Raw genomic sequence first — 72,089 nt, 5'->3', positions numbered from 1 at the left:
CACCTGACGCAAAAGCCTTCTTCTTCTCCTTCAGGAGAGCTTTAATGTCTGGTATGACCCAGGGTTTGTTGTTGGATAAACATCTTACTGTCCCAGTGGGTATGGTGTTCTCCATGCAGAAATTTATATAGTCTGTAACAGTGTCCGTTAGACTATTAATATCTTCCCCGTGGGCATCGCTAAATACTTTACCTCTGGCTTCTGCTTTGGTGGCATGTTTTTGATGGAAGTACAGCTATCCTGCCGTCGCTCGCTGGCTCGCTGGTGCAGTCCCGCCCTCGCTCGCCGGCACGTTCGCGCCGTCCCGCCGTTGCATGCGCTGTCGCGAGAAGTGCTTCAGCTGCGCAGTGAGGCCAGAGTCCCAGAAAAGGTCCTGGACACCGCTGATGGTATTGGTGCTTTGGCTAGCAAAGGGTGGTTATGCTAGCAACTACACAGTAGTGTCACGACTGGCAGTAGGTGGTGGGGCTAGCTGTTGGTGGTGGTGGGCCAAGTAGCTGCCTACCACTGCTGAGGCCTGTGAATCGGGCTCTCAATGCAGCAACTAGTGTCAGCGCTTATGTAACGAGCGAATGTAGGCAGCATGGTTGTTGGGAGAAGCGGGCGTGTCAGGTGTGTGCGTGTGTGAGAGAGAGCGCAACCTTCCTCCCCAGGTGTCCCTCATCATGGCGTGATGAGGACCGGGCCAGCCTGATTGGCCAACGGAAGGTGAGCCAGGGCCATAAATACGGTGCCATCGGCAGTGGAAGGGAGAGGACCGGCAGCAGAGAAGCAGTGGCCCGCAAGCCCGCAAGCCCGCAAGCCCGCAAGCCCGCAAGCCCGCAAGCCCGCAAGCCCGCAAGCCCGCCCGCCCGCAAGCCCGCCCGCCCGCACGCCCGCACGCCGAGCGAAACCTCTTAGAGGGTGAAGGAGCGACCCGCGGTGCCACGCACGCCGACGAAACACCACAGCCGACGTTCGTGCAAGGACAGTTCCCCTCCCCTTGCGCACCGGCGCTCCCGTAGCATAGTTTAGCAATATTTTAAGGGGGTTAATAATCCCTGAACTTTTAGCAATGGGCTTACCTTTTTTGCGAGACCGTGGGAGGGAGACTGCAGCCAATGGGAGGTGGAGCATTCGACAGCAGTAGTTCATTTAGTAGTAGTGGGGCCGACCCAAGGGTGCGCGTACTTATGAAATTGCCTGTCGACAGTGTATGTCTCCGCATGCCCGTGTGCCGTGAGCGATACCCGACGGAAGGGTGACGTTTTATATTTTAGTGAGTGCAGTTTTTAATCATGTGTGTCAATTATACTTTTAGGAAGTGCAGTGTTTTAATTGTGTATAAATTATATCTTTAGTGAGTGCTGTGTTTTAATCGTGAGTATAAATTTTAGCATGCCTAAACCCCACGTGACCGTTGGGCTCAGCCAACCACAGCCCTACTGACCTCCTCCCACCTGTCCTTACTTGGTTTTATTTATTCTGTTACTATTGTTGCTATTTTTCTCGTATTTTATTGTGCAGGCCCAGGTCCCCTTGTTTTAGCTTCTTTTACTAGTCCCCCTCATGGTCCAATAAAGCAATTATAATCAAACCACTATCTCGTGTCCATCGTGCTGTGTCTCGAGGGTGCAAAGTGGCCATATCTCGGCCCGCTGCACTTATGCGACAACTTATGGATTTCTTCAATGAATCGTAAGTGATGGAAGGTGCATACACTCGCGCACACACACAGACACAGTTTCATATAGAGCTGCCAACTGGTCCCGACACCACAGGGGGTAAGCGTCGGTCACAGTTGGCCAACGTCGGATTGGTCTATCTAGGCCTTTATTTAGGTACAAGATGGCTACACTGCAGGAGTAATCGGTGGGCGTTCCTCGTAACTCATTACCCCCCCTGTGACGTACTGTAGTCGCTGGTTAAAAGAAATCCTCGCCAAAATTATCATTGAGATGTCCTGGACTCGGCTCTCGCTTTTGAGTGTGGAGTTTGTATGTTCTCCCCATGCTTGCATTGATTTTCCTAGTAGTTTCCATAATTTTTAAAAGAGATAATTTTCATAATCACAATTCCAGAAATGCATGTACAAATGTATGAACAAGTAAAGCTCCTGCTCTAATTCCACTGTTTTGCCCAGATCGCCATGTGAATGTATGTTTGGTCTTTCCTCCTTCTGTAGCTATCCTGAACACACTCTGTGCACATGGCTATTTTCAAATCGCATGAGAACAGTGCGTAACAAGTGAGTCAGACGAAAAGAGAAAAAGGCCAGGATTCAGACCGGTTTCCCTGACGACCACCCTTAACAGTGCAACAGTTCCCATGGTAATAGATTGCGAATATCTGAAGTGACCTCTTTACAGATTAAATCTGATCACATCTGCCGCACCCACATCATCAGAACACATTTATTCTCGACACTGATTTCACTGACTTCACTTGGCACTGCTGAATCAGCATCTGTGAAAATAATCCATATATTCCAACAGTAGTTATTTTCTTGTGTCCTAATTAAACAGGCCACATATATTTTATTTACATGTATGTTGTCTTTAGATACTCTTCCAGTAAAGGAATAATAATGCGTTTGTAAGATAGGGCGGTATTAATTGAGTGTGCCTTCTTGTACTATTTGCCGACATTCTTACACTAATGCACAAACTAGTTCAACGCACCATTTCTAATCCCAGAACATCATATGTCATAAAAGCGAAAGCCAATGGATGAGCTGGAGTTTATCCCAGATGACTTTGGGTCAGAGGCAGGGAAGACCCTGGTCTGATCGACAGCCAATTAGAGGGCACTAATAGACATAGAAGCATTCATATCCATGGACAGTTTACAGCATTACTTATTTTGCAAAGGGGCCGCTGATCCTTTGTGAGGGTCTACCATGCCTCCAATGTAAATAGATCACTATTCAGAGTTAATTTTCATTGTACAATTGGTTATTTGTGCCAGTTTTTCAAATGCACATCTTTATATGAAGGTAGTGAAGCTGTTCAAGTGTAAAAAAAAAAAAAAAGAATTTAAAGAGCACACTGCAAGAAGGTTTGATTTAAAGCATATAGCACTTTGACCTGGTTTTGAACAAGTTCATTTTGGGGCTCTCATGTCGCACTCTTGGACAATACTTTCTGACTATCACCCAAAAACAAAGTAACTTGGGCCTGCCCAGACAATAGCCAGTCAGTCTGGTATGTTGTGGCACACAGGCTCACACCCTCACCAGAAGACAAAATAGCAAGATGGGTAGACATGCATAAACTTTACTATATTATTAGTTCTGAATTTGATAGAATACCTTCAAAGGAACTTACAATATATATGGAAAGCAATTCAAAGCTTATTTTGTGTTGGATTGATGTGGATCTTAATCAATTCTATGAAATCTTTTGTTTTGAATTTACTAGTTTTACCTCGCAAAAAAAAGTATGACAAAAACAATAAAGCACATCAACCATAATTTTTCTTGCAATGGCTGTTGAGCTGACATTTGACTGTTTTGCAATGCAAAAAAGTTGTGTTTGCAACACAGCTGCCTCTCATTAACCTCGTCATGCTAAACAGTGGTATGTCTGACATGCATTGACAATAAGCTCTAAAAAGTGATGAATAAAAATAAAAACTATCTTGGAAATACTGGATAATCACCAATACATTGTCACATACTGATACAATAACATCAATTTTTTCTTACCTTGAAATGGTCTGAATATTGTTTGACTACTTGCACAGTGATACGGTGCAAATGAGTTGCATTGTGTACTGTGCCAACCACCCTGAATAAGCATATGAGTGGAATATGTTCTGTTTTTAAACATTAGATGTACAGTTATGCTTTTAATTGTTATTTTCTTTGAAGTAAGAGTAAGAGATAATGAGATGTGAAGTTGAATATGGTAAATGGCTTAATTACTGCAGTTTCCATTGTAAGCATATACTTGCCTCGTTTTTTTTTACACAACTAGGGCAGAATTTTACAACACATGAATCACATATAAAAATGTTAATGTGAAATTGTATACATCTATTTTCAACCATAAATGGCTTATATGCACTTGTTTTATTAATTTATTAGTTACATTAAATTGATGACTGATGTGTTTTGATTGCTCATGTTCAACGTCAATGTGTGAATAGTTGTCTAGATCTGTGTATCAATCAGAGGTCATTCGCAGAGCTGGGCAGTCTGTCCTGGGGACTGAATGGTCCGCCCCTCCGTCCCGAACGGACGGCCCCTTTTTGGGGGGGGCGACACGTTTTAAAAAAGGGACGGACTAAGCAAGGGCAGAGGTGGATTTTAGTCCGCCCATTAATCGTCCCTCATGCATGTGACGTGGTCGCGAGGCGGCCAAAGTTCATCTCAACCTACTCAGCGAAATGGGCAAACGACATAAATTACCTCCGAACATTTCAAACGCACCACTAGTTACCCAACTGCGCAGGAGATTTTTCAACAGGAGATACAGCGGAAGTTCTACTAGTATGACATGTGATGATACACAGTATCGCGAGCAGCCTCAGAGCCAGCACACCGGCGAGTGACGGCAGCATGTCGCTTGACTGTCCGCTGCTGGAGAAGTACGTAGCTTTAGTTGTGCTAAAGCTAATGCAAACAAATATTGCCGTCTCGGTAAAGATCAACAGCTGTAAAAAGCTAAAGGAGGTAAAAACATACCATGTATAACAAACTCCTCTCTCACGGTTCTCCAAGCCTGGTCTATTTTTTTCTTGTTCCGGTACTGGTAGCTGCCCGTGTTATATAGCTCTGGATGTCCACAAACCACAACGATAATCCCACACAAGACCCACCGAGTGTACAGGAAGCTGCGAGTGACGTAGTACTCCCCTATGCTGACTGGCTGCCGTGAGGCAAAGAGGGCAAAAGGTTCACTTGTTTTAGCCGCGCCGAATGGGCGGATTTTTGGTGCTTTGCTCCGCGTCCCATCGCTTGAAACGCATCATCCTGCACGCAACCGCGCCCGCCTGAGCCAAGAACATTGACTTCAATTGAATCAGACCGCCAGAAATGCCCTCAACAGAACCAGCGAGCCAATCAGCAACTCGAAGAGCTGACCAATGGATCCCTGGACCAGGCGTCTCCGCCTATTCGTTCGGAGACTGACCTCTCTCACATCAGCTGCTTTGACATATAAACATATGACAGCTGTTAAATAAAGCAGTTATATTACAACTTTCGACTCGCTCACTTGCGTGTGCTGATAAGCAGTTCGTCAAACTGTAAACCCAGAAGTGGGTACCCATGCGGTAAGTGGATCCGAATAGTAAATTAGCCTGAAAATGAGCTTTAAAAAAAGTCTGCCGTTAACATCTCTCCCGCGGCATCATGCACTGACATTTTTTGTTTCGTTTTTGTGGTGGGTGGGGCGGATGTAAGGACGGAACCGCTTTAAAAGGACAAGGATGGATGGGGTCAGAGGACGATACTTTTTATGAATAAGGATGGAGGGAGGAGGCCAGAAGGGTACCCAGGTCGAACGGATGATGGACCGGCAAAAAACGGTCAAATGCCCAGCTCTGGTCATTCGTCAGTCTGTAATTTTCCAAGCAGAACCGAATTGTAATCATCAGTTGGTCAGTCCGTCAGTTAAGTTGGTCAGTTAGTCCGTCAGAAGTTCATTGGTCTGTCAGGCAGTCCGTCCCCCCAGCCCCACTTCAAAACAAAAAAAACATCTGCATTGTATTGTACTACTCCATTACATAATAAACAGAACCTGTTCATCCAGTTACTCCTCAAGCCTTTTCAAAGCGTGTTCAAAGTTATTGGTCACCCATAGAATGTAACGTCATTTCTGTCTCAGGTTATATTTTGTGTTTCAGAGACAGGGTGAGCATTCTCTGTTTCCTCAAAGTACACCTGCTTCCTCAATTAGTAAATGTTTTCCTGGTTGCATTTTTTTCTCCTCTGCGTTTGCTTCTATTTCTCTGTGGCTTAGCCCACCTCGTTTAATTTATTGCTTACCCACCTAATTAGAATTAACACCGACCATTGTCATCCTGTTTTATGCTTGCGTGTTGCAAGCGTTGTGGTGCATCATTGTTGCACCATTTCTGTAAAATAAACCAGTGTTGTTAATCTACCTGGCATTCACAACTTGCTGTTCATAACAGTAACGTGGTATAAATCTAAGTAGTTTCCTCCTGTTTGCAAATCCTTAAACCTATTCTCCAAATTGCCTTGGTGAAGAGAATTGCTTACACTTACTGTCTTAATGTGTGAAGACATGGGTATTGGCCATGGTACAAGTGTTCTTCTCATCGCAAATAGGTACATCATCAAATGGGAAAATTTAAATAATTTGCCTTTTGTCCTCTGTTGCTCATACATTAATGTAAACACTCCCACAGAATACCTTCCAATCATTTTACAGACAAAGAAGGGTGTCTCGTTCATACTACTGTGCAGAGCTGCAATAAAGTTGCTGATGGATGTGCAGCCCATTTGAGGAGGGGATTACATATTTATTTGGGGCCTTGTTCATCCTGCCGTTACCATCTGCCGCCTGTAGTGTGGTCATAGGACATTTACAAGAGCTTTACTTAAGTGTCTGGTGTCACGACCCCTCCCCTGTCCTGCTGGGATGGTTCCTCAGGCAGGCAGGGGAGGGTCCTCTTAATTGGAGCCACCTAACTCTCCCATCACAAACGTGTGCTCCTCATTAGTCACACTCTTTGTCTGTCCTCAGACAATACACTTGTTTATTTGTTTGTTTGTTTCTAGTTTTGTTTGGTTCCTTTTTATTATTTACAATACATCACTGAACTGGCCTGTGCTGTTGTCTGCGTCCCCTCATTCTTTGCTACAGGCTTTGAGCCGGCCTGTGACAAGTGGTATCTAGTCTTAAGTAATTTGCTAAATTAGTTCACCTGTGTAGTTTGCATTGGACTAATTTTGGTATTGTTTGTAGTTTGGCAAATTTTGGGTGTTTTTGTTTGTGTATTGTTTTGATTAGTATTTGTGCTCACTCAAGACCTTGTCTGGGTCTCGTAAAGGTGGAAATCCTCCTCTCGCGGTGTTCTATTTTAGGCAGCAGTGAATGTGGTTGGAGCTTTCATTTTCCCTCTTTCCGTACATCGACTCAGGATCATCTTCAGGGATTCGTCCACCGGTTTCGATGTGCATAAGGACCCCACCATATGAGATGGCACAAAGACTAGAGTCCAGTTAGTTCGATTTCTCTGGCGATGGAGCGTGTGATTCCATTCTGATAAATATTGCGTTTGTGGAATAAGTGTTAATCCACTCGTTTTTAGCCATCTCTGGGGGCGGCCATTTTGTCTTCTGGCGACTGAAAATTACATCACAACTGCTGACAATGACCAATCACGGCTCAGATTCGGAAAACAGGTCAGCCGTGACTGGCCGAAAATGGCCGCTCCCAGAGATGGCTAAAAGCGAGTGCATTTCGCTGCTTAACTAATATTCCACAAACACAAAATTAATCAGAATCCCTTGTTTCAACAAGTGGGCCTGCTGGGAATATATACTTGAAAAAAATATGTTTGGTTGACTTTCAGTCATCTTCTGAGTTGGCTTAAATGCAGTAAGGAGCAGTTAATCAAGATTATTGATTACATTTTGACTCAAGCCCTGTCTGCATGTAGTCAGGGTTTTTGAAAACGCCGGATATAAACCTGCGGTTAGCCCTATCATCCACGCGTCCCCGGACTTTTTTCAGTGAAAACGCAAAACTCCGGCCGCAGAGGAGATTTACGGATATCTCCGGATGCGCGTTTTGCTGTGGCCGGTTACACCCGGAGATTTACATCGTCACCGTGCAACAACAATGCTTTGACGTCATTGCGCGACTTGTGTTTTCATGCGAGTCAACATGGATTCTCGCGGCGCTGCATTGGTTATAGCCATTCTCGATGCGCATTTTGCTTACTTATTTGTCTGCAACCAACCACTGCTTCTCGTTGAAAGGTTTAAAAGCAATTCTGACCTCTTGTCGGTTCGCCCGAATGAGTTTGGCGCCGTGTTTTTGGTTTCGTAGAAGTGATGTCAAAGGACGGAAGTTCCTTCTGAATGGACAGTATTTGGCTACCTACTGCCACCCACAGGCTTGGCATGCGTTTGAAAACGCACTTTCGCGGTTTCGTGCGGATGCGTTTTTTTAATGTGTATTCCAACGCAGGCGGGGGGGATATACGGTTGTTAAAAAAACCCGGCTATGTGTAGACAAGGCCTGAATCAACTGATAAACAGTTAAAAGATACTATTAAAGCTGTTGTGGTTGTGATTTTGTCTTGTGTCCTCAACACTGACCATATTTCCTACCCCTCTCTCACCCAGGGCCGTGCAGGAAGGTGGGGCAGAGCTGCTGGAGAGCAAGGCTCGTTACGCTACACCTGGAGGCAATCAGATGGCTTATTAAGCTCGCCCCAAACCCTCAGATTTTGCCAGACGATTTTGCCTACCTGCACACTCTGCACGTGTCTTTGCTCACCAGTTGTTCTCCAGCTTCTTCTATCTACTTGAGACTATTGGGTTTATTTCCCCTCGTTGTAATTTTGTGTTTTTGTCTTTTTTAAAAGAACATTTTTTTTCTCCTTGTGGTGGTTTCATTTTGAGCTCAAATAAACTTTTGCATTTCATTTTCTTTGCAGTCTTCTTACTTGACTTAGAGTCCTCCATTTTCATTAATTCATCACAAATGTATGGAACGCGTCGCTATAATGCTTGTTTTTGGTAGGCGTATCTTTAAAAAGAACTATTGCCTGCATGTGCGCCCGGCTGTTTGATTGACAGCATACCACTGCCTCTCACAGGCTCGCGCGCAGACAGTCACACCAGCTCGAACACCATACAATCGCCCACCCACCCCCACCCGCGACAGACACACACACAGCCAGGGACCCGCCCCCATTATAGCCTCCACTGTGCCACTGTGTGTTGTCTGCTCCCAACACACAGGCGTTTAATAAAAACAAGATTTTAATCGCACGTTTGAAAATTGGTGCCTGCCGATCAGACATGCGGGACAGCGAGTCAATTTGCGGGACGCATCAAAAATCATTAAAATGCGGGACAGTCCCGCGCAAATCGGGACATATGGTCACCCTAGTTCTTGCCCCTCGATCCAACCTTCACAAAGCTGTTGTAAAGCAGGGACTTGTGTAGCCAGGTGTGCTTGGTGGTCAATCAAGTAGCAATCAAGTTGCCAGCTTTCAGCCTAGTTCAACACTGACATTTGAGCAGCAGAAGGAGCTGTTTCAAACGCAGCTTGAGCTAGAGGAGATGAAGAGAGACGATAGGTCAGAGGTTGACATTAGAGTTTCATAGTTTGATGTTGCCCAGAATCTTCGGTTGTTGCCTTCTTTTGATAAATCAGATCCTGATACGCACTTCACTCTTTATGAACATTTTGTGGACTCCGGGGGTTGGTCTGATGTCTAAAGCGAGATGTAGCTCAGTTTATTAAAATATGCCATACTCAGCTGACCAGCAAAAGCCAAATCAGGTTGTAAAGCCAGCACTTTTGTTCCCCTTACATAGGCCAACATTTTGAGCAGTCAAAATAGCAATTGGAATGTTCTCCCCAAATTAGGGCCTTTTGAATGTTGGGCAAGCCCCTTTTCTGTCCATTTTTAAAACACATTTGAAAAAACATTTCTATTCTTTAGCTTTTGATCCGACCTGAGACTGATAGTTTCGGCTGTTTTCCGGTGTTTATTGTGGATAATGTTTTGTGTTATATTATTGCTATTTCGTTCTTGTATTAAAGTGCTTTGTTCCAGCAGTAGCTGTTGTGAAATGCGCTATATAAAATGGTATTGTATTGTGTGTTTGTGTGTGTGTGTATGTACTATGTGTATAGGGGTGTAACGGTACACTCGGGTGTATTAATACGTTTCGGTATGGCATGTTCGGTTCGGTCCACTTGCGTTCGGTTTGGTCCACTTTTTGAGCGAGCTTACGCACGGACGCTGACTCTTGCATGCGTGAGATGAGAGTGGTGGCACAACAGTGAGAGCCAGAGCTCGAAGGTCCCCGCATACACTGTGGTCTCCTGTTTGGGGAACATTCTGGCTTTCCTGTTCCCCATTGCCGATGGAGAAAGGTGCGTGGATAAGTCCGAAGGTTGTGTGCTGACATTGCTACATGAGATGGGCGGCCACGTTGCAGCTAGTACATCTAACATGGACGGCATCATCCAACTGTGAATGTTTCTCAAACGAGGGAGCAAAAATGTCATACTTAAATAGCGTGATTTGTCATATTGTAGCGTCTTCCTGGAACACGCCGTCAGACGTAGTATAATTATCTCGTTTTTATTAATCCAAGTACAACTGCTCGCGCTCTTCTTTTTCCGCTGCTCAACTCGCTTGTAGTACGATGCATTCATGAACCTCGGAAACATCACAACTCAGCAACACACAAATCCGACCACAACACAGATAATCCAATTCGTTATGCTGTTGAACATTCAAAGATTTAAATGCCTAAAAAGTGTATGCAATTCCATAAAGACTTAAAATTTTTTTTTTCATTATAAAAAGTGTTTTAATATAGTTAGAAATAATTGTAACTGTTATTGTATGTATTTTTCTTTTTTTACCACAAAAAGTGTATATATGTATTGTAATGACAACTTGGCTTTAACTTGAATACTTAGATGTGTCATAGGCTTTTGCTGCTGAGTGTTTAAAGATTTCAGTGTCTTAATAATTTACTAAATTAAGAGAACTTTATTGTTAGTGTATTTTTTATTCTGGTATAATTTCTTAGAATATCAACCGAATGGTTCGCTTATATTTATTTTTTCCAAAAAATGTACCATTTACTTGTCATCTTTTCAAAATAAACATACTGGTCTACAGTATGATGCGGGGTTTGCACACTGTGAAAAAACACCATACAAAATAGCACCGTGTATATATGATTTTTTTTCTCAATCAATCAATTGAGATGGATTTTCTAAAATTGAGATAGATCTGACTGACGTGGTGTCAAGCTGTGAATCATTAGCGTGATTGCCGTACAAGCATATAAATACTGCGGTGAGCCAGTGACATCTGTGTGTATTGCAAAAAAGCACTGCTGGCACTGGCACTCCGGAGGGAGGTTTGTAGGGACCGCCAAGACCTGGCCAGTGATGATGACTGGCTAATAAGCAAATTTAGATTCCGAAGAGCCATACTCTTGGATCTATGTGCTGAATTGGGTCCAGGATTACAGAGGTCCACCCGACTGTCCCACCCTATCCCTGTGCCAACACAGTTTTTTGCCACCTTGGCATTCCTGGCAACCGGCACTTACCAGAGAACTTGCGACAGGTTTGTGTTTTATATTTACATTATTTTCCTCGCTGCCTCAAATCCTCTGAACTAATAATACTAATACTTTAGGTCTGGGATATCGCAGAAGTCGGTGTCTGCAATACTGCCTGTTGTTTGAGACGGCATTATCAATATGAGCAGTAGATATATCAGGTTTTGGTACTCTGAGGGAGAGCGGGCCAACATCAAAATGCAATTTTCAGCAATGTCTGGTTTCCCAAACGTAATAGGCGCAATTGGCTGCACTCATATCGCGATAAGGGCACCAACGCATGACGACTTCACTTAGGTGAATTGAAAAAATGTGCACACAACGTGCAAGTCAAATGCGACTCAAAAATGGTCTTGACTAATGTTATGGCACCATGGCCTGGCTCAAAACATGATTCCTTCATCCTGACGCACAGCAGTCTTTCAGTCAGGCTGATGGGCCGCAATCCTCCTTTTGGCGTCCACCTTCAGGTTTGACCACTTCTTTTTTTATTTCCTCAACGGTCCTGTCTGCTGAACCGTATTCATTCACTGCAGCAGTGACCTCCTGCCATTTGCTGCGCTTACGATTGAATGTGCCACTTCCAAATCCGCCAAACAGTACGCCCTTCCTTGCCTCCACTTCTCCGATTTAGTTTATCAATTTCACGCTCTGTGAAATTTCGCTTCCTCGTCACCTCTAGTGCCGTCGCCGTGTTTCAGGCTCAATGGAACATCTGCCTGCAACGCTCATTTATACAAATTTTCCTCCTTCCCATTGTTGATTAGGATGGGATCCACCTGTGCTCATTCATAAATGATTAAGGAAAAATGTCATGCAGGTGTGCGTACGCACGGTTTGATCGGTCTGATTTTCTCCGTACGCCAATTCCATCTTTTATACTTGTGCACACTTTTAGTGCACTCTGATAAGTGAGACCCCTGATTATCAGCAGTGAACAAGGCAGCACTTCCAGCTAAATTCAAGGCATGGATTTATCAACACGGAATCTTTTGGCCACCGCGAATATGTTATTTCAATATCCATGGTTGAGGGCTTTGAGTGAAACATTAACCAGTTCTTGCGCATATTGCTGGCCCTACCAAGAAGCCTCAGCAGCATTGGCTTGTATAGTCATGCCAACAAGCTCCAGCCTCATACAGTGGCCTGATATAGAAGTTCAAAGTCGCCTGGGCTAGGGAAGTACTGCTCTACAGGGATTAATCTTACATGACAGTATCTTCAGCAGGAGGACAGGTCGGGAGTGGCAAGCCCGAGGTTGAGGAGGAGCGGCAGAGTTGGTCAATGGCAGTGTGGCAAAAAAAAGAGCATGGACCAACTGGGACTTTGCAGCTTCACAAAAATCACCTGGTCGGAAATCTGGAAGTCAGAACCATCAAGACTCAAGTTTTGATTCATTCCATGTACAATGTTCTACCTTGTCCAACCAATCTGTGCAACTGGGTCTTCTTAATTCGAGCCACCTGGCTCACCCACCATAAATAAGTGCTCTTCATTATGCTACGTTCACAATGCCCGCTACTTTAACCATTAGTGAGAAGTGATTCCACACAGAGTTCATGCAGATGGCACGCTGTTGCGCGAAAGGGAAGCAAACGACGGGGAACTCGTGTGGCGCCACATGAATCAGAGCAAGTCCAGCAGCTATTCAACAAACGAAAGAAAAGCTGAACGTCTGTTGGCACGCATGAGGTTTTCAATCAATAAGCAATAAGCAACCACAGGTGATGCCAATTCGCTGACAATAGACAATTACATAGACAGGAAAAAATGGGCTTCCGACTGTACTTAGTTCGACTATTTTTTAAAGATTCCCATCAATCGTTTATTGCCTACAAATTGGACGTCTGTCATAGGCGGATAGGCGGACTGGTCTATCACATAGGCGATATCCCCAGCTCTGGTAATACCTGACCATTTTGATTATTATTATTATTATTATTATTATTATTATTATTATTATTATTATTATTATTATTATTATCATTATTATTATTATATTGATGTTGACATCTTATTTTAAACTCAAAATTGTAATCTTGTACTTGCAATTATATAGTGCAACGTTCAATCGAATGACAAATGGTCTGCATCCAATTTTGAGCTGTCGGTACTCGAAAGAAAAAAAAAATCTGAATCATTAAATCTTTTTGTTCATCTGTGTTAAGACCACATGGGAGGAGAAGCAGATTAGCCGTGGGCAATATCTTTGGTGGCCGCTCCTGTGTCTAATCAAAGTGATTGTTACTTAAAAAGGAGGACATTTTTCAATCTACCAGCTCCATGGGATAACACTTTCAATAACTCTTCATTTGATCTAAATGCAGTGGAACCTAGGGAGAAGACTCCTCATGTTGTAATGTGATACATTAGAGAAAAATGGATTGAAAGCCATATGACTGAATAAATTAAGATCCAGTAATGTGTCCGAGTGCCTTGACGTAGCCTTTTGTCAACTTCAACAGAGGTTGTCAAGACAGACACAACAGTGATTCAAAACCCTGAAGTTATTTGCTGTCTCTTTCCACGCAGCAGCTGCCTCATAAATCGAGCCAATTGAAAAATAAACATCCCATCATGATCATAATTACAATATAATAGTTGCAGTGGTCTGCTCTGGGAGGAATTAAAACCACATGTAAAGCATTTGAGAGAGGAGGAAAACAATGCTTTTCATTTGTTTGTCAAACAGACAATCCTAGACCTACAAGCAGAGCAAGAAATGAATTGCATGGTCTGCAGATAAGTGCTCTTCCAATTTTGTTTTGCATCGAGGAGCATAAATTCTGTAACAGATGCAAATGTTGTCGAAACGGTCATTACAAATATAATATAAGTGATCCATCAATCCATTCTTCCACTTATTCGTGGTGGGTCAGAGGGGCAGCAGTTTAAGCCAACATGTCCATCTGGGCCCCATGTGGGTTTTAACATGGGCATATGGGCATGGGTTCCATCTGTTTTTGCCCCTGGGCTCCGCCAGGGGCACATCTGTGTTACCCCACATGGGTTTACATGGGTTTTTGACTGGGTTTTAGGTGGGTTCCAAACGGGCAATTTTATGTGGCGACCAGGTATGTACCACCTGTGTTTGTTATATGGGCTTTAACTGGAATCTGAATGGGCCTTACTTGGGTTCCAGCTGGGTGAACGATATGGAACCCATGGAGGCCACACTTGTGTTTTCCCTTTCAGGATTCCATCTGGTTTTGCTCGTAGGTTCCGCCAGGGCACCACATGTGTCAGCACCCATGGGCTTACGAGAGTTTCTGACTGGGTCATAAGAGGGTTCCAAATGGGCAATTTTATGTCCGAACCATTCCATGTGTATTTGCTATATGGGCTTGAACTGGGAATCTGAATAGTCAATATGTGGGTTCCAGCTGGACAAATTAAATGCAATCCATATAGGCCACAGTTGTGGGTGTGTGGTTTTGATGGGTCACAAGTGTAAAGTAAAAGTACACTTATTTTACTACTAACCTACTACTACTACTAACCATTAACTGTCTACATCATGTGACAAATTTTGGTAAAACGTATATATCAACGTATTGAAAACACAACCCAAATATTGCACTTTTTTCTTTTGCCGTAGATTGTGTTATACTCAAGCAACTAACCCAAGATCAAAACTCAATAGTTTTTAACTCAAACTCAAGAGGTCAAAAGTGCATAAACCTTTGTAAATCTTAATTTAACCAGAGTGAAAAAAAACTATCAGATGGTTTTATCCTTTGACAAAGTTGATAGAACTAAAATAAAAAAAATGAAACTACCGTACTTTTAAAGTGCAACAGTACAAGTCAAACAAATTAATAGCCCTTGAACTAAGAGAGAGGGCACATAAAGTGGCACTAGAGGCAACATCTGTGAACACCCCCTTCCCCAATGAACCAAAGTGTCATCATCCCCTGCGATTGAAGAGTGTGCATGTGTCTGTACTATACCAAGGCAGTGGTAAATGACACTCTGCCTACATTGTCGGTGCTCTTAAAGTCTAAGTTTAACATTTCGACAAGCCAACCTCTGGGCCTTGTATTTATCCGAACTTGACACACACAGGCCGGCCCTTCTCGCACAGCGATGCCGCTGTATCTCTGGCTGGACAGAAATAAAGCGTACAACGCAACAGACCTTTGCTGTAGCAAACACTGGTTGACCAGCCGTGGCAAACACGGCTGAAGGTAGACACGGAGCATCTTGGCTGCCTAGTTTATACCTCCTTCCATTTTCTCAGCCACTTATTAGCAATCACATGCCGCACCGGTGATGCCAAGTGGAATCTCTGGCAGAACACCGGCTACTGGCTGACCGGTGGCGGTGAGTGCATGAGCGGGCAGCTCGTCCGAGACACGAGCTCACTCATCGATGGACGGTAAGAATAAGATCTCCTTCTTTTTTTACTTTGACTGTTAGAAATTGAAAGCTAATTCTGCCTCGACTAGCCGCAGGAGCTAGGGGAGCTAGCGGGAGCTGCTTCACTCCCTATGAGAAAATAACAAAGCATTTGCATTGTTAAATGTCCGAAAATTACCAATTGTCACTAAAGTTCATATGCACTCACTTGTCCACTCTAACCGGTAATTAAAAAAAAAAAAAAACTATCAGCACAATATTTGGAATTTTGTCGAGGTGATAGTGTTTTTTCCTCATAGGAGCTACGATTTGATGTTAATAAAAACTAAATATTGTGCTGCCCACTTTTATATTTTCACAGTTTGAAATGGACAAGAGTCGGGATGTTCAGATGAATTTTAGTGGCGATTAATCAATTTCAGACACTAGGTGACAAACCAAAACAAGGAACAACACGGATAACAATGCTTGCCTCCCTGCGATGACGTAGACAGCCTGTGATGGAAAAAGAAAGGAAACCATGCCCTAAAAGTGGGCGAGCCAATTTGCAGCTTTAGGCAACACAAAAAAGCCCATAATTCACTACAGATTCTTTTAGGGTGGTGAATTTTAGTGTTGACATATTTTTTTCATACAGACCTATTATATAAGTGTTATTGTTCAGCCCAATCAAGTGTTTCTTTAAGTAAAGGCAGTGTTTTCACACACATACACAAGTATACCTGTGTGAAAATTACAGTGTCTTTTGACTAATAACGACAATGACAAAATGAAGAAAATACTGTACTTTAACTACATTATAACAATGCCAACCCACTCACATGACTTTCAAGTGACCCGCAAATTAACCCCCAAACCCAGCCTCGCCAGAACCATTCCTCCACAGCACATTTTACAGCTTTATACCAGACATGAAAATGATATTTTAAGTTCCCGCAGAGACAATAAGCCATTTCTTTGAAACACCCAGCCCTAGGCTGAACAGGTCAAAGAATTAATGCGTGGTGAAAGATATAATTAGAAGCTCTCCATTTTTCCTTCTCTAACTCTTCTAAAAAGTAACACATTACACCAAGGACCTTATGCCCTCAAAATAACTTTCACCTTTGCTAATATCTGAATATGTAGTTATCTGGGAGGCCTGCTGAGTGCATGTCTCAGAATAGGCAGAAAGAGATTTTCAGTAAGTCTCACCTCATGAAAGGAGGAGACCATCATTATTCCAACACTTGCTGTGCAAATGCCCCCTACTTTGTGATGATCTTTCTTATTTCTCATTTTCTTTGTTTTCCTTTTTTCCTTCCCACTTGCCCAAGTGCTTTGTGTGAGGCTGGTGGTGTTTTAACCAGTTTATATATATATATATATATATATATATATATATATATATATATATATATATATATATATATAAAATAGCATTGGCCAGGGAGCAAACTATTGCATTTTTGAGCAGATCATTATTATCATTGTGAAAACTCAGATCCACAGAAAATGGGGCAGAAGAAAATTGTATTGCATATCACTGCCACCTATAGGACTTCAATTGAACAATAATGACCACTCGTTATGGCTCTCATCTTTTTATCATTATAGAAGCCATGTCAGATGCTGGTGCTCTATACTGAGTGCTCTTGTCCCGTATCCTATATTCAACCTTCATAAATCCACTGTTAGCTACAGTTTTGCAAAATCTCTGCCATCCTCACTTCTGTTTCTAAATTTGAGAGAGGTTCCACTCTTACTCATATTGCATATGATCATGAGATTGGGCTCTAGGGAGTACATTCAATATTTATCATATATATATATATATATATATATATATATATATATATATATATATATCATATTTTCAACGTTTTGTTTGCACACAGGTGCCAATTAAACTGCACTGTCAGACAATACCAACCCATGTTTAACTTCCTCCTACCCAGCATCTGCTGCCAGATTATCTTTCACTTCAACGCAAATCAGATCAGAAAGATGGCCAGACCCGATTTAGGATGCCATGTTGTCCTTGTGGATTTGTATACTTGTACATAGTTTATATCTTCATTTGCTATTTTAGCATATAACTGCTGTCTGTTCTGTTATTTTTTTTATCTTACTACATGCCTCTTTTGAAGCCATTTGGTCTCACGGAATTAATGGACACTTTAAAGTGGGAGTTCTGGGGAGTGGGGGGTGGGGGAAGACCTTGCTCAGGTCTTGTTCCTGGTTCCTGGCTAATATAAAAGACAGAAGCATCCCGTAAGTTGAAGCGAAGAGTGTTTGGTAATCATCGACCAGATCTGCAACTGCACAATTGCTGATTTGTTTGTGGAAATGGCAAATCTGGAACCAGTGTACATCTAAAGGAGATTCATTAATGTAATGAGCTAGTCATGACTGTGGACTGTTATGAATTTGCTTAGATGTAACCAAGAAAGATAGGATATAACTTTTAACATTTTTGTTGCAGAAAAATGTTAATGTATTTACATATGGTTTAAAAGCTTTTGGAATGACGAAGCAAGCCCCTTCAAAAAAAAGTAGACATGTTCATACAGTATGTGATTTATGTCTATTAGAGAGGTTTAGCGACTTTTTACTTCAATTCATGACGCAAAGGTCCTCTTTGACAAGTACTATAGGGTCATAGAAAATAAATAAATACATTCATCCAAAGACACAAGTGAGATCATACTTTGTACCTAAAATGCACACATTTTTTAAAATTAGCCGCCGACTGTACTGTAGAAGTTCAAATGATCGTGATCGTGACAAACTTGGGTCAAGGAATCTAATAAAATTTGATTAAAGTTTAAAAAACAACAACAGCAACAGTATTCTCCTTTCCATGACAATTGGAGTCAAATATGCAATTGTTTATTTACAAAATGAATGCTAAAACCACAGGAGTCTATTTACAACAATACATCCATCCATCATCTTCTGCTTATCTGGGGTGGGGTCATCGGTGCAACAGCTTTAGAAGGAGGCATACAGTATAGTCACTCACAATAGGCGAGGGTAAGACCATAGATCTACTGGTAATTCGAGAGCTGAGCCGAATGGTGACCACGACAGACCAAGACAGAGTCAGCATGACTGCAGATGCTGCGCCGATCTGCCTGTCGATCCCCCGCTCCATTCTTCCCTCATTTGAACAAGACCACAAGAAACTTGAGCTCTTCCACTTGAAGAAGGAGATGAGACACTCCACTCTAGCTTTTTCTGACTGAGGACCATGGGCTCATATTTGCAGGTACTGATTCTCATCCCAACCACTTCACACTCAGTTGCAAACCACTCCAGTGAGAGTTGAAGATTGCAGCTTGAAAAAAAAAAACACAATCTGCAAAAATATGAATTGCATTACTGAGGTCACCAAACCAGAAGCCCTCAATGCAGGGAAAACTGTCTAGAACCCCCAGTGATGTGTGGCAGACCTAAGGCAAAGAGTTTCCACGCGGTTGTTTGGTAAACTTAGCTAAGTCGGCTTTAGAATGTACCATAAGTGGAAAAAAAGACAGTACCTTCAACCATAACTCTTTATCTAGATTCCTCATCAAAACATAATGTAGTCTTCCTCACCCATGCCTTGTGATAAAAATCAAACGAAGCTGTTCTGCAAGTTCTGGTACATTCATTTGAAGTGCAATGAACCATGATCTGCAAAGCACTTTGTGTTATGTAACGCAATTGTATGTACAATATCTGAGGGATGAGTCTCAGTCTATTGCAGGGAGGGCTGCAGACCAACAAAGAGGGCTCGTCAAAGGTTAAGGCCAAGAAATCAGTGACGTAATTTCTAAAACAGGATGCAAAAGGTACTGTAAAAAGGAAGGATGTTCAAGCGACTAGTGGTGTACAGTAACATTAAGCCAGGACACAGCAGGAAGCACACTTTACTTCAGGCCTTTTCTCCTTAGTGCATCTGCAAGGCTAAGTGACATACAGTAAACAGACGCTGATGTTTTTTCCTGAAAACTATCTGGGTGGCGTCTAGTGCGTGCTTTTCTTGTGGTTATCATATTTGTGTGGAGGGAAAACATAACATACCAAAAATACTGTTGTATCTTCCTGAGCTGATGTCTTCCTCATGGATAAGGGTATGTTTGTTGCCAGGGTATTTCAAGAATTCAACTGACTTGCTGGTGGTGCTTTTTTGGTGATTATCATCAGCAAAGGTTATCCCACTCTTACTGAAACGTGTCCAAGTAGTCAGTGGATGTATCCTGTAAATAGCTATATTAGACCATATTTAACGACAAACTCTTGGGTGCAATAAATATATTAGATTGCACAGACTGCTCATGTACAGTAAATAAAAAGCCATATTTTTCCCAGTCCTCGCTGTATTGTGTAATTCAAAAAAGTTTGAAAAACACTGGGCTAAGGTAATGTAGACCAATTTGAATGCATCTCCTCCGTGCCATGTCGCGCACAGAATGCGTTTGGCTTACTAAATTCGGTTTAGCGAGGGAGAAGGGAGGGAGTAGAAAAAAAAACTACAGCGGAGCAGGGTCGGGACAGTCAGAGGAAGCGTCACGGGCGAGTCACAATTGACCTTTTCTTATGTTTTCGACCTCATATGTTGTTCGATAAAATTTAATATGTTAGTTCAAAAGTTTGTCATTATCTGTATGAAAATGTTTACATTTTTATGTATTAAACAAATGTTTGGGGGGGTTACTGATAGTGTAGTGGTACACACGCCTGCGTTGTGTGCGGGCAGCGTGGGATCGATTCCCGCTCAGTGACGGTGTCTATGTGTGCCCTGCGACTGGCTGGCGATCAGTTCGGGGTGTAGTCTGCCTTCGCCCGTTGACGGCTGGGATAGGCTCCAGCACCTCCCCGCGACTCTGTATAGGACAAGTGGTTTGGAAGATGATGACAAATGTTTGGGACTTTAACATCCTGTTGTGGTCATTCAGATACGCAGGAGTCACAATTGATTCCTTATGTTTCCTACCTCATGTTGTTCATTAAAATAAAATTTGTTAGTTCAAAAATGGGTCATCATAATTTGTATGAAAATGTTTACGTTTTTATTTATGAAACAGATGTTTGGGCCTAGTTGATAAGATAAGATAAGATAAGATAAGAATGCCTTTATTGATCCCACAGTGGGGAAATTTTCGTTGTTACAGTAGCAAAGATATAGGTCACACAGGGGCGGCGGCATAATGTGGCCATTAATGTATAACATTGACGGCAAACATTTAGAATCAAACCTATGTAGATATACGCAGTAACATGTGTATATACACATGTGTATACACACCAACCTACATCTACATAAAAAATATGAGGAACACTCATTTCGGCCTGTACATAGTACAGAGGAAAAAAATACTCTAAGTGACAGTGCTGCAGTGCTGTAGTGAAATGTAAGGAACAGCATTGGATAAAAATAAAACTAGACTAACAGTAGTGGGGAATGTTGAGTATTGCACGGTATTACAGTAGTGGGGAATATTGGGTATTGCACGATACGAGCTCAGGTGCAGGACTGCACAATTGCACTAATGACCGCCAGTTTGTAGAGACTACACAATGTTCTTGTTAAAGAGTCTGACAGCAGCAGGCAAGAAGGAACGGCGGAATCTCTCCTTTGCACAGCGAGGGTGTAACAGTCTGTCACTGAAGGTGCTGTGGAGTGCTGTTAGGGTGCCCTGGAGGGGGTGGTCCGGGTTGCCCAGCATTGATGACAGCTTGGCCAACATCCTCCTGTCCCCCACCGAGTCCACAGAGTCCAGGGAGCAGCCCAGGACAGAGCCGGCCCTCTTGACCAGTTTGTCCAGCCGCTTCTTGTCCCGGGCCGAGACGCCGCCTGCCCAGGTGACCGCTCCCTGGAAGATGACCGATGCAACCACCGAGTCATAAAAGTTCCTGAGGAGTGTCCCCTGAACCCCAAAAGACCTCAGTCTCCTGAGGAGGAAGAGTCTGCTCTGACTCTTCCTATAGAGGGCGTCTGTGTTGTCGCACCAGTCCAGTTTATTGTTCAGATGAACACCCAGGTACTTGTAAGTTGAGACTCTCTCAACATCTGTTCCCCGGATATTCACTGGTGCAGGTGAAGAGTGCTGGCGCCTACCGAAATCCACCACCATTTCTTTGGATTTCCCCGCATTGATCAGGAGGCGGTTCTGCTGGCACCAATCCACAAAACCCTGAGTAAGTTCTCTGTACTCCCGATCATCTCCGCCTGTGATGAGGCCAACAATCGCAGAGTCGTCAGAGAACTTCTGCAGGTGACAGGTAGGGGTGTTGTAGTTGAAGTCCGAGGTGTAGAGGGTGAACAGGAAGGGAGCCAAGACAGTTCCCTGTGGGGCCCCCGTGCTGCAGAGGAGCACGTCAGACACACAGTCCTGTGTTCTCACATACTGTGGCCGGTTTGTGAGGTAGTCCTGGATCCATGTGGTGAGGTGGTGCGCCACCCCCGCCCGCTCCAGCTTGTCTCCCAGTAGGGTGGGCTGGATGGTGTTGAAAGCACTGGAGAAATCAAAGAACATGATCCTCACAGTGCTCCCCGCCTTCTCCAGGTGGGAGAGTGAAGTGTGGAGGAGGTAGATGATGGCATCATCCACACTGATGCCAGGCTGGTATGCGAACTGGAGTGGGTCCATTGAGGAGCTCACCAGGGGGCGCAGGTGGACAAGGACCAGTCTCTCCAGGGTCTTCATCAGGTGAGACGTCAGCGCCACCGGTCTGAAGCTGTTGAGCTCCTTCGGGTGGGGGGTCTTTGGCACCGGGACCAGGCAGGATGTTTTCCATAGCTGGGGGACCCTGCCCAGCTTCAGGCTCAGGTTGAACATGTGCTGGACAATGATTGGACACTCACTAGGATTGCTCCTATGTGTGATTGTGAGTGTGGGTGTTTGTTTGTCTCTGTGTGCCCTGCGATTGGCTGGCAACCAATTCAGGGGGTCCCGCGCCTAGTGCCCGAAGACAGCTGGGATAGCCTCCAGCACGTCCACGACCCTTGTGAGGATAAGCGGTATGGATAATGGATGGATGGATGTTTGGGCCTTTTTCCTGTTGTGATCATTTATTAACAATGTTCATGGGTCAGTGTGACCTGCTCTCTTTAATCATCAAAAAATCACATAACGCAATGTTTTTAATATTAAGAAACGAAAATTACAACAACAAAAAAACGGCCAGCAGACAAAGTTGAATCCTTTTTTTTTTGCCCTTTGATTTTCCAAACGGGTCAATTTCAACTCACAACATAAGTCGGTTAAAAGGTTTTGACCTTTGTTCCATTATAAAATAATACGAATAATAATAATAATAATAATCATCCTCATCATCATCATCGGGCGGCAAGGTGGTCGACTGGTTAGCACGTCTGCCTCACAGCGCAGAGGTCGTGGGTTCGAATCAGGCCGTGGCCTTCTTGTGTGGAGTTTGCATGTTCTCCCCGTGCCTGTGTGAGTTTTCTCCAGGTACTCCGGTTTCCTCCCACATTCCCCCCTCAAAAAAAAAAACATGCTTGGTAGGTTGATTGGACACTCTAAATTGCCCCTAGGTGCGATTGTGAGTGTGAATGCTTGTTTGTGTATGTGTGCCCTGCGATTGGCTGGCAACCGGTACAGGGTGTCCCCAGCCTACTGCCCAAAAACTGCTGGGATAGGCTCCAGCACACCCGCAACCCTTGTGAGGATAAGCGGATTGGATAATGGATGGATGGATCATCATCATAATGTATACCAGAGGTGGGAATCTATGGGGACCTCACGATTCAATCCGATTCAGAGGCCCACAATTCAATTGATTTGCGATTCAGATATGATTCGATTCTGATGCATCGCTACAATGGCTTACATTTTATAGTTCACCTAAAACACTTGTACCTTTTTTAAAGCAATTGCAGAACTCAAGGAAGAGCAAGGATTTATATTTCTCACTTTGACTTGTGTCAACACAAATTTTAAAAAGTGCCAGTGGCAGCATTTGTTGTAACAAATGTCCGTAACTTCTTCTACACAAAAAAAAAGCATAAAAACATATTTAAATTTAATCTGATTTAGCGTAACCTGTATTTTAATACTTGAAAGTGCAATATGCATCGTCTGATTGACATTACTGTGTAACTTAGCAATGAACGTTGCTTTTATTTAACATAATGTAGCATGTGATGTAGTATATTTTCTTTTTAATGATATTGCAATTTGCCCTGCGATTGGCTGGCAACCAGTTCAGGGTGTACCCTGCCTACTTCCTGAAGACAGCTGGGATAGGCTCCAGCACCCCCGCGACCCTCGTGAGGATAAAGCGGTATATATAATAGATGGATGGATGGATGATATTGCAACTGATTGGTGACCTTTATTTCACATGTAGTTTATGTTAGGATGTGATATTTTACAGTACAGTAGAGGGCAGTGATAAACATTGTGTGGAAAAAGGACGGTTGGCGAAGTGAACCAGAGAGCAAGAATCTCCCTGCGTGGAGAAACAAAAAGGACACAATGTCATTGGATACAGTGTCATTGTCTGCATCATGCCGCGAAAGCCCCTTCCTTCCACAACCAATTATTTTGGCGGTGATTTGTCACCATTTTCAGACACTAGGTGACAACAACGTGACAAATCAAGCCAGGAAACAATATTACAATGCTTGCCTCGAACGTCACGTCATAATAATAATGATAAGTCCTACTTTGCGGTTTTTCACCTATCGCGCAGGGTTCTGGTCCGCAATAACTGCAATAAATGAGGGATCACTGTATTCACCAAAAATCTGTTAATTAACATTTTGTCATTCTGATTGCTGTAGTAGATGGCAAAGGGGGACATCTAACTAGTACACCTCTTTTGGAAAAGTTGGAGCCAATTCAAGCATGAATACACTGTAGTGCTAAATTGACACAAATATTCACCTAAAATCAAGTAAAACATTTTTTTGTCATACAATCGCACAAGAGCTGTGGTGAAGCATGAGCTGTCCTCTGCTGCTCTTATAATTAATTTAAAGTTACAAGTTGGCAAGTGCTACCTGACTTTATCTGCAATCTCATTCTATCCATACAAGAACGGCTGTTTTCCTGTGTTTAATCTTTTTTGTCATTATTATTGTTATTATTATAATTATTCATCCATCCATTATCCATACCGCTTCTCACAAGTGTCGCGGGCGTGCTGGAGCCTATCCCAGCTGTCTTCGAGCAGTAGGCGGGGGACACTCTGAATTGGTTGCCAGCCAATCGCAGGGCACACAGAGACAAACAAACATCCGCACTCACAATCACACCTAGGGGCCATTTAGAGAGTCCAATCAACTTACCATGCATGTTTTTGGAATGTAGGAGGAAACCGGAGTACCCGGAGAAAACCCACGCAGGCACGGGGGGAACATGCTAACTCCACACAGGGAGGCCGGAGTCGGGATTGAACCCACAACCGCTGAACTGTGAGGCGGACGTGCTAACCAGTCGACCACATGCCGCCCTATTATTATTATTATTATTATTATTATTATTATTATTATTATTACTATTGTTATTATTATTATTATTATTATTATTATATATGAACAACCCTAATGCGCAAGTTTTTATTCTATTTTGTGCTTTTATAACAGGGAATGTTTTTTGCTTTGTAGCAAATTGAATTGTAGCTTGTTCTCAATTTGTTAAAACAAATAAAAAAAAACAACAACCTAGTCTTATGCATTTCAGGCTTATTGCTGTAACGAATCCGTACCGAACCGTGACCCCCATACCGAAGTACGTACGTGTACGTGTGTGCACTGTGCGCCTATACATGTGTTTGTGTTCGTGGAAATGTTATTCAATATAGAAATGAATGTTGAATCTTCATAATGTGTTCCGAGCCTTTGATTCAGTGGTTGACATAGCCTCAGCCCCCCAACAAGAAACAAACAAGCCCACTTCCTAACTTGCTATTCCTTAGCTATTACTTAACCTTTAATAAGAGGTCAATGTAATTTGTGCTCACTGCTTTGTTTTGCACATACGGTATTTCTGGAACATCCATTCATCATCCGAACATGATTTTGAAAACAACTTATTTGCGAATAATTGATTCTCGCTCGCATGTGTTGACCAGAGTTATGATTTAAGGTCTTGGTGGGCCTTGGAGGGCTTTCAGATTTGATATTGGACCCTGGCACTGTAAGTTTTTAAATAACTGGGTTGGCGTTTGATTGAAACAATGTCTGAAAACGTGAAAAAAATGTTGAACAATTTTCATAAATTCCAGATTATGGCCATGATTGTCTTGTTTCTGTTAAGGCACAAATATAAAGCCTCTGATTTCAAAGAGGATTAATTTAAGGAAGTCAGAACAAAGACACCTTTGAGGAACTGAAATCTGAGAATTTAGACTTCAAATAAATAAATGTGTAATTGATGAAAGAAAAGGTCCAAAATGTTTTCAGTTCTTTTCCATTTTGTGTGCTATTATGTAATTAGTAGTTTCTTGTGAGAACGATTGTTTTACTTAAGTTTTGTTTTCAGTGATGCCATTTGCAGATTATGCATTACTGTTATTGTGTTTTAACTGAACCACACTTTGGCAGTTGGGTTATTATTTTGACAAAATAGAGAGGAACAGCCGAATGGAGGACTCAAACTTCTGAAAAGACGCCCCAGATGACAGTAGAACTGTACAGAAGTCGACCATTGTGTCATCAAGACTAATTAGAAAAAGCTGCATTTCATGACGCGCAATAAAAGTAAAAGAACGCTTGGAGACAAAGCAGTTGGCACATAACGATCCTGCTGCCCTGTCGACGTTCCACAGCGCTTTCTTTGCGAAGCGTCACGGTTGCGGCAGTGACAGCGTTAAAATCTGCAGTCTCCACCTTTTATGTAAATACGTGTGACAGATGCGACTCAAGGCGGGGAGGCGTCTCGTTCAATGAGGGGGAGTTGTCGTCATGGACGTGTAGCGACGCTCAGAAGAAGAAGACGAAGGAGGAGGAGGAGGAGGAGGAGGAGGTGTGGGTTGCTCTTCCCTGTATTTGCATCTGTTCGAGTGAGGGAGGCGACAAGCTACCTTTGGATGGAATCATGTCACGAACGACGACAGCATCAGCCTAATACACGGCGACGATAAGCAGCTCCGAGGCGCACAGAAATGGGTGGTCAGATAACGCGAAATGCTTTGTACGGTAAGGAATAGCTGTTTAATCCCGGTTTCATGATAACGTGTTTCAATATGAAGCGGTATTACAAGGCGTTGTCAGGTAGCGCGCCGACACAAATGGAGCTCCTGCAGCCGCGATTCACGTCTACTATTAATGGTTACATTGAAGGTGATTTCAACTGTAAAGTGTTTGTCTAGTGGGGCCTCGGGGTAGTTGTGGTGTTTCCCCTTTGCCTTGTAATGGGTTGTGGTTTCCCCTCATTAATAACACAAAGGGCAGCTGTGCTTTGAGATGTCAACATTTGGATTTGTTGTACAGTATATGGCGTTATCCGGGGATAACCTCCGTCTTTACCATAAGATGACTATGAACTGAGCTGGCCCTATTGCAAAACAGTAGATGGGCGTAATAGCAGAAGTATTTTTATTTTTTTTTTAAATATTGTATCATGTGTTATGTGGCCCAGGGACGGTTTTTTTTTTTTTTTTTAAGGGATCACTTCCCCAAAATCACCCAAGTGTCTTAACTGTCAATGAAGAATCGTCAGTGAAGCTCTTGGCCATTGTAGACCAATATGTTGTCTAAAATTAGAACATGATTATGATTTGTTTTGCAATAGACAGGAGATTAAAGAGGTCTATACTTCTTCCTACTCCTTTTTCGAACATGTATGTTTAATCGCTTAACCCTTGTGTGGTGTTCATATTTTTGTTAGTTTGGGGTTTTCAAAATAACACAATTTTCTGTTAAAATACTCAACAGTTGTTTACTACATCCGAATTTCAAGTCAAATGAACAGCAAACATTGTTAATATTTTCCCTTTACCTTAGATCGCATTTATCAATTAATGTGCTACTCGTTTTTTAAAAATGTAATTAAAAAAAATCCCATAACAGTGTGTTATCACCATGAGGAGAAGGTTTCAGATATATTTCAGACATCAGATGTCATTTTTCTTTTGATAAAACTGAACGCGGGTTCCACAGACCTGAACACCATACAAGAGATTCACAGGTGTCAAATCCTTTAAGGCCTGGGTGCCAGATCTGGCTCGCCATATCGTTTTATGTGGTAAATAATTTGTGTAAACTGTAAACTTCCATTATCCTTGTAAAATCTACCAAAATTTCAAATCCTCAATGTGTAGTAGATAATGTTTTGACTTTGCAATATGTTTTTGTTTTCCTTTTTACAGTAACTTAAACAATAGTTGAACAAACTATTATCCTTGACTTTTTATTTCAAAACTAGTAATCCATCAATTTGTTGTGTATACTGTCTGTAATAACACAAAGAGATGATTACTGTATACATTTATTTGGTTTCAACAGTCATATGGCCCTCTACGGAAAGCAGGAACTACAATATGGCCTGCCACAAAAGTGATTTGGACACCCCTGGCTTCATTTATTACTAAGACTGGGTTGATTACTGTAACTTTGTCTTGTGTTGCTTTCATTGATACTTTGTTTCTGTTGTATGTTTTGTATTTTTTTGCCTTCAAAAATGTATTTACTCATATTAACAGTATGTTTTTTTGTTTCATTATTTTATACATGTTCAGACTCAAAACAAAACATACAACTTCCCAACCATCACCTCCCACCTTATTACTTGACCTTAAATCTATCAATAGAAACAGTATGAATCAACAAAGGCAACACACTGTAGTAATTATGCTTCAAATTAATCTGAAATAAATATTGTTACAATAAACAGCACCGTTTTAGTGAGCCTAGCTCAAGCCTCTTGCAGCTTGTATACATTTACACCACCTGATCATTCTAATTAAAGCCCCAACATGAATCCAATTAGTTAAAGAAGGACAGACTAAGACAGAAAAAGATTTAGCTCCTTCTCACTGGGATCAAGGTCAAGCACCTGAGTGAAATCCTGTGTCTTACTATATCAGTACTGAGTTACTTGATTGCTGTATAGAGTAAACAATTTTCAGTTTGTTTCAGAGCAGAATGTAACTTCAGTCCTGTGTTTAAAATAAGTGAAATTGAGAAATAACTTTTATGATGTGTTGTAATCAGCCATAGCACATCTGTACCAAAATTGTCTTCACTTAGAATATTTTCGGAGCTTGCAATCATTTTTTTTTGTGACCAATAATCAAGCAAACAATTTCCCTTGACATTTCAAAACTCATCATACATATTTTATGTGTGTATATTTCATAATAATTATTCATATATGTGGTGTCGCTGCAGTGGTTCATGATTGCATGTAGGCACTGAACTGGTGCATATTGAAGCTGGTCACGCATCGGCCAAACATATTTATTATAAGTTATTGATAGATCTATATAATTGATGAAATAATGCAAAATTCCCAATGCCCTTGTATTTTTTATTCAGGTTTGAATGTTATTTTTAATAAATTTGTATTAGTTGTTTTGCTCGAGCACGTCATCTCGGAGATTTACGTCATACGTAATAGTAAAATAGTGAATAGTGTATAAATAGTGCAATAGTAAATCTAACAGTTCATGAAAATTATTAAATAACAAGGTGGGTGAATCCAAATAAAGAATTGTTCCATGGGAAAGAATTAACAAACAACAACAAACCAGTAATTATTAACTGCTTACAAAAAACCACGCAAGGAATGCTGGGTAATAATTCAAACTGCACAAGGCTGGAAATAAACTTTTGCATAAGCGGTTAATGGGCTTAAAATTGCATTTTGTGCGGTTACATAATTCTGTCTGCCAGTCTTTTTGTGAGCAGCACTTATGTACTCCTGATTTTACTGAATGTGGGTCCGATTCTGAGGATGCTTAGAGTGTGTACATTTAGTATGTACTGTAAATAACTAGTAAGAAGCAGCGGCAGGCGAATATGGAAAAAATAAGAATCATCATTATTTAGATTGATATTGAAATAGGGCTGGGCGATATGACTGAAAGGTATATCAGAATATAAATGTTTCATATTGGTCGATATCAATATATATATGAATTTTTTTTTTTCAACTATTGAAAATAATTACCCGAAGAAAAATACATTTAGGTTATTTTATTTTAACATAATACTTAACATTTAATAAGAGGTCAATGTAACTATGAAAGCGTGAAATAAACTAGTTGATATAAAGGTTAAATAAACTCCATTTTAAAGATAATGTGCTTAGAAGGGCTGAGAAATGTTTGAAAAACTGTCACAATCTAAGTATTTCATATCAGTCAATATTGATGATTATTGATTTTGTTTTAAACTTTTTCTTTAAATAACAGTTAACTGTTTTTTGTACATCACTATGTAGTGTAATGTGCAGTTTGTCCTCCATCAGTGCATTGTAAATGCTTATTTACATTAGGTCTACCCCAAAGCAGTTGTTGACATATATATTAGCCTGCATTCAATGTTCATCCAATATAAGTGAACGAATACTCTCTTGCAGTGCATACATCATCGTTGACCAACCGTTTTAGGACTACTTTATCTTTTTAGTGGACTCATTATTGCCATAGTCCATTCATATTTTACTTGCTTGATTTTACCTTGAGTGCGATGCCGGTGTCGGATAAGGCTAACTACTGCTAGCATGTCAAAGACAAGAACTCCTCTACTCATACACCATGGCTCCATCCACGGCTTTTTAATAGGGTTATCATGCATAATATAATTTAATTGTGAGAGCCCAGCTCTATATTGAAAAAATGATTAATAAAGGCAATAATTAATTTATTTCAAAACTTTTAAAAAAAGTATTCAACTACCAAAACTCAAATTTAAATATAATGTAAAAGAACCAGAAAATAGGTAAAAAATTGATATATTAAAATAATAGCGATAAAAAAATAGGCCTACCTCTTGTTCCTGCTTTGTGCACCTTGGCCTCTTAGGGGCAGTGCGATAGAGTGAATGCATGAAGATAAACATTTACATCAAGGGGAAACAAAGCATCGAAGAAGAAATGTGTGATTGAACTTTATTAATGTAATTCATTTTCACACATTAGGAAGGATAAATGTCTGTGACTATTGTTATATTACCTATCCTGCTGTGTTACTACAGCGCTTGTATGTGTATGTGAATGTTATTTGAAGGAACATAACTTAGCACTGACAATGTTTCTAAAAGTATGTGTTGTGATTAAATATGCAATGTATTGTGGGTTAAGTTTTACAGTAAACTGCGGTGTCATTAAACAGCTTAAAGCACAGGAAAGGCTGAATAAGGGTGCATTCAGGGGGCTTTCACAACATGATTTTGTTTTTATTATTGTGAAAAGCCAAAATCATGATTAAATTTCGATTAATCGTCTTAGCAAAAAGACAGAGTCATGGGAGGCTACTCGGGATATTGATAGTGCTAAATGCATTTTCTCCATTACCTTGCATAATATATGCGAGCAAGCGCAAGAGATACAGGACTTAAATCAGCATGCAACAGTTGCTAGGGTGTGACAGAAGCATATGTCTCAAGGGCAGATGGCACTGTGGAGAGCAAGTGTGACTGTCATACAAATGTGACTTCTGGCTTTTGGCAGCATGTCAACTTTATCAATGTGTAAAGTAAGGATGTTCTGATCAGGTTTTATGACACTGATACCCATTCCGATCACATGGAATATCTGTATATGTTTCCATTTATTAATGGTGACTGCTATTATGCAATATTATCTGAAAAAAAAACTTAAGACTTAATTATGCAAAAAGTCAAATAAATAACATGCCACCTAAACATTGCATGGTTCAGAATATAATCAAAGTAGAAAAAATTGTCACATGCAGGCTTCACTTGAAAAACTATCAATGAGTTCCTAAATTGAAACGACTCAGGAACTTTATTGTCTTGTGCATAGACAAACTATCTTGTGCATTTGTCAACGGGAAAAAAGTCACTGTTAATCTTTTCGTGAATTATAAAATGATATAGTGGGTCTGTTGCCCACAAGTGACCTACAATGCGTCTCCCTGCATGTGGCAATAATGCCACTTATACTGCGCTGTGTCTGCCTTGACTTTATTCAATGCAGTGAGCCTCCTAAACTCACCATAGTCTCCCAATTGCTTGTTCTTCAAATGTCGGATTAAGTTGGTTGTGTCGAAACCTTTGGCCATGCTCCTCGCGCGAGGTACCTTTTCATGGCAGATACAGTATTACAAGACGCAAACTCCACACACAGCAGACAATGCTATGTTCACACCAACTGTTGTGGTCGGAATATTCGATCAAAGCCTTTTATTGCCGATCAAAACATCCAATCACCCACAGTTCATGCTTCGCAGCCTTGTGTTGTGTCCCATCCCTCTGCTCGCAGCGGAGGCGCGGCTGCGTCAGGGAGCCTTTCTGGCGGCGCTTTTCAATTGGAGTCAATGTAGCTCACGTGGGCGGGTGCGGTTGCGTGCAGGGCAGCGTGAGTGATGCTTTTGGACGGAAGGACGTCGTCGCGTATCAAACAAATAAACTTTTTTGCCATTTAGTCTAGTGGCAGCCAAGCATTTGCTGCGGGTGATCGGATGTTTTGATCGGCAATAAAAGGCTTTGATTGAATATTCCCATCACGTAGTTTTTCACGAAAGTCGACAAATTCAAATTGACTTCAGCAACATTAACTCAATGTTGCACAATGAGCACAATATACAAAACAGTTTAACCTACAAAACAAAAATGAATAAAACAATTTGTGCTGATTTTTTATTTAGTTATTTTTTAATCAAAATGAGCCAAGAGTAATGGCTACAGTGAGCACGTTTTGCAACGCACAGCCTCTTAAAGCGAGGATTGAAGCATGATACTGCAACTCTCAGCTCCTGCTCAATGTTTAGCTGGGACCTGTACTTGGTCTTCAGTGCAGCAATAGCACTTTAATTTACTTGGCTTCATGCTGTCTGCTGCCAGCATTTTTAGACACAGCAAACACACCGGTCTTTCCTCGCCTCCCACTGTAGTAACAGTGAAGCCAAGCGCTACATAATGCTTCGTCATATTTGCGCGTCTTTGATTTCGGGTGACTTTCTTTTGACTCAATATCTTCTATCTTTTCATCCCCGTTAAAAATTTCTTCATGATGTCTAAGATTTTGTTTACTGCACTTCACATCGCCAGCTCGTTGCAAAACAAACCTACATTGTGGAGTTAATACTCGCTGCGTACAATGGGCAATTAGAGCGCCACTGCCAACTGCTGGAGTGGATGTGCAATTACACGTTATTACGGCGGAAAAAAAGCATGTTCCCCAGGGTCACACGCGCCCCCCTCAGCATCGCACCGCCCCCCCCCCCCAGGGGGTCCCGCCGCACTATTTGAGAAGCACTGTTTTAAAAGAGATAATTACGGACAAAGAGATAATTACGACTGAATATAAAAATACTTTTGGAGACTTGGATACATTCTACATGGCCGGCGATAAATAAAAGACTTATTTAATCGATCTACGACCGTTTTGGTGAGTTTAACGTTATTTTACCGTAACTTTCTTGTAATGCTACATGTGTGGATGTTAGCTAAATGTTACCATTGTGGCTCGGTGGAAATAATGTGTACTAAGCGCACAATTTTATTAATTTGATTTATATGGACACATTTATTTGCGTCACGCGACAGACAACTTGGATTCCGAGAGAGTGTGGAGGGGGGCGCGATTTATACTCCAGTGCGACTTGTATATTTTTTTCTTCTGCATTATGCATTTTATTGCTGGTGCGACTTGTACTACGGAGCGACGTATAGTCCGGAAAATACGGTAATGATTGATTAGTTTGTATAATCAAGTAGTAATGGGGGGCGGCATGGTGGTTAGCACATCCGCCTCACATTTCAGAGGTCGTGGGTTCGATCCCGGCTCCGGCGTCCCTGTGTGGACTTTGCATGTTCTCCCCGTGCCTGCGTGGGTTTTCTCCGGGTACTCCGGTTTCCTCCCACATTCCAAAAAGATGCATGGTAAGTTGATTGGACTCTCTAAATTGCCCCTAGGTGTGATTGTGAGTGCGGATGTTTGTCTCTGTGTGCTCTGCGATTGGCTGGCAACCAATTTCAGGGTGTCCCCTGCCTACTGCCCGAAGACAGTTGGGATAGGCTCCAGCACGCCCCGCGACCCTTGTGAGGATAAGCGGTATCGATAATGGATGGATGGATGGATGGAAGTAGTAATGGGAACAGTGGAACAGCATGAGAGCTATAGCACTACTTGGTTACATCCATTAGACTTCAACTCACTTACTCACCTTTCCCTGCCACATCATCATGGTGTCAATTATTTCAAGCCACTCTACCATAGGATAATCACAAAGTAGGGCACAAAAGCACATACTTGCATAAACACACATTTCTCTAACCATTCATGCTCTAAACCAGGGATAGGCAACTGGCAATATTGCACGCGACCACACTCTGAGAGGCCCCTTGAATAATCTTCACCCCCAAAAATCTTTAGGTTATTTAAAAAAAAAAAGAAAAATTTAAATGATAGCCAGACTGGCATATAGGCGATTATTATTTGTTCCGGCCGGACACAAAGACAGATAGATGGACGGTGGAAGGGTACCCTGGCTGATATATATATATATATATATATATATATATATATATATATATATATATATATATATATATATATGAGATGCATTTGATTATTATATATGGAGTTTATTGTACAGACAGACTGATTGGCTGGGTGGCTGGTAATTCTTATGATGATCAATGTATAGGAGTAAACCATTCACGCCACATTTCCGCTAACAATAGCACTTATTTTTCACAGTTGCATCCAACATTTATCATGGTGTAAGTAAGGTGACATTTTATATTTTTTTACACACAAAATATATTGAACCATAAAAGGTAACTGAAAAACACTTTTATGAATGAAAATGCTTCTAAATTGCTGCAATCAGGTTTGTCAGAGAAACTTAGTGTAAGGACTACATGTATTAGTTCCATCTAAGACAGCAGGCATCATTGTGCTTATACAAGGCCATAAGAATTAACAGTATTATTCACGAAATGCATTTCGACGTTTTCCAGCTATCACTATAATGAATTGCCTAAAACCAGCAGTATATTTTTTTTATTTAGCCAAATTTTATATTGACCAAATTGTTTTTTTTTTTTTTTTAATGAAGACTTTATTTCCACAATGCCCTATATTCGGAACATCACGTGACCATGAGCAAACCAGGAAACTGTGGTCATTGACTTTCGATGTATGCCACCATAATGAGCAAGACAACAGACTGATGGCATGATTGTTTAAAGCTGAACTCATGGTTGTTGTCCTAGGAGAAAGATTAAATGCACGCTCTATCATTTATTTATACAAATATGACATTAGGGGCGTAGCGGTATATACGTGGGTGTATTAATATGTTTCGGTATGGCATGTTGGGCTCGGTCCACCTTGCGTACTGTTTCTGATTAGTTTTTTATTATTAGCGCGTGCTTACGCAGGGGCGCTATTGACTGTTGCATGCGGGAGAGGAGGGTGGCGGCACAAAAGAGAGAGCCAGAAAAGAGCCATAGCTCGAAGGTACCCCAGTACACTGCGGTCTCCTGTTTGGGAACATTCTGGTTTTCCTGTTAAAATCGCCGATAGGGATAGGTACATGGATAAGTCCCAAAGTTGTGTGCCGACATTGCGACACGTAGATCGGCGGCTATGTTGCAGGTAGCAGGTCTAACATAACCCACTTAAAATGGCGTCATCCGACTGTGAATGTTTCTTAGACGAAGAAGCAAGGAGTCTTTTTAGCCCAAAATGTCAAACTTAAATAGCCAATTATCACATTGTAGCGTTTTCCAGAGACACGCCGTGAGACATAGTTTAATTATCACGTTTTTATTAATCCAAGTACAACTGCTCGCGCTCTTCGTCGTTCTCCGCTGCTCCTCTCGCTTGCCGTACGATGCATTCATGAACCTCGGAAACATCACAACTCAGCAACACACAAATCCGACCACAACACAGATAACCCAATTCATTACAATATGCCATTGAACATTCAAAGATTTCATTGCCTAAAAAGTGTACCCAATTTTATAAAGACTTTTTAAAGTTACTGTATTTTTTTCCATTATAAAAAGTTTCAATATAGGTAGCAATAATTGTAACTGTTATCGTATGTATTTCTTTTTTCATCACAAAAAATGTATATATGTACTGTAATGGCATCTTGCCTTTAACTTGAATACTTAGGCTAGGTTCACACCGCAGGTCTTAATGCTCAATTCAGATTTTTTTTTTAAATCCGATTTTTTTGTGTAAACGTTCATATTACATTATAAATGCGACCTGGGTCTTGTCAGCTGTATGAACACATGCGTCCCCAAAGTAACGCGCATGTGCTGAAGAAGAGACGATGTCACTCCCGAGTCCCGGCGTTTTTGTTTGCGGAAGTAAATGTGTTCCAGCATTACTAGGGCATTTATACAGTCAAGCGATTAGGGTAGCAGGTAGAAATAAATTCAGTATTTGGGGGAAATCACAAGGCGAGGCTTTAATATCTCATTTCATGGAGAAATCACTAACAATGACGTCACGTCATAACCGTGCGTAAAAAAAGGAACGTCTGAGCCGTGGCTGAATTACTACGATCGCCATAAATGTCCACTTTATGCTTCGTTTCAAGTGGGAATAAATTAAAGTAAAATACAAAGTCAATATCCATCCATTATCGATACCGCTTATCCTCACAAGGGTCGCGGGCGTGCTGGAGCCTATCCCAGCTGTCTTCGGGCAGTAGGCGGGGGACACCCTGAATTGGTTGCCAGCCAATCGCAGGGCACACAGAGACAAACATCCACACGCACAATCACACCTAGGGGCAATTTAGAGAGTCCAATCAACTTACCATGCATGTTTTTGGAATGTGGGAGGAAACCCGAATACCCACAGAAAACCCACGCAGGCACGGGGAGAACATGCAAACTCCACACAGGGAGGCCAGAGACGGGATCGAACCCACGACCTCTGAACTGTGAGGCGGACGTGCTCACCAGTCGACCACCGTGCCGCCATAAAGTCAATAGTGTTACTCAAAACAACTTTGCACATTCGATCCCCTGCTGCCAGCAGTTTCCCTCTGCCTGCGCGGAGGGCATTTTGGGCTCCGGATGACGTCAATGTCGGATAGATTCGACCTGGCCGTTCAGAACGCGAACGCATTGGAAAAGATCGGATACGTATCTGATCTAGGACCACATACGAAAGCGACCCAGGTCGCATTTAAAAAATCGGAATTGAGCCGTTCAGACTGTCATAAAAAAATCTGATACAGCTCGCATATGGGCATAAAAATCCGATCTGGGTCGCATTTGCCTGCGGTGTGAACCTAGCCTTAGATGTGTCATAGACTGTTGCTGCTGAGTGTTTAAAGATTTCAGTGTCTTAATAATTTACAAAATTAAGAGATCTTTATTGTTAGTATATTTTTTATTCTGGTGTAATTCTTTATTTTTTCTAAAAAAAATGTAACGTTTACTAGACATCTTTTCAAAATAAACATATTTTTAAAAAATTAATAAAATCATTTTTTTGTACCGAAAATATACCGAACCGAAATTTCCAATAAAACTAACTGAACCGAAATATGATTTAGCGTACCGTTAGACCCCTAATACCCTTTAAACACCAACGAAGCCTAAACATCTGCTATTGCCATGTTTGGTCACTCTGTGGTGGGATCTTCTGTTAAAGACATTATAGATGTTAAAGGTTCATGCTTACGCAAGTTTTCGCCAAATGCGGAAATAGGTTGCACATATTGGATTGATGATGATCATGATAAGACTAATTTTGTCATTATCAGTCTTGCAGGCTGTCAGTGTGCTGGCTTTAGACTGCGATAAGATTGTTGAAATAGTGAGCTGACTGATCTATTTAAGATATGTGGCTTTCATCTACGATATATCCCAAAATATTAAAAAATGCCATCGTTACAATTCATTATGCAGATATGTCTGAAGTTTGACTGATTGTAAAATAGCACAATTATAGAATAACGATGTTTCTTTTCATTTGAAGAGGTTGAAGTATTGTGTGTCCTGTAAAACAAAAGGCATGTTTTGACTGGATTCAATTGGTGTAGAATACGGCGCAAGACAACGGTGCAGAAACAGGGCGTTGCTAAGGAACATGAATTCACACATAGCAGCTGCGCCTCTTTAGAACTTGGTAATGCATTCAGCTCAATTTGCCTTGGACCATGTGCTCCAAATTCAATTGCTCTCCTGTGGCTGTGCCAAGACAAAAGGCCGCATGATCATCAGTGCTTTTTGTGGATACCCGTGCAGGATAAAATAGTGCAAGGGTCCTTACTAAATAAATACAAATGGTAGGAGAAATTCAGAATCAAAGAAAGCAAAAGAGTGCTAAGCAAAGGTCATCGGGCTGTATCTGTCACTGCCACTTTCAGCGGTTTACAGTTAACTCGCATCTATGTAGGATCTGTTCAAGTCCAATGATGAGCTTTGCATATTAAGCACCAAAAGTAACTTCGGTCAGTATGTTACCAAAAGTAACTTCGGTCAGTATGTTTACCCTTACATTTTAACAAGATTTGCGGATACAGATGCCCCAGTTTCCTCATTTTCATAATCTCTTCCCAGTACAATTAGTAATGGAGGCAGCAATAAATATGTATTGTCCTTTTTCCTATCGCAAATTGGAGAAACAATTTGTATTCAGCACTGAGGCTTAATTGTGTTTAAAAAAAAAAAAAGCCCAATGGAAAATTCAGGGTATATAGCCAGCCAGCAATGTCTCCAGAAATCATACAAGTCAAAAATACTGCACTAATATCTCCAATGCACGGACGCCCCATACTTTCTGTATGAACACAAAGAGAGTACCAATCCAATGAGTGGGCACATGCGAACTTGGTTCTTAGAGAATTACAATACAGTTGGCAAATAATCAAAGGACGACTATTAAACTAAACTTAATACACTAATGAATATTTCAATTTACTGTTGCTCACATTAAGATATGCTATGATGTGTCCCTAAGAAAAGTGCCATATAATACTTTTTGTTGTTGTTGTGATGACATGCAATATACATAATGTGCATTGATTTGAGTGCTTGGTCTTTTCCTCCAGACTCCCTCGGTGGCCCCTTCCCCTCCACATCCAACCGCTGTCACCACAAACCCAAGCGATGTCTGCCTATCCAGTGTGGTAGTGTTGGTGGTCCCCTTCCAGTCAGCCCACTTCTCTTTCACCCTAATGCGAAGGGTTCCCAAATTGTCATGGACCTTGCTCAGAAGATAGTCAAGAGGCAGGGAAGTTTCTGCAATGCCATCACTTTCAGCAACAGGCCCATAGCCCTGTATGAGCAAGTCCGCCTCAAGGTAGCCCATTTCATTCAATATTTCGCTAGATGATAAGTCTGTTATATTTCATTGGACTATTGATTCTGCCTAATAACTGCAGTACAATTATAAAGTCATTGTACAATCCATAATCATGGGAAACTGGTGTTTGAGTTTAGTGTTTTCCAGAAAAAAAAAAAAATTCTATAAACTCTAAGGGTGTGTTGACATTTAACATGGTGCGTTTTCTCTTTGATAAAATGAAAGCTGCCTATGGACTGATATCAAATAACTACAGAGGAAATGTGCAATTAGTGCAACTTTATTAGTCAATTGGCTTTTGAACAATTTTGTTACATTACAACCTCTTAATTTAAACTATTTATTTATCTGAACTTTATTTGATGGAACCTGCACAAAATAGTTTAAAGTTTTTGAAATGAAATTAGAATGATAAAGGTACTTTATAAAAAAAAAAAAAATTCAAATTTAGCTTATTTTTTATTCTGCCTTGGTCCAAACTACTAATTAAATACTCAAACCCCTCACTCTTGGTCTTTGCCCAGTCATAATAACTGGGCTATCAGACTTACCCCCACTATTTGCGTGTGATAGCTGACCTGCGAATAACGAAAATCCACGAACAGCTGATGCTTATTATACTTGCATGGAAAAAAAAATAAGATGGGTTTCACCCAAAAATGAAATAAACTTTCAGAATCATGTTCATGTTGCAGATCATTAACTTCATTTGAGACACATAACGGTAAAGACACATTAGAAAAACATTCACTTATAATAATAGACAATAACTAACGATGCAATGATAAGAACTGAGGACAAACACCAGAGGGCAAAATAATTGGTGAAAAACATAGCCTTTTTTTTTTGATGACTCCAAGTGAACTGACCTCTCTGAGCCAAGATCACCATATGATGTTGTCTCAGATCTGTTTTCTTCATGGACAAAGTCATCTTAACTCATTCACTGCCATTTACAAATTTATTTGTCCTTTCACAGTCCAGCCATTCAATCTCAGGAATTTATTTTGATATATATATATTTTTTTCTATTTTTTTCAAACATGAGAGTAAAAGAGGGTCTGAAATTGTCTGGCAGTGAATGAGTTAAACTGCTAATGTTCAATGTGTCTTGTATTATTTTCGTACTGATTGAATCTTCTTGGTTCACTTTTTGGTCCCCCACCCAAACACACCCCCCACCCCCCACCCCCCAGATTACTAAAAAGCAGTGTTGTTGGAGTGGAGCTCTGCGTCTGGGGTTCACCTCCAAAGATCCCTGCAGGATCAACCCAGACAACTTGCCAAAGTACGCCTGCCCAGATTTGGTGTCTCAGAGTGGCTTCTGGGCGAAGGCTCTACCTGAAGAGTTTGCCAACGAGGGCAATGTTATCGCCTTTTGGGTTGACAAGAAGGGCCGTGTTTTCTACCGCATAAACGAGTCCAGCCCCTTGCTGTTTTTCAGCGGAGTCCGAACCACCGAGCCCCTCTGGGCTCTAATTGATGTTTATGGTCTGACCCGTGGAGTGCAGCTGCTAGGTAAGAGACCAATCCAGCTGCCAAAAGGCTACATTTTACTTTTTGCTTTTAAACATTCAAAAGTTTGTACTACAGAGGTACCTCTACTTACGAACGTCTCTCCATACGAAATTTTCAAGTAACGAAACGCCTCAACAGGAAAATATTGCCTCTTGTTACGAAAGAAATTTCAGGGTACAAAAGGTAAAAGTATGGGCTGCTACTCGCAGCTCCAGAGTTTACTGAACGCTAACATACTCATAGCTCCTCTGCCATTGGCTATTACCTAGCATCTTCCTGGCATCCCATTGTCTAAGAGGGACTTCTACTGTAAGTGTCTTATGTGTGTAGAGAGACAGGTAGGTAGATATACAGTATATGTGATAGATATGTCTAGCAGCGTCCTCGTCATTCGCCCCTCGGGCCATGAGGTGTTCCGATAGTTTTACGTGAATTAGAAACGAGGAACAGAAAAAAAGAACATCTTTTTTTTTGTCCATACAAATAAAGCAAGAGATAATAGAAAGGCATGAAAAACGGATGCGTTTGGTTGATCTCACCAAAGAATATGACCGTAATGTATGTAACGTATGTATAAACAAAGAGGGCAAAAAGCGATGAGGACAGCAATTAAAAGGTAAACAACCATCATTTTTATTCTTTACTCTATTCTTTGTTTTTTACAATATGCACAACTCTCATTTATTGTGCAATAATCTAATTGTAAGATGTATTTGTTACATGTTTTGATGCATTTTTATGCTTTATAAAACATTTATGTCTGAATATTGGGGGGCTTGGAACGGATTAGGGCATTTACATGGAAAACATGTCTCTACTTACAAAATGTTCTACTTTAGAAATTTCTTCCCTAACCTATTAATTTCATAAGTAGAGGTACCACTGTATATGTTTCTCACCCTTGATGGTTTTAGACCCATCTGAAACCCATCTAAAATTAAAATTTTCAATAATATATCTTGTGCTTTTCTTCTGCATGGATTCTATTCTAATTATAAGACACCTGAGAAACTTGTAACTGATTCTATATTAACTTTGGTAGATGAAAAAATCTCTTTAATAGTAGAAATTAGTATTTAATGTTTGTCAGTACTGTACATAGGCCCTATCACTTTTACAGGCACATTTTAAATGACTCATATGCTTATGAGTTTTGGAATTCTGTTGCCTTGTGCTTTGGTAGTGGTTGCAGGGCCTTGGGGTAGTGTTTGGTGGGGTGTCTGCTTCATGTGCCGTTTACACAAATCTGTACACTAATGGCCATATTATCCCACTGGCGTGTATGGTGCTTTCATGACACATTTGTTATGGGTGTTGTTCACTGCAGTGTAGGGCGCAGGGAGGATTGTGGCCCAGCTCAAGTTTGCTATACAGTCCCCTCCAAAAGTATTGGAACGGCAAGGTCAATTTCTTTATTTTTGTTGTGTACTGAAGACATTTGGGTTTCAGATCAAAAGATGAATATCAGACAAAAGTACAGAAGTCCAGCTTTTATTTCATGGTATCAGCATCTAGATGTGTTAAACAACTCAACACAGAGCACCCTTTGCTTGAAGCCAAGTATTGGAACAGACAAAAGGTGATCGACTTGGCCACTCAAGAACTTTCACATTTTCCCCCTGATGAAGTCAGTTGTTGTGTTGGCAGTAGGGGTAAGCGATGTGAGCTAAAATAAAATAAAAAATCTAAATTTTTCTTTTCTTTTTTCTTTTTTCATCATAAAAAAAGACTAGTGAGCCCTTTCCAGTATCAGCCATGCAAGCCCAAGCCACCATCCTTCACAGATGAACTTGTGTGTTTTATTTCTTGTCATCTTTTCATCCAAACCCCAAATGTCTTCATACATCAATAAAAAAAAGGAATTGACCTTGCAGGGTTTGTATTTGTTGCTGGTTGCCAAGCGACTGAACAGGAAGTGGCCTGGTTCTTTCCCCCCTTGTTTGAATGTGAAGTAGGATGCAGTTAGGGCAATATGGATTTGTCAACTTCACAACAAAAAACATACTACTGACGAGGAGATGATGAGCAGAAGCAAGAAAAAGAGAGTTCAGCCAATACTTTTACCATGCTAATGTGTTGTCTCATATAAAAATCAATGGAGTTTCCTTCCAACAAAAACACTCGGTTACTCTTTAGCACAACAGAAGTCCCTGTTGCTGGGGTCATACGCTGGGCTGCCATGAAAGCTGGTCTCATATTTCATTGTGGACTGACATCGCTCACTACAAACAGAGGTGTGTTTGGTATGGATCGTACAGAAATACATCAGTTAGACTTGACGCTGCATTTTTTTTTGTCATTGTGGCCATAGTCCCATATTTTCTTAAGCTCTTTGTCGGCTCAACCATCCACTAACACACCCCATCTGCTAATAAGCCTTTAGGCATTAACATCTGAAGTACTTTCACATCGGAGATATTTTCTCTTTCCTTTCAGCTCTTGTTTTGTCTGACTTTTCTAATTAGAAAAGTGACAGTTTTTTCTTTGTTTCATTCTCAGCCATCAACAGATGAATTAATAGCTTCTTTACCACACTTGGTATGGAGAATGTTCTTTTTTTTGCCATACTTTTAATGATACTGCTAACCAAATACCCTGTAGTGTTTTGGGCATTATATAAAGAGGTCACCCATATATATTTTTTTCAAGAATATGTTCTATGCAGGCCCACTAGTTAAAACAAAGCATTCTGATAAATACTGCGTTTGTATAATGAGTTAAGCAGCAAAATCCACCCATTTTTAGCCATCTCAGGGGGCAACCATTTTGTCACTTCTGTCGACTGAAAATTACATCACAGATGCTCAGGGCTCAGATAATGACCAATCATTGCTCAGCTTCAGAAAACAGGTGAGCTGTGATTGGTCGTAACCTGAGCCCGGAGCAACTGTGATGTCATTTTCTGTCGACAGAAGTGACAAAATGGCCGCCCCCAGAGATGGCTAAAAACTGGTGGATTAACTCTTATTCCACAAACGCAATATTTATCAGAATGCCTTGTTTTAACTAGTGGGCCTGCATAAAACATATCCTTGAAAAAATATCTTTGGGTTGACTTCCACTTTAAATTATTTTTAATGTGTATTTTATTTCTTTCACCTTTCTTTATCCAGGTCAGGCAGTTGAGAAAAGATTCTCATTTGCAACGCCGGCCTGCTGCCAGGTCGGCACTGGAACGAGAATTAAGAAATATTATGGTGCCTTCCTTTGACAAACTATAGTGCTATAGTCTTAAATGCATAAAGACTGAAGTAAAATCCTTTGGATTACATTTTGCTCTCATATTTTGTACAACTCGTACATAAGACTGAATAAATAACAGGGCTCTAGATTGCCCCTAAATGGTCACATTTTGCTCCTAAAATTTGAGACCGTGGGAGTAAATTTTTCATCCATGCATTGTGTTGCGCGGCCCCTCTGCAACACATGCCGCGCACATGCCTATAGAAAATCCACTCCATAAAAACGCCTTCAAATGGTGCTTGAACTTGAAATAGCATCTGGTCTTGGAGTTTTGGTCATTGCCTGTGCATGGGTTTTTGAACTGTGCTCTGACTTGATTCCAATGGCTCGAGTAGCATTAAATGATCCTGCATCACAAGTCTTTTTGTTGCGTTATTCAGCTCTGAGAGACATCTGGGAGAAACTCCCAATCATTAATAATTTGGATAAGTGTATTGTAAACACTTGACTGACGATGATTAACTTGGCTAACGTATCACTGTTCTGGATCTGGTTTCTTGAAGGTAATGTTGTATGTGTTTTAGCATATCAATTCAGTACACTTTTGTATATTTGGCTTGATACTTCAGCAAGTTCATTTCCTCTTCAAATTGACTGCCTCAATACACAGTTGCAAATGCTTCACACAGAGTCACTGACTACGCATGATGCTGACCACCAATACCAGTATCAATATTGTGACGGCACTGTTAATCTGTACTCGTACTCAGACTGACCGGCAAAAACATCAGTGTTTTGAATTTGAAATGATTTTAACTCCACTTTTCCGAAGAGGTTCATCGCGCGACTACGAGTATTGCTGGCGTAGGTCCCCATCTTGAAACTGTGGTAAACTTCATTGGTGGCCTGTTTCTTTTGATGGGAGGTTAACACGGGAGAGTATTTTGAATCCCGTCCCATCCCAGTCCTTGACCATAGTAAAAAAAAAAAAAAAAAAAAATCCTGTCCCATCGGACTCCTGGTGAAAATGACTCCCACTACCGTACGCATACCTGTCAAGTTGTACACTTTCTGCGTAATTTGTATATGGGTTGAAACACGTACGCCACACATCGCTGATTTCCGTTCACGTGACAGCAGCCATTCGAAAATAATATGTCATGTGTAAAATTATATACAGATATGCAAGGGCAAAGTACAACTTTTGTAAGATTCGGGACACCCCTTGGTTGACAGGTATACGTACCGCTCCCATTTTGTCGGTCAACCACATTAAAAATGGCTGCGCATCTGTCAAATATATATTTTTTTCTACTAGATAAATCCCTCTCCCGTCTGCGTCTGTGAACTTTTTATCCCGTCCCAATCCAGTCTTGTGATTAAAGTTAAAGTTGACTCCCATCCTGTGGGAATCTAGCTAGAATCCCGAAAAAATAACCTCTACTTTAGATACAGTATCTTTGCTGTTAAAAAATACGGTCATAGTTCCTTTACTTATGTAAAAGTTGGTCAGGAGTAACCTTCGAACAACCTTTCCTCCAAGTACTTCTGGGTCATCTTGCTTGCATTGGAAATGAAAGTTCTTTGGAAAAACCCAGAATCCGTAGAGGCATGACGTTTTTCTTTGCCATTTATTGTACTTTGAGCGTTTTAATTATTTTGCAAACTGTAACAACGCATAGACTGAGACACCAACTAACTGAAAAATCGAGTTACATGCCATTTTTAAAGTGAAATATTAACCTGACAAGATGGTTGATTTGTTTTTGAACAATATTTGATTCAAATATTGATTCATTGTCATCGCATTTACAACCCGTAGTCACATTATCATAAGTGCTTGGCATCAATGACTATTCAAATGTAGGGACTTGTACTCGTGCTTGACCTGAAAAAAGGGGCGTCGGTGCATCCTTCATGGTGGCTCTTGTTTGTTTGCTCATCGTGCCTGCATACAAAAATAAAACGAGGGGCTTTACTCTAAGTACCATATGATGGAGGTTATTATCGCTAAGGACCTGGCATTGCATTGGCAAAGAAGAATGAGCATGCTGAATTCTGCTGATGACCAAAGTGACAGAGAATTTTGCCTTGCTCTTTGTTACGGCCATGTGTCAGAAGTCTGACGCTCCAAAGCCTACGGTTCAAAACCTTCTAGCCCGATGAGGGAATGTGGACATGGCCTTTGCCAAGAATAAAGAACATCACAAACATCCAGGACAAATTCCCACCTGATTTCATCCCTCTCTGAGCACTCGTCTGTCATTTACTTCACCTTCTCTCACACATTGGTGACCTTATTGCCAGGCCTGGTAAATGGTCAAAATGCTGCTGTCTTTCACATACAGTATATGTTGTGTTGTCTTCCCATGAATTACTGCTGAGACCCAAAAACCTCTGTTCTATATTGCCCTTCGTCTTTCTTCGTCCAAGATATCTTGGCTATTGCTTTTACATTTGATCTCTCTTGTTGTATAACCTGACCTAGCTTATTTTAAATGTCCCAATAGCTCCCATTTCATTTTATCTTCTCCATCTCTGTCTTCACCTTTTCTGACATCAGATGATACCCTCCTGAGACTTGGGATAAAGATAACCCCATTGTGCAAGTGCGCTTGTGTGCATGCGTGACAGAGTAAATCCCCTTCTTCCACCCAGCTCTGAGACTGGCTCACACTCGTGGCATGTTTCATCTACCCTGGCCAACAGATCTTCTAAGCCAACATCCCTCTCTCCACCTCCCCATGTACTGCATTAGCTTGCCATTCACTAATGAAAAACATTTACCCGTGTGAGCCAACGTCTGTTTGGGCCAAAATAGACAGGCTGCATTTCTCCTCCATCAACCTCGTGGCCCTGTGTCTGTATCATGCTTACAATGGATTAGCCTGCCAGGTGGTTTATTCTTCCAATCAAAAAAAGCTCCGCTGGTGAAAAAATAAATCTCAAGCCAAATGGGTTTTAAGCCAAAAAATCCCCGATTGAATTGATCGATAATTCAGTTTAGTTCAATCCATAGTGATGAATCAGGTGACAATCTTTTGAGTCCATCCTCTCTTGGGTCATGTATAACTGAACAGGCACATGCACACACTGCTCTGTTACTGACAAGTTGCACAAATTCTGGTTTGAATACCAATAGGAACTCTGAGATTGGGCGATTTCAAAGGGGCCACGGGCCAATAGGACAAAAGGGTTGTACTGGCTAAAAACGCAGGTGCACCACCATTGATGGTCAGCAGCTGGTGAAGAGACAAAAGAACAAAACACACATACATACATTTGCAAGTGCTTTGTGATGTTTTAATACTTGCACATGACTTTTACATCTTTCTCTCACCATCATTCAGGAATTACAGCCGCTACATGCAGAGTATTTTTTCAGGGGCTCAGTAAAATCAGTAAAATCATTGGCAATAATAAAATGTACTGGTATATACTTCCCAGTTAATGTCTGCCAATGGGCTACATAGCTCATAAAATTAGCTATCCCAGGTCCATTATCGATACTGCTTATTGATTAGATTCCTGCTTGATTCTCTTATCAATTACCATTGTGTGAGGGAATGAAATGCGTACTTCAAATGGGGTTGTTTTGGGAGTGGGCTTTTTTTCACCTTTATTTATTCACATAAGGCACGTGGGAACACATTCTAATTTGCAATGCTGACCTGGTTGCATGTACATTGAAAATAAAGCATAAGTTGCTCATTCCTTAACCATTTTTTTAATGAGGTTGTAATGTTTTTTGTCAGGGTCTAAGCATGTTCTTTGAACACAGAACATTTGGGAAAAAAAAAAAAAAAACTTTAAAATATTCTACCTATACAAGGTTATTCACAGTTCCCTTGTTGTGATTGGACTGCATGTGTGCACTATGTGCAGGCATCTTTATTATCATTATATATCATATCCACAAACATGGAATGCTCGGACACTTTGTCCCTACTACCTTTTAATGTCGCCGTAGACATGCAGTTCATAGGGGCGTGTTGTATTTGTTGTACATGTAAGGCCCCCAGTCGTTGTCTCTATGCTTCCGCAAAACACACACACAACTTCTGCCGTGATTTTGTTCCCAACAGCGCACAATGCATGCGCACTCACTCACATATTCCACATTATATATGTACACTTATACTGGCCACGATGCCCACGCAAACACATGAAGTTACAAGAAGTAAGATTACTGGCCAACTGGCCCTATCACTTGAACATCTTTCCATATACACATGCATGTGTGTTATCTCGTTCTCTGTGTGGTATGGATCACAAATATAGCAGAATGCGAGTTGGTTTCCTCTTAAGGGATACAATACAATACAATACAATTTTATTTATATAGCGCATTTCATAACAGCTAGAGCTGTAACAAAGCACTTTACAAACAATACAATAAATAGAACAAAAACAATAAAGGGCTATGATGCATGTTTTAATAGATAAATAATATATAAATATAAATAACATATAAATAATGAAGCCAATAAATTGACATAAATCACTATATACAATTGACACCGGAAAAGAGCCGAAAATTTCAGGTCTGATCAAAAGCCCGAGAAAAGAAATGTGTCTTCCACCGGGTTTTAAATGAACAGAGAGGGGGCTTGCCTAACCACCAATGGGAGGTCATTCCAGAGGGAAGGATCAGCAGTTGAAAAGGCTCGATCCCCTCTGAGGCTCCTCTTGGTCCTCGGCACCTCGAGCAGCGCCTGGTCCGCAGACCTGAGGCTGCGGGAAGGTGCGTAGGAGTGGAGGAGCTCAGAGAGGTACGCCGGGGCCAGGCCATTTAATGACTTATAGACAAATAAGAAAATCTTAAATTGAACCCTAAAATGCACTGGGAGCCAGTGAAGGGAGGCCAGAATTGGTGTTATGTGCTCCATCCTCCCGAGCTCCAGTTAGTAGGCGGGCAGCAGAATTTTGGACCAACTGGAGACGTTTGAGGGAGGACTGGCTGACTCCGAAATAAAGTGCATTGCAGTAATCTAGCCGAGATGTAACAGAGGCATGGATGACGGTTTCTAAGTGCTGATGGGAAAGGAGGGGCTTTACCTTAGCCAGCTGTCCAAGATGAAAGAAGACTTTACAACAGCGCTGATGTGCTGGTCCAATTTAAGATCACTGTCCATTTTAAAACCCAAGTTTGAGACTGTTGGCTTTAGATATGAAGCCATGGGGCACAGGACAACAGGGTGGGATGGAGACGAGCCACTGGGACCGAACACCATAACTTCTGTTTTGTTTTCGTTGAAATTTAGGAAATTTAGTGACATCCAGTCTTTGATGTCCTCTAGGCAGGACAAAACTGGCCTTAAGGAGAAAGCCTCTATTTTGCTTAGCGGGATATAGATTTGACAGTCGTCCGCATAGCAGTGGAAGGAAATTCTGTGTTTTCTAAGGATGGAACCCAGGGGCAGTAAATTCAGTGAGAACAGAAATGGCCCCTAAATAGAACCCTGTGGAACACCATACGATAGAGAGGCAGAGCGGGACTTAGAGGAACCTAGGCTAACAGAAAAAGTCCTGCCATCCAAATAGGATCTAAACCACTCTAGAGCGCATCCACTAATGCCCACTTGGTGTTGCAAGCGAGTCAAAAGAATACTGTGGTCTACCGTATCAAAAGCTGCTGTCAAATCCAACAAAACGAGACATAAGGGCTGACTCTGTGCTATGCATCTTCGTGAAGCCTGACTGGAAAACTTCCATGACATTGTGTTTATCCAAGTATGATCTAAGCTGTGAGTGCACAACTTTTTCCTGAATTTTAGACATAAAAGGCAGCTTGGAAATGGGTTTAATATTTTATAGCCCGGCTTGATCAAGGCCAGTTTTTTTCAGCAGGGGTTGCACTACAGCATGCTTAAACTGTTGGGAGACCACACCAGAAGACAGGCTGCTCTTGATAATGGCCGAAACCGATTTACCAATTGTCTGGACAATCTCCTTAAAGAGTGTGTGGAGGAATGGAGTCAAAAGGCGAGCCCGATGGTTTCATATGGCAAACCACTTCCTCCAAAAATGTCAAAGAAACCGGCTCAAGCGAATCGAACACTGCTGAACAAGGAACTTGGACAGAGGGGTCAAATGTGGCGTTCAAAACAAGAGCCCTAGCTGTAGCAACCTTGTCAATGAAAACTGCAAGAATTTGTCGCACATTTCAGGGGACGAGTCCATGCAAGTCGGTTGACGGGGCTTGAGTACAGAGTCGATTGTTTTAAATAGGGCACGTGGATTTTGGCGATTTGCCTGAATCAGACATGACAAATGGTCTCTCTTGGACTCCTTCACCTTTCTCTGGTAACGACGCCAGCAGTCCTTTAGGATTTGATTAGAGACCTGCAGCCTGTCTTTTTTCCACCTGCGTTCAGCTCTGCGGCATTCTTGTTGAGCTGTGCGAGTGCTCTCATTAAATGAGTATCATCCATCCATCCATTATCTATACCGCTTATCCTTACAAGGGTCGCGGGCGTGCTGGAGCCTATCCCAGCTGTCTTCGGGCAGTAGGCGGGGGATACCCTGAATTGGTTGCCAGCCAGTCGCAGGGCACACATGACAAACAAACACCCACACCCACAATCACATCTAGGGGCAATTTAGAGTGTCCAATCAACTTACCATGCAGGTTTTTGGAATGTGGGAGGAAACCGGAGTACCGGAGAAAAACCACGCAGGCACGGGGAGAACATGCAAACTCCACACAGGGAGGCCGGGGCCCAGATCGAACCCACGACCTCTGAACTGTGAGGCAGACGTGCTAACCAGTCGACCACCGTGCCGCCCTTAAATGAGTATCATACATTGCTAAATAATATCATACATATCATTACCAAAATGTATTTCTTCCTTGGAAATGCTTTGCCAGGGCTTCTACAGACACTGCTTGTGTGTGGGTCTTGGTGTCTTTAGTTTTGTCTTAACTCAAAAGTGTGTTGTGTTGACACAGGTGACTAGGGATGGGTACCGAGTCCTGGTACTAAACTGGCCCCGTGGCTGAATGATTAACTCACTGCCAGACATTTTCAGACCCTCTTTTACCCTAACGTTTGAAAAAATAAGATCTTTTGAAATCTTTCTTGGAGAAAATACTCAAATACATTTTCGATTGATTTAGACAAAGGCATGTTATTTTGCACTTTCTACCTCTCTGGTGTTGTTTCTAACAAATTAATATGTCCGTCGAAGATGCATGTTCACAATCTGAGCCGAGCCATCTCGCCCCACTGAAGCGCCGTGCACAAGAGGCACCTGTGACTCCTTCCTATGCTAATTTAATGCTGCGTGATCATATTATGACTTAATACGTAGTATTACATGAAAAACATCCATGCTGTAAAACCATAGTTTTTATTCATCCCTACAAGCGACTTGGCTCAAAAACTCGTCTTGCTTTTCACAGTAACTCACAATAAGACAATTGAGGTGGGTAGTGGTAGCATCATTTGTTTAAAAACACTCATCATTGACAATATCTAAATAATAATCATCATAATAACCATACATACTTAAGTACAGGAAAGCAAGCTTAAACATCAGATTGAAACCAAATCCAACATTTAATAAAATAATAGAAGGAAAAAGTGTAAATGAGTAATGAACAGCTCAAGATCCACAGCATACCACATGTGTATGTCAAACGTGAAGACAAGGTTATCTAATGGCTCTGCCTACAAGAGCTGTCGAACATTCTCACTGGGGTTTGATGTTTACTGTGACTGCAGAAGTAACGCTGCTCATATTGAGTGAAATTCCATAAAACTGATTAAAGGGCACTTTGCAGTGCAGATGGATAATGATGATAAGAAGGCAAAGAGCAGAGCTGGGCAGTCCTTCTCGGGGCTGGACCAGTCGGACGCTCCGGCCCGGTTGGACGTCCATTTTTGGGGCCGAGGCCGGGGGTGACATGTTTGGGAAAAAAAGGGCTCGACTAAGCAAGGGCGAAAGTGGATTTTAGTCCGGCCCACTAATCGGCCCTCATGTGTGTGACGTGGTCACGAGGCGGCCAAATTTCATCTCAGCCTACTCGGCAAAAGGCTTCTTTAGGCCTCTTTATACTCCGGTGTCAGCGCAAATGACAACTGCCGCATTACATTATCTTGTGACCGACGCATTGTGCTGTGAGACATGTTGGCGACAGGTCTGCAACACATGCCAGGCACACATCAGGTTGTTGCTGCTCTCATGATCGGTCCGCTATGTCACATGTTGCGATGACGTACAGTTTCTCCCGGCTCGGCCCGGCAATTTGTTGCCACGGAGGAGAGGATCCACCACGCAGCTCATTGCTGCTGCGAAGCAAACTAGTTTGGCAGCATAAGTGGGTGTTATATCACGTGTGTGTGCGTAGAGAAGCTACTCACGCATGTACCATCTTCGCCGCCACCTTCCAGATCGTTTTCCCAATACAATTAAATACATCATTTCGTCATCTCAGTCAATTTATGGTTGTAGCAGGCACAATATCAATTGCTGTCGCTGTCTTTTTGAAGCAACGCCCCCCGACTTGGAATGCAACTGTTTCAAAACAACGTGTCCGCGTGTGTAAAGTCAAGCTGCGCGCAACACTCAAGGATGACGCTAGTACATCAAGGTGGAGTTTATGAACTTGTTCTGGCGTCTTCCCTACTTCGACAAGCAACACAGCAGGACGTTTTCATTGAAGTTTAGAACAACCTCGCTCTAATTCAACTCTCTCTCTCTTTCTTCTTCACTCCGGAAATACACCGTCAAACCTGCTGTGTATTGGTTTGCTGGTATGCTTTTATTTTGAAGGCCATGGAATAAGAGTAGAGGGAAAGAAAGTATGACAAAACCAACCCCAAAAGGAACAAATACTTAAGCATGATAAAAATAAATATATACTCACAACACAATAATACAGCATGTTAGAAAAATAAATCTCCCCTCCCCTTTGTCTGCACGGAGGGGAGAAGAATAAGACAAGGAAGAAGATGCGCTGGCGTTTGACCGCGGGAAATTTGAAACCAGAATGCCGCAGCTGGTTCATTCGCACCCATTGGAGAGGGGGGGTGCTTTTGCTTAGAAGACTAAGCCTTGCAAAACAAACAAAAAAGGTTTCTACATCGCAATCAAGTGGCCGACACTCCCTTGCGTGCAGAACATGTGTAGTGACAAGCGTACGTTGCCAGGGCTCGCAATGGAAGTTAGTACACGCAGTTGGGTAACTATTAGCGGCACGTTTGAAGCGGTCACCCCTTCTGACAAAGAAGTCTTGCCTAGTTTTCTTACTTTGAAGGATAAGAAGAGGGCTTTTGCGTCAGGTAACAAGGAGAAGCGGAAGATTGTGCAGCGCCAACTGAGGACGAGGATCAGATACCCACCCACCCCCAGATACATACCCACTAGGACAGTAAGATGTTTATCCAACAACAAACCCTGGATCACACCAGACATTAAAGCTCTCCTGAAGGAGAAGAAGGCTTTTGCGTCAGGTGCAGCGCCAACTGAGGAGGAGGATCAGAGAAGGGAAAAGGTCCTACAGGAAGAGGATGGAGGAGCAGCTGCAGCAGAATAATGCCAGGGGAGACTGGAGGGGCCTGAGGACCATCTCAGGCCACGGACAACCCAAGACCTGAACTGGGGGGGATCTGCAGTGGGCAAATGAGCTGAATCTCTTTTTCAATAGGTTCGATCAGATGCCTGCCCCCACTCAGTTTCTCCTGCTGCAGCCCCCACCTAGTCCCACTGCTGTGTGCGTGACCCCCTCCTCTCTTTTCCCCACAGTCTCCAGCTCCCAACTACACCAGACAGCCACCTTTCCCTCCTGCCCAGCTTTGGCCTTCACAACATCTCAGGTGAAGAACCAGCTGAAGAAGATGAAGGCAAGGAAGGCGGCAGGTCCAGATGGCAACAGCCCCCAGCTCCTCAAATCCTGCGCAGACCAGCTGTGTGGAATTGTTCAGCACATGTTCAACCTGAGCCTGAAGCTGGGCAGGGTCCCCCAGCTGTAGGAAAACATCCTACCTGGTCCCGGTGCCAAAGACCTGGCCCACTACAGTTCGCATACCAGCTTGGTATCAGCGTGGATGATGCCATCATCTACCTCCGCCACACTTCATTCTCCCACATGGATAAGGTGGGGAGCACTGTGAGGATCATATTCTTTGATTTCTCCAGTGCTTTCAACACCATCCAGCCCACCATATTGGGAGACAAGCTGGAGCGAGCGGGGGTGGCCCACCACCTCACCACATGGATCCAGGACTACCTCACAAAACAGCCACAGTATGTGAGGACACAGGACTGTGTATCTGACGTGCTCTTCTGCAGCACGGGGGCGCCACAGGGAACTGTTTTGGCTCCCTTCCTGTTCACCCTCTATACCTCGGACTTCAACTACAACACCCCTACCTGTCACCTGCAGAGGTTCTCTGACGACTCTGCGATTGTCGGCCTCATCACAGACTGAGACGACTGGGAGTACAGAGAACTTACTCAGGGTTTTGTGGACTGGTGCCAGCAGAACCGCCTCCTGATCAATGCGGGGAAATCCAAAGAGATGGTGGTGGAATTCTGTTGGCGCCAAAACTCTGCACCTGCACCAGTGAATATCCGGGGAACAGATGTTAAGAGAGTCTCAACTTACAAGTACCTGGGTGTTCATCTGAACAATAAACTGGACTGGAGCGACAACACAGACGCTCTCTATAGGAAGGGTCAGAGCAGACTCTTCCTACTCAGGAGAGGAGTCTTTTGGGGTTCAGGGGACACTCCTCAGGAACTTTTAAGACTTGGTGGTTGCGTCTGCCATTTTCCAGGGAGTGGTCTCCTGGGCAGGCGGCGTCTCGGCCAGGGACAAGAAGAGGCTGGACAAACTGGTCAAGAGGGCCAGCTCTGTCCTGGGCTGCTCCCTGGACTCAGTGGGGGACAGGAGGATGATGGCTAAACTGTCATCAATCCTGGACAACCCGGCCCACCCCCTCCAGGGCACTCTAACAGCTCCTTCAGCAACAGACTGTTACACCCTCGCTGTGCAAAGGAGAGATTCCGCCGCTCCTTCTTGCCTGCTGCTGTCAGACTTTAACAAGTTTAACAAGAACATTGGGTAGTCTCTACAAAATGGCGGACATTTGTGCAATTGTGCAGTCCTGCACCTGAGCTTATATTGTGCAATACTCAACATTCCCCACTACTGTATTTTTATTTTTATCCAATGCTGTTCCTTATATTTCACTGCAGCACTGTCACTTACAGTATTTTTTTCCTCTGTACAATGTACAGGCTAAAATGAGTGTTTTTTCATACCGGTACATTATATGTAGATGTATGTTGGTGTGTATATACATGTGTATATACACGTGTTACTATTTACATAGGTTTGATCCTGAATGTTTGCTGTTAATGTTATAAATTAATGGGTACATTATGCCACCGTCTCTGTGTGACCTATATCTTTGCTGCTGCAACGCTGAAAATTTCCCCACTGTGGGATCAATAAAGGCCTTATCTTATCTTATACCAGGCTAATTTTAACTCCACCACAAGGCAGAAGGTACAGAAGAGCACATGCAGAGTTGTTATTTTGAGCAATCATGTCACGTTGTAGAATGAGCAACTTGATCACTGCTGGAGTAGTGCCAATGTGTGCGCTTATGTTCTTGGCCACACCATTTAATATAATACTAGGCTTTGGATTTTGGACTAGCACAAGCATGAATACTTGCTCATATGTATGGCATACCGTATATTTTCTATAGCTGATTTAATCAGCATTACTAATATATATATATATATATATATATATATATATATATATATATATATATATATATATATATATATATATATATTATTCAGAGCACACTGCGGGGAGGTTTGACTTAAAGGGTCCATCATTTTGGCCTGGTTTTGAACAAGTTTATTTTTGTGCTCTCATTTCACATTCCTGGACTATGAGTTTGAGTCTATCCCAGCTGAATCTGGGCAAGTAAAGGGGTACCTTGGACTGGTCACCCTTCAATTACAGTGCACTTAGTTACAAATTTAAAGTAAGTTTTAAACTACGACACTGGTGGTGTTGCACACTTTTTATCTTGGATTGAGCTAACCACAAACTGCTGAACAAAAATATTACCAGCCTGTTTCTTATCTAAATTGCCTTTTCACATCTCTTTTCAGACAGTGAGATTGTTCCTCCTGACTGCCTGCGCCCACGCTCTTTCACAACTGTGCGCTCGTCCTCTCTCCGCCGTGAGGCAGACGACTCCCGTCTCTCTGTTAGCCTGTGTGACCTCAACCTTCAGCAGGAGGACGGAGGCAACTCCCACTCACACCATCATACGCTCCACCTGGCGTCAGCCTCCTCAAGCTGTCCCATCCCCCAGAACTCCCTCAACTCACAGCAGTCATCTTTATTGCCGTCCGTCCTAGAGAGTGATCTCCACTTCCACCAGTTGCGTGGCGCCCATATTAAGACTCTAGATGAACAGACGGTGGCGAGATCAGAGCATTCACGGGAGGAGCGCACTCTCGTCTTTACCAACCGCCCGCTACAAACGGGAGAGTGTGTGTACATCAAAGTCACCAAGTCCAGCCCAGCCCGCTCAGGCTCCTTGTCCTATGGTGTGACATCATGTGATCCAGCTGTGCTGCGCCCCAGTGATCTGCCATATAATCCAGAGGCTCTAGTGGACAGAAAGGAGTTTTGGGCAGTGTGCCGTGTGCCTACCCCTCTACAAAACAGTGACATCCTAGGCTTCTTGGTCAACCACGAAGGGGAGGTCGTTTTAAGCCACAATGGCACCAATGTTGGAATGCAAGTCTGTGTGGACAACTCGCGCCCACTCTGGATGTTCTTTGGTCTACATGGTGCTGTCACTCAACTGAGAATTTTGGGTAAGCACGAACCTCATGCAATCACATATAGCATAAACATGGGTTGACGGGGATTATAGTGTTCCGTGTGCTAAACTGAGGAGGATTTTTACAATATTGTGAACCTTGGATAACTACTCTGCAGTTTTTTTTTATCTGGTAGTTAATACAAAACAATACAATACAATACAATTTTATTTATATATTGCATTTCATTACAGCTAAAGCTGTAACAAAGCACTTTACAACATGATACAACAAAATGGAATCAATAAATTAACATAAAACACTATATACGATAGACATTAGAGAGGGAGCTTGTCTAACATCCAATGGGAGGTCATTCCAAAGGGAAGGACCAGCAGTGGAAAAGGCGCGATACCCTCTGATGCTCCGCTTAGTCCTCGGCACCTCGAGCAGCGCCTGGTCCACAGACCCAAGGCTGCGGGAAGGTGCATAGGAGTGGAGGAGCTCGGAGAGGTACGCCGGGGCCAGGCCATTTAGTGACTTTTAGACAAATAGGAGAATCTTAAATTGAACCCTAAAATGCACTGGCAACCAGTGAAGGGAGGCCAGAATTGGTGTTACGTGCTCAATCTTCCGAGCTCCAGTTAGTAAGCGGGCAGCAGCATTTTGGACCAACTGGAGACGTTGAGAGAGTACTGCTGACTCCAAAATAAAGTGCATTACAGTCAACTAGCCGAGATGTAACAAAGGCATCGATGACTTTTTCCAACTGCTGATGGGAAAGGAGGGGCTTTAACTTAGCCAGCTGTCTAAGATGAAAGAATCTGGACCTTACAACAGCACTGACTTGCTGATCCAATTTAAGATCACTGTCGAATTTAAAACCCAAGTTTGAGACTGTTGGCTTTAGATATGAAGACAGGGGGCCCCGGTCAACAGGGTGTGATGGAGACGAGCCACTGGGACCGAACACAGTAACTTCTGTTTTCTTTTCTTTGAAATTTAGGAAATTCAGTGACATCCAGTCTTTGATGTCCTCTAGGCAGGACAAAAGAGGTCTTATTGAGAATGCATCTTTTTTGCTCAGCGGGATATGACAAAAAAAATTTAAAATTGGCAACTGGTTGTTTAATGTCGAGTTGCCGAGCCCTAGAGCGAGACACCATTCCCTCACCCCAGCTCAAAAGGCGCAGCTATCTGTGCACGCCACTTTCACTCTGAACCTCTCCTTGCATGCTTGCATGTGTGTGATGTGGTCCTCTGTGGGGTGTCCAACACAAAATGTACAACCGATTGAGTTAGATTTCTCCTTGAGGTAGATACAGTATAATACTGGGATGTTCCAATCCAATTATGTGATCGGAAATCGGGCGGATTGTGTGATTTTCAGATGGTCCGGTATCAGGTAAAAAAAAAGATGGGTTTTCTTAAATTTCAGCGTAATTCAATGTCCCAAAGTGACAAAATAATCCAAAGGTGCAACGATCTTGCGAAATGCAATGGTAATATTCAGTTTTATATTTCAAAAGGGTTTTTTCTTTTATTTATACAGGTAGTAAGAGTGACACACACACTTTATCGTTTGCTCTGCTCAGCTGCACTAGCAGAGCGCATAGTGGGTGATGCATTCATGCAAGGCCTGAACGAACGATTATGGAAAATAATCTAATTGTGATCAGGGTTTCCCCCCCAAAAACCTGCTACGCCTGGTGGCAAGAAGCCGACCAGCTTTCTAATAGTCAGTGTGCTCTATTTACATTATTTTTTGGCAGGCCTGTCACGTTAAGAAATTATTCCGGACGATATATTGACTCAGAAACTATCAAATAAACGGTAGTATTGTGTGTTTGTTGTTGTTTGTTGAAGCGCCACGGATACACTGATGAGGTTACAGCAAAAACAATAAAAGTACATCCTTTTGGGTGCCAACCATCCCTTTAACGCATACACCACATACAGTACATTCTGTACTGGCAGAGTAATTATGTCTTTTATGTCCTGCCTTTCTTTCTGCCACGTCACTAAATGGAATTGTCATTGTTCACTTTTTTTGTTGAAACCATCACCAGCTACTATATTTGCTGAAAAACTCTCCTATTCATGTTTACTGTATTTTATAAAGCCCAAACCAAAGTCTGGAGTAAATGACAGCTTTATTATTTGCTGTCATGCTTACGACAATTAAGTTTGAAGTAAAGAACAGCTCTATTCTTTAACTTCATACTTATTTCAGACAATTACTCCATTTAAATTGAGAGCAGTCAGTGTTGGAAAAAACATCTCCCGTCATTCCACGATGTGCCCAGGGCTCATAATATTGATATTAATTTGGCCATGCTTCAACCTGTTATAGCTCCAAACTTGTGCATCAGTTATGTGCTAAGTACTACAGTGACTGTATACCAATACAGACAAAATTTAGCTAGCCAACAGCTATGGGAAAGTAATTTGTAAGAGAAGACGACAGAACTTCTTGGCTCTGCATAGTCAGAAAAAGTACCTGTACATGCTTTGTTTGCCAAGACTATCAAACATGTAAAACAGGAAGCAAGTGAAAAAAGAAGTGGAAAGGGAAGTTAACCAGTGTTATAACTGGGCGTGGGTAGACTATACAAAATTCTACTAAATTAAGTACTGTTCCTTTCGAATAATAGACTCAAGCAAAAGTAGTACTTTAAATAATTACTTGACAGAGAAAAAAAGTACTCAGTGAAAAAACTACTCAAGTACTGGGTAACTGGTGGATAACCTCCGATTAGTGTCTTTTAAATTAGCATGAACGTCAAGATTAAACAAGTAAAAATATTAATTTGGAAAATCAGATATTGATGAAAATTATCACTGTGTATAAAATAACAGAGCTGGGCACTTGACCCTTTTTTGCCGGTCCGGCCACGACCCTCCACCCTTGACCTGGGTACCCTTCCGGCCGCGACACCCCGGCCATATTCATAAACATTGGCGGGCCCCCGCCCCGTTCCGCCCCCCAACCCCAAAAAAAAAACAAAAAAAGCGTCCGTGGGAGAGATGCTAACAGCAGATGCTTTTTAAAGATCTTTAGCTGGCTGGTTTACAATTCTAACCCGCTGTGGACACGCTTCAATTGCGCCACTAGTACTTTACTACTTACCCAACTGCGTGTGCTTACTTCCATTGTGAGCCCCGGGGTTGGATTTGTCATATTGTATAATTTATTTGGGTCCAACAGACGGCCAGAAGTCGCATTCAACAAGTTACTTATTTATTTTCCACACTTCCCCTCCTTCACCTACAAAATAAAAGTGTGCCAGCAAACCACTATACACAGCAGGTTTGCTATGGCGTATTTCCGGAAGTAGGGAAGACGCCATGCTTGAGTGCTGCTCGCAGCTTGACTATACTCGCGGACACAAGTTGTTTTGAAACAGTTACGTTCCAAGTTGGGGGCGTCGCTTCAAAAAGTCAGCGTCAACAATGGATTTTGTGCCTGCTACAACCAGAAAGGGACCGAGATGACTAGACGATGCATTTAATTTTATTGCGAAAACGATCTGGAAGGAGGCTACTAAGGGGGAACGTGGGTGAGTTGCTTCTTGACATGACACCCAAGCCGCTGCCAAACTAGTTTGCTTTGCAGCAGCAGCAACGAGCTGCGTGCTGCATCCTCTCTCTCCTCTCCGTGTGGGAAAGTATGTCATCGCAACATGTGACATAATGGACCGATCAGAGCAGCAACAATTCCTGATGGGTGCGTGGCATGTGTTGCAGACCTGTCGCCAACACCACAATGCGTCGGTTATGTGAATCAATGCCGCAGTTGTTTGTGTAAGAAGAGACGTGAGACAGCAAGCGTGTTTGTATTTCCTTATTGTCACATCACGTAACCCGCGCCTCCCACCTGCAACTGGGGCATACAATTACAAGAGGGGGCGGGAGGGGCAATACCACAATCCCTATCACAGCAATTGTCGCTCGCGCCGACACGCAAGTAGAAAGAAGCCCAAAAAGAAGCCTTTCACAGAGTAGGCTGAGATGAAATTTGGTCGCCTCGCGAGCACATCACACGCAAGAGGGCCGATTAGTGGGCCGGACTAAAATCCACTTCTGGCCATGCTTAGTCAGCCATTTTTTTTAATTTGTCAGTTTTGTTACTTACAAAAATATGTGTGTGTCCGTGCGTGCAATGGAGTCAGATAGTGAGATGGAGTCAAATGTCACCAGTGGTTAGCGCCCAAGGAGGAAGTCTTTCTGGTGAACCATAACCAAATAGATCGCAACAAGCAATTTTTCATTGATAAATAAAAGTACCAAGCAGAATCTATTGAAACTAGCATGAAGCATTAAATCTACTCTAAGTACAATCTATCCCAAAAGTTATTTGAGTAACTGATTATTGAGTAAATTTGCGTTACTACCCACTTCTCTCTAAAACTTGCGCTTAAACGCCTCATGACGCTTTCATCAGTCCCTCAAAATATCTACTGCAAACTGATAATCGCCCCAAGCTAACTTTGTCCTTACTTAACTTAACCCACAGTTTAACAGTAATAGCAGCGTACTGTTAACTGTACTTTTTGTTCTTGTTCATTTTTCCACCAAAGCCCAATCACAATGTATAATACATTGTACAGTAGTCAACAGAGTAATCACTCACAGACAGCATGTTCCCTGCACCGTTAAATTACATTTTGGTTTGGCAACTGCCCTTAGCAGCAAGCCTGCATTTTCTGTGTGCATGTCAGTCCTTCATTAAAAGCAGAAAAAACTACTTAGCACAACACCAAATGAGAAACAGAAGAATACAATAGGTCTCCTTAGCAGCTTTCAACCAGGAATCATCAAGTGTAATCTTTCAACATTCTTTACATTCCAACATGGAACTTCTCTCGTCTGATGCTGATGCATTGCCTTGTGCTGACAGCGCAGCTATCAAAATTTCAATCAAGTTTTGAATTGAAGCCACGCTGAGGTTTGGGAGACATTCTTCTGCATAGGAGGGCAAGATAAAGCATTCATTACAAAGATTTCAAGTAAAAGCATGCTCTGCATATACGATATAGGCAGATAAATGCTGTCTCTACTGTTGCATCTCTTTTGCCCCAACTTTGCGCAAAAATGGGATTTACATACAGAAAAGCCAAACGATGCCAAGATGGCGCTGCGCAGAGAATGTTGATAATCGGCTTAAAGGGGAAGTCAATCTAAAAATGTTCTGTACGATAGATAATGTTCCATGCAGCCTCGCTAGTCTAAAGTTGATATTCTGATTATCCACCTGTTTTTAATAATCTCAGGGGGCGACTGAAAATGACACTTGCTCAGGGCTCAGTTAACGACCAATCACGGCTCACCAGTTGTCTGAAGCTGAGCTGAATTGGTTGTTAACTGATCCGTGAGCAACTGTGATGTCATTTTCAGTCACTAACAAGTGGCAAAATGGCCGCCCTCCGAGATGGCAAAAATGGGTGGATTTTGCTTCTTAACTCATATTCCAAAAACACAATTGTAATCAGAATGCCGTGTTTGGACTAGTGGGGGGCGCATACGATATATTATTGTAAAAAACACTTTTGGGCTTCCACTTTAATCTTTTTTTTTTTTTCCAGGGAATCAGATGCCATTGATATTTGCACACACTGTCTAAGAGAATGAAATGTGACATGTTGCTTTAAAAGCATGTGACAGCAGCGCCCCACCCAGTTCATTTCAGAAGCAATGCACACAACACCAGGGGAATGTTTCTCTCTGTCCTGCTCCAAAAAAAGCTTTAAAAAGTACGAACAATAAATTCAGTAGGCCAAGTCCTGACCCCAATGTATTGCCTGCTGAGCCCCTGTGCTGTCATCCAATCTCTAGTTGCACATAAACAACAGTTAGACTACAAGAACATTTTGGTTCTGTTGCCTGAGATCATTTCTCTGCCCTCCATTTATTTCTTTTGAACTCTTCTGGAGTGTCCATCTTTTGACAAAAAGGCTACGACTTCTTCGAAGTTTGCAAACTCTCCATAGTCTTGTCATGTCAAATGCCACCATCCTAATGTGTGTTGCATTGCCTGCATGCTTTGTTTTCTTGAAAGGAGGGTGTTCCTGCATTTTGTAGTGCTTGAAGCGGAAGTCAACCCAAACATGTTTTTTTTTAAGAATATGTTCTATGCAGGCCCACTAGTTGAAACACAACATTCATCAGAATGCTGTGGAATATGAGCTTAGCAACAAAATCCACACGTTTTTAGCCATCTCTGGGGCAGCCATTTTGTCACTTCTGTCTAAAAATGACATCACACACCCTCAGGGCTCAGATAACGACCAATCATAGCTCAGCTCCAGAAAACAGGTGAGCCGTGATTGGTCGTTATCCGAGCCCCTGGTGGTCTGTGATCCATCCATCCATTATCTGTACCGCTTCTCCTCACAAGGGTCGCGGGGCGTGCTGGAGCCTATCCCAGCTGTCTTTGGGCAGTAGGCGGGGGACACCCTGAACTGGTTGCCAGCCAATCGCAGGGCACACAGAGACAAACATCCGCACTCACAATCACACCTAGGGGCAATTTAGAGTATCCAATCAACTTACCATGCATGTTTTTGGAATGTGGGAGGAAACCGGAGTGCCCGGAGAAAACCCACGCAGGCACAGGGAGAACATGCAAACTCCACACAGGGAGGCCGGAGCCGGGATCGAACCCACGACCTCTGAACTGTGAGGCGGACGTGCTAACCAGTCGACCACCGTGCCGCCGTGGTCTGTGATGTCATTTTCAAATCATCGATTTCATTTAGAAAGTGACAAAATGACCGCCCCCTGAGATGTGCTAAAAATGATTGGATTTTGCTGCTTAGCTCAAATTTCATATTAATCATATTGCCTTGTTTCAACTAGTGGGCCTGCATAGAACATTCATTCATTCATTCCATTATCCTAACCGCTTATCCTCACAAGGGTCGCGGGCGTGCCGGAGCCTATCCCAGCTGTCATCGGGCAATAGGCGGGGTACACTCCGAACTAGTTGCCAGCCAATCGCAGGGCACACAGAGACAAACAAGCATTCCCACTCACAATCACACCAGGGGCAATTTAGAGTGTCCAATTATGCATAGAACATATTCGTAAAAAAAATGTGTTTGGGTTGACTTCCACTTTAATATTGACAGTTGGTTGGAATGGAGAAAATCTGTAGAAAGTCAGCGCTTTGGACTCGGAAGCTGTTCTTCGCTGTTTACACGGGTCAGTTTAATCTTGGCATTTAGCAGGCGGGATCGCACACAGCAGATTCTCCAAGCTCAGCTGCAGTAGAGCGGAGGTGTTTGCCTACCAGGGGGATTAATAAAGGGGGGTGGACAGAAGGTGTTACAGACTAAATACTGTCGAGAGAGGATTGCTTGTTACATACAAGGCCTTAAAGTGTTAAACATTTCCCCAATATGTATTTTCTGTTGTCTAATCTGTCTCTTCCTCATATAGAGCATGACATTTCCCACCCTAAATTCATTTGTGCAAACATCTACAGTATAATATATATAACAATTGCCTAAAAGTGATGCGTGTGTGTGTGTGTTTGTGTAACGTGCATTTTGATAGTGAAGGGAAAGGTGAGCCACTTTTTCTGTTAAGAAGTAAGGTTACAGACAATAGTCACCTACTGGGTTTTTGAAAAATAAAATCACTTGGAAAGCAGCAACTTCTCAGTGTCCGTCGGACAAACAATGTGAAGTCCCAAGTGTGTTATTTGTACAGCCAATACAAGAATGGGGCGGTAAGCAGCTTGGGACATTTTAACACTGACAGTTTGAATGTTGTAAATTTAAGTGGCTTATGTCATATTGTATGCCTCATGTTCAGCTGGTGACGTAGATAAGAGGGTTTCAGACAGCTGTTGTTCAGATCCTCGCAGCGCACCGCATGCTGCTGCACCGCATGTTGCTGCACGCACACTTGATTCATCAGATTCTTTCATCTGTATCATCCCGTTTGTGACTTACAAAACCATTTTTATGTTCCAAATTAGCAATTGACCCTTTTCAGCCAGTTCTGCAGATTGCATGATCCTTCCGCTAATAACACGGAATCAGGAGCAATGTTCATAATTTTTGTTCAAGAAGGGGAAGAAATGAGGGACAGCCACTCATTCCTGAACCATTCCAGCCAGGTATTGTCCTGCTCAAGTCTCATGAAGAAAACATGTTCACGATTCCCATATCTACCAGGAAAGAGAGAACATTTGCCCACACCCAAAAAATCCCCCCCCTTATTAGATGTCAGTCCTCCTCCTCGTTTTATTATCTGGGCGGTAGTTTTCTACTGGCAACTTCCTCCTTTTTCTCAGATTGCAGATTTAAATGCTGGCATGCTATTTGACCTTCACTGGTCTCTTGTCGCCTATCAATATTGCTTGCCATTGATCCATTGAGACGAGTGGGAGTGCATTAATGATCTGTCAGGGGTTGACTCAAGGTTTAGTTTTATGCTCAAGGACAGTGTTGTTGAGACATTAGAGGAGGAGATGGAGATCACTTCTCCTACCTGAGTCACCACGGCTCTCCTTTGTATTGCATCATGCATTTTGCCAACAGCAACATGTCAGTACGTAGGCTGAAACGGAAGCGAGATGACACATTTCCTTGAGTAATTCTACCAGGACTGGACACTTTGCCGACATTGCCGCCGTCTTATCCTGTTGCTTTTATCTTCTGTAGGCTCCACTCATGTTGGAGATACTCGGGCCGGGTCGAACCCCAGTTCACCCTCCTCGTCACCGCGCACTCCAAGTGCCCTGGGCAGCGGCAGCTCGGATCCCGTCCTCAACCGAGGCATGTGCTCGGCAGCTTACTGCAGCTCAGCAGGGGGTAGGTCCACCATTACGGACATATAGTAAATACCAGAGTGGGCATTCCGTCTGACTGACGGATGCTCGTTTTGCTGACGATAGACAGGAAACTTAAAAAAAAAAAAAAAAAAAAAAGCACGGGCGGAAGTGGATTTTTGTCCGTCAGTTTAATCATGACTGACCTGGTCAAGTCCTGACGGACCTCACACTCCATCATTGACAGACCCCCGTTTTGCTGACAAGAGAGGGAAACTTGCGTGTTTGTTGTGAAGGCCTGCTTCCTTGAGTAGACTGTTGCATTGACTGTGTAAACACACAGTACAACACTGCAAGTATGCACCAAAGAGTGAATCATGCGTTAAGTCAGGCTGAGAGCATCAACTAATTCATGAGCTAAGGGGTAATAAAGTAGCTTTGATTACAGAGACAGTTTTACAAAGACGTTTTGGGAGTTACCAGAGTTTTACATTTCTATTTGTATATTTGCAAAGGGCGGGGTTAGGAGGTTTTGAAACGGTATTTTGCAGGCCCGCACTCTTATTTCAGGAAGTGGCAGTAATCTTGCTTGCCAACCGCTGAAAAGGACAAAAGGAAGAAGAAAAACATGTTGAAGTCATAGAAACAAACAACATTGATTTATTGTAATGGTTACTTTATTTTGTTTTGCATAAGGACCAGGAAGCATTTTAATCCACCAGGATTGTACTTTTGACAACACTGTGACACGGGTCTCTGGTTAAGGTTAGCAAAACTTTAAAGTAAAACAGCAGGCTTTCACTTAACAGTTCAATAGATTGGCAAATAAGTGCTATGTGAAATGTCGACGGACCGGCAAATTTACAGTGGGAGTCAACCCAAACATATTTTTTTCAAGAATATGTTCTATACAAGGCCAGTAGTTGAAACAAGGCATTCTGATAAATATTGTGTTTGTGGATTAAGAGTTAATTCACACGTTTTTAGCCATCTCTGGGGGCGGCCATTCTGTCGGCTGAAAAAGCTGAGCCGTGATTGGTCATTACCTGACCCCTCGGCAGTTGTGATGTCATTTTCAATCGACAGAAGTTGACAAAATGGCCGCCCCTGAGTTGGTTAAAAGCGGGAGAATTTTGCTGCTTAACTCATATTCCACAAACGCAATATTAATCAGAATTCCGTGTTTCAAGTAACTAGTGGGCCTGCTGGCAACATCTTGAAAAAAAATGTTTGTGTTGATTTCCTGAAGTAAAATGCCCACCACTTTTGACCTCCTGAAATGACATAGACAATGAAATGCTTGTAACTGTAAATCAAATTTTACAGCCTACGGCCATCTCATGTTTTTTTTCTACTGACGGCATTTTGTGAGGATTACATCTACAACTGCAGCATACTGGAATTGAGCTTTGCGTGCATCTTAATATAATTCTTCTACCTTTGTTCAGGAACAACTCCAAATTCTCCAGTCAGCCTGCCAAAGTCGCCAACATTCCCATCCGATCGCGGGCCGCGCACTGATGAGTGCTCGATCTGTTACGAGAATGCAGTGGACACAGTCATCTATGCGTGCGGACACATGTGTCTCTGCTATAACTGTGGCCTGAAGCTCAAGAAAATGTCCAACGCCTGCTGTCCCATCTGCAGAAGGCAGATTAAAGACATTATCAAAACCTACCGAAGTACATAAGATGATGGGACCGCCAACTCCCACGGATGAGGGAAGTGTTCAAGTGAAAAATCTTTTTTTGTTGGTTCAGTCTGAATCTTAACTCATTCAGGTACAGTACTGCTCATGGTCTCATGCAGGGGCAGCACTTGAAGTGAAACAAAAATACAATACATGCCACTCGTGCTTGCTCCCCCCTCAGCACTCAGAAGGCTTTCTAATAGAGGTGAACCACTAAACCAATTTCATCCGCGCTGCTCCGATGCAGGGACGGTGCTGAAACAGTTTCCCTCGGGCCGAATGTTGCAACAATTCTTTTCAGCGCGCGGCACAGAACTCAGTCAACCGGATGTGTACAGGATGTCTGACTGGGCCAGTGAAAACAAGCACACTCACATCGTGTAAGTCATGGCACTATCTCACAACTCGGGTTGACGTATTGCTGAGCTCTACTTGGAGCCAGACGAGTCAAGCTCCAGCAACGCACTGATGAAATAATCATTTCCAACGTGCGGGTAATTAGAAGTGACGTGTTTAGAAAAGGTGCTTGACTGTAAGTACTCTTGTACTCATTTAATCTACTGTACCTTTATGGTAGTTCTACTTCAAATGTTGGTTTTAGGTATGTTGCTGTGCTAGCTAGCTGCTTGCTCTACAATGTGGTATGTTGCACTGAAATCGGCATCTTCATGGAAATGCCCCATTACCGTGAGACAATTAAAGGACACTCGTGTTTAAACAATCAGAAGACTCAGCAACTCACAGTTCATAAAAACATACCAGGGAGTGGATTCTCAGGGCCAGTATTTTTTTTCGTTGGTTTTATTTTAGTTTATAAGATGGAAAGACTCCTTTTCCAATCTGTAGTCATAACCATGCCTGATGCACTGTGATGTGTAATCCTGATATTCACATCTCCTCAAAAATAGCTCTGTACGAGCATGTGAATTCAGGGGATTGTTGCCATGGTATCAGAAGGCAGTACAGTTATGACACAGCGGCCTTAACCAGCATTTGTTACAAGCAGATGTATCTGCAAGAAGCAAAGTTACCAAAAAACACTCCTGTGTGACACAAAGCGGTCACATTTTTCACTCAGCGGAGGAATAAAAAGCACACAAAATATTAATTATTTTTCTAAGTACACAGAAGTTCCCATAGTCTATGAACATGTCTTCTAATCTTTGACAAGTTTTCACCAGCAGCAAAGAGCCTTTATGGAAATTAAGTTACCAGACAATGGTATAAAAGCTCATTTCAAATAATTAAATGATACCTCTCCCACACTTTCATTCCAATTCGTCCTTGTCAAATCATTGAAATGGGGCTCGAAGCTTTGCTGCTATTGCATTTGCCAGCTGTCCTTTCCCGACAAATGCTGACAATGCTGAGCATGGTCCACACATCCCTCCACACTTTCTATTATGCTACTGCTTGAAGTGTTCAATCACATTTGAATGTTAATTTATGCATTTAGAATAAATTATTGTATTTTTTTATCGTTGTGGTCCAATGAAAAAAATAGTCTGTTATTTCTTGTTTGGATTTTTTCCCCTCTCACTGTTTGGATTAATAGTTATAGTGTGACTCTTTGCTTTCTTGAGTTTAACATGAAAATCTAAATGTATTCTAGTTTTGTAATAGTACAAATGATTTGTTGTACACTACAACATTGTAATAGAGTTGCGGGATATAAACTATTAGCTTTATTTCAATCCCTGACTTCTGTTTTTTTTTTTTTTCTGTGATATATCGTGTGTAAACTCTTGTTACATTTGAGTCCATCCCGCATAGAGTTCTTATAATAATATTGTGTGAAAGCCAACACTGTGTATCACTCGGTGGTGGTGATAAATGTCACTTTAAGCCATCGATTGTAAATTTGGAAATATTCAGGCCTGTGTTTCAGTCATGGCATGTTTTACAGTATATTGTGCACTCTGACCAAATATACACTTTACCCACTTGTAAGTTCATTTACATTGCATTATTTTTTTTAAATCAACTCATTGAAACAACTTCATACTTTTTGGTACAATTTTAGCTGACTGTTATTCTGTATCTCGTCTCATTTACTTTTGCATTCAAAATATTCAAACAGCTCCTTGAATGTTACTGACCCTGTAATGTGCTTCTTATCCATCGCCGATGGGAGGGCTAAATCCTCTGAACTTGCGCTTCTTGATTCTGTTTTGTGTGTGTGCAGTATTTTATTACATTGCTACTGTTTGACTCTTGTGTGTGTGTGTGTGTGTGTGTGCACGCTTATATTACAACGCCACAATTTGAGATTGTTACTATCGATTTTGTGTCATGTGTCACTGATCTGTTTACCTCATATAAAGTTCAGGACCAACTGTAGACGAGCACTCGTGAGTGTGCATCTTGTTTCAGTTTTGCCATAGTTGTGACACTGCAGCATTATGAAGTATTAGGTAAACCTGTTTTCTTTCACTTCGGTTAAACAATTGTTAGCGGTATTCAGTGAGTCAGATGACTGTGTTTAATAAACTTTCCATGTGTTTACGAAACATGTTTTGTATGTGTTTGTCGGTGAGGTATTCCAGTGGTGGTAGTGTTCTTAACTTGATATTGTAGACCCAGCAGAGGCTCAGCTTCGGAAAACAGTCAACCGTGATTGGTCGTTACCTGAGCCCTGAGTAGTTGTGATGTCATTTTCAGTCGACAGAAGTGACAAAATGGCTGCCCCCGGACCGGAGATGGCTAAAAATGGGTGGATTAACTCTTATTCCATAAACACATCAACTACTGGGCTTGTATAGAACATGTGTGTCATCTTCCACACCGCTTATCCTGTACAGGGTCACGGGGAGGTCGAGTTGACTATGGGCGAAAGGCGGACTACACCCTGAACTGGTCGCCAGCCAGTCGCAGGGCACACACAGTCACTGAGTGGAAACCGATCCCACGCTGCCCGCACACAACTCGGGCGAGTGTACCTCAACACCATCAGCGACCCTAGCATATAACATTCTTGAAAAAAAATGGGGTTGACTTCCACTTTAAGTGGGTGGCCCTATTTAATGCAAGCGAGCCAGTAGTTCTCCCATCTCATATACTGCTGGGCAGGGCCAATGGCAAGTATGGATTTCATTACCATGAAGTGTGGATGGTTGCAAGTTGAGCTCCAAATGCAAAAAAGTGACTGAACTGCAAAGAACCCCTATAAAAACAGCATAGATTGCATTTTCCCGTTGTGGGAACAGCCTTTCATCACCAAACGAATTACACTTTCCAATAACACAAGACTAAATTGTGTGCACTGCATTCAGGATACTCTCTCAGCCATAGCTGTGAATGGCTACAAAGTGAGTGGTTAGGAGGAAGCCACAGTAATGCTTAAAAGTACAACTGACCTACTTCATAACTTAACACTCAATATGAGGAACTGATTTTTGACCGTCTTATGTTGAGGGAACTAAGTAATATGAATAATAATCATGTGAAAAGAATCATCCAGACAAGCGCTAAAAGCGTCCTCTGGAAAATTTTAAATTTAAACCGTTAAATTTATAATATAGAGATCTACTTATGAAACGCTAAGGCGATGGGAGGGTTGGGAAACCTAGACTGGTTCAAGAGAGACATCTACAGGACAACAGTTGACATGGTCTTTTGTAATGGGCTTGGTTCACAATGAGATCAATGCAACATCTCGTTTTTCATGAGCTGAAGTCAAACATTTAAGACTTTTTTCAAAGTACACAAAATAACAATTTTCCTTAAATATTGTTCACAAATCAGTCTAAATGCTGTTTGAGAGCACTTCCCTTTGTCGAAATAATCCATCTACTTCACTGATGTGGCATAACAAGACGCTGATTAGACAGCATGGTTATTGCACACTCCTGATTTAGATGGCCGTTTTAAAATGTTCAGTTATTCCAAACCTGTCAACTTATACGTTCCCCCCGTATTTTATACGATTTTTGATCATTTCAAATTGTGTGTGCCGTATAACAATTTTCGTACGGGAAAAACAAACAAAAAAAAAAACATTTTTTTTGTTAGACCGATCTCGTCTTGCCCATTTCGGCCCACTGGTAGCAGACGACTACGTTATTTTGTAAATAAAATAAACTTGTTTACACAAATGATCTTTGTTCTTATTCTACATAGTCTGTCTTGCTGTGAGTAAATAGGGGCCGCGTTGTGTTTGTAAGGTTTATCATCGCTTAATAGGGGTAATTGCAATCGTTAAGGGGAGCAATTGGCTGAAGTTGACAGGTATGGTTCTACTGTACTCAGAGAGGGACTCAAAACAGCTGGTCAGTATCTGGCGTGACTCCATTTGCCTCGCGCAGTGCAACAAATCTCCTTTGCATAGAGTTGATTGGGTGGTTGTTTGTGATCTGTCAACTGTTGGTCCACTCTTAGTGCAAATTGCAAAAATCGCCTTCTTCAGCCAGGTTGGCATTGCAAATGGCAATCTGTTCTCAGTTGCCTCATCTAGATAAATAAAGGGTAAATAAATAAATGGCTGTGCCAAGTTGCTGAATAATAGCAGGAACTGGAACAATGTCATATATATTTGTATACAGTACCCAGAGCATCCTGAACATGCTCTTTGGGTGAAATGTCAAGTGAGTATCCTGGCCATACAAGAACTAGCATACAGTATTTTCCCCACCAGAACTCCCCAATGCAGTAAAGCTGCACATTTGAGTGCGTCCTCTTATTGTGAGGCCAACGTGTGCAATAATCATGCCGTCTCATCAGCATCTTGATATGTCGCACCTGTGAGATATGAGATGAATTATATTGGCAAAGAAGTGATGCTCAACACAGATTTAACCAACTTTGTGAGCAATAGGTCTCCTGTGTACATAGAAAAGGCTTAGGCACTGTTCAGACTGAAGGCAAATGCCACCCAAATCTGATTTTTGTTGCCCATATGTGACCTGTATCTGATTTATTATTTTTTTATTGACAGTCTGAACGGCTCAATTCAGATTTTTTCAAATCCAGCCTGGGTCACTTTGATATCTGGTACTAGATCAGATACGTATCCGATTAGTTTGTAACGCGACCTCTGTTTGAACGGCCAGGTCACATGTA

General features: G+C 42.1%; 1 protein-coding gene across 1 annotated transcript; it reads left to right on the top strand.

Moving 5' to 3' along the window:
* The first annotated feature begins 26,416 nt into the window (after positions 1 to 26,416).
* neurl1aa (neuralized E3 ubiquitin protein ligase 1Aa) lies at positions 26,417 to 69,541 on the top strand. Its single transcript, XM_086033695.1, has 6 exons — positions 26,417 to 26,774; positions 38,801 to 39,051; positions 40,251 to 40,572; positions 55,900 to 56,616; positions 65,235 to 65,384; positions 66,790 to 69,541. Exons 1-6 carry the CDS (start codon positions 26,741 to 26,743, stop codon positions 67,029 to 67,031), a joined length of 1,716 nt encoding a protein of 571 aa, XP_085889821.1. The 5' UTR covers positions 26,417 to 26,740; the 3' UTR covers positions 67,032 to 69,541.
* Positions 69,542 to 72,089: the final 2,548 nt, after the last annotated feature.

The sequence above is a fragment of the Filicampus tigris genome, chromosome 6 (genome assembly GCF_054856515.1).
Source record: "Filicampus tigris isolate MCC_2025a chromosome 6, RoL_Ftig_1.0, whole genome shotgun sequence".
Taxonomy (NCBI): domain Eukaryota; kingdom Metazoa; phylum Chordata; class Actinopteri; order Syngnathiformes; family Syngnathidae; genus Filicampus; species Filicampus tigris.
The sequence above is the reverse complement of the archived record's forward strand: the minus strand, read 5'-3'. Positions and strand labels throughout refer to the sequence as shown.

Excerpts from the sequence above, each read along its gene's own strand:
- neurl1aa (XM_086033695.1), top strand. The coding sequence starts at position 26,741 with ATGGGTGGTCAGATAACGCGAAATGCTTTGTACG. Across the intron at positions 40,573-55,899 it reads CCGTGGAGTGCAGCTGCTAG|ACAGTGAGATTGTTCCTCCT; the intron begins GTAAGAGACCAA and ends ATCTCTTTTCAG. Across the intron at positions 56,617-65,234 it reads CACTCAACTGAGAATTTTGG|GCTCCACTCATGTTGGAGAT; the intron begins GTAAGCACGAAC and ends TATCTTCTGTAG.